Here is a 72089-nt window from a genome sequence, read left to right as displayed (position 1 = left end):
ATAGACCTTAATTTTCATTGCTTTAATCTTTAGACTGGAACACTCAGAAAGGAAAAACTTGAGAAATATTTCCTTTTTACTTTCTTTGAGTTTAATTTGTTTCACTGGCTTCATAAAAGTGAGACCATGAACAAGAAGCATTTCTCCCTGTTAGATTTTAAAATTCCCAAGCAAACTATCTTTATGCATTCAGATCTTGAGCTAAAATTAACTGAAGCCTACATCAAGATTCACATTTTCTTGATTGGATTTTTCTCAGATTTATCAGTGGAAAGCATTTTTAGAAGTCTAGCAAAGTATGCAAATGGAGCCCAAACTGTGCTGCTGTAACTGTAGTGGTCGTTACTGCATCCCCGGAATCTCCCCGAACAAAAAGGTTTAAGATGCAGTGACAGAAACATAAAGCTGAAAGTCCCAACAAGAGATTATGCTTCTGTAAATTGCTGTTAAAAGCCTCCATGGCAGGTGATCACACACTGCTTTGGAAAACTCGTTTGACTGATTTAGTACAGATTTTTTTGCTGCTAATGAAGTCAACCTCTTCTTTCCTGGTATGGAGAGCAATTGATCACTTCATTAAATGCTTTTTTACATAATCTCCCATCTCTGTAATTTTATACCCAAATTAAACATATCCACTCATCTCACTTTTTATTCTACAGAGCTTGTTTTCCCAGGCTGTTACCATTCGTATTTTTGGAGTGCAGTGCAATTAATCTCTCTTTCAAAGTCAGATCCAAGAGAGGATACAGCACTCAATCTGTAATGAATATTAGAATAATTACCTTCTGACTCTGCTATATACCACTCCTCTGAATAACATCCCAAGATAGGTTTCTTTCTCTCATTCTTTCTAAGGATTCTGTGCTGTGTTCCATCTCGTTTTATACCTGCCATTTTTTCTGAACAAATGCTTATTATATTTATTCGTCAGTTTCAACCAAATTTTACTGAAGAATGCATGAGGGTCCATAGTTCTTATGAATTTTGTGAAAATCTATGTTTCGACAGGTACGAGAGACCTCAGATATCCTCCTAGATACAAACACCTGATGGCTGGGTGGTTGGCCTGTATGCTTTGTCCACTCTGTCATTTCAATTCACATCTGGCTTCCTCTTACACAGGCATGTGAAGCAAAAAAAGGAGCATAAAGAGAGAGATTTGACAAGCATGGGAGTATATTGCAAATATTTTTTGGGGAAGCTGATATTTAGGAAGGAATAGCTGCAGCTGTTGGTTCAGAGGAGGCTAAATATGAGTTAATATTTCATCAGTTCCACCACTGACAGCAATTTGGAGGGGATTTTTGTTTGTTTTATTTTGCACGTGGATTTGTCATTTTTTTGTTTGTTGTTCAAAGCTTTGACCTGCTGGCTGATTTTCAGACTGCCATACACAGTAATCCTTATGTGATTTACTGAATAGTGCTACTGGATTTCTGGTGTTCATGCCTTCTTCCCAGGAGCAGTTTGCACTTGGAAGTATACACTCTCAAAAAAAAAAAAAAAAAAAAAAAAAAAAAAAAGTTTGGGGGGATGACATGGCTAACTGAAATGCAGCATTTAAATGCCCTTGATAGGAAGTTTCATTTGCTGTACATTATAGGATGGAAAAGAAAAATGTTGCAAAAAAATTATCTTCCTATACCCTCACTTTTTCCTGGAGAAAATCTGGACATCTTTTCAGCAGCCAGAGTTTACCTTTTATAAAGTTTGTACTGAAATATTTAACACACAACATTCCTTGCTTACCCCAAAAGTTATGCTTACTGCATGAAAACTCTTCTGCAATATGAGTATGTCAGATCAGTCTGCTGAGACTTCTGTTGCCCTGAGGAGTGGAACCAACTGAGCAGACAGAGAGACTGACAATATTCTCACTACTGTTACCATGCTCACCTTTAGCTTCAAGGTTACCCGTGCACTTGAAGTGCTGGTGAAGAGTTTCACTTTGTTGTCTGTGAGGGACAGGCTGTTTAGACAGAGAATTTCAGCCTGCAATCCTCAATAGGCATGGGATAATTCAAGTGTTAACAGCAAAATAGAGTATAAAGTCAACAGTTTCAATAATATCACAGTTTAGTTGATTAGACTTGACATAAATTAACTACTGGTTAATGTTACTTACTGTCTTCTTCATTTTCCATTCTTACCAATCTGATGCTGTACTCATAATTCAGGCAAACTATAATACGATAAATGACAAAATAACTAATTCTAGCTGTAAATCTTAACATGTGTGAATGCTGTATATAGCTGCAATATTTGCATTTACAGTGCTTATGTGATGCCCCAGAGTAGATAAAAGGTGCACAGTTGTTCTATTCATGGCTTAATTTTGGAATAATAATAGAACATTTATTTGAATTTCGGTGATTTGTATTGTAGAAAATTAAAACTTTTCCCTAAATACTGGCAGGCAAGGCATCAGATGAAGAGCAAAAGAATAATTTTTTTTTTGTATGACTTGAAACAGTCTGCTTTATTATATTAGGTGCTCATTGTGGTGCAAAAATAGCTACACTTTTCATGTTCTTTTTAATGTCAAAGATAAATTCGAAGCATGTTACTCTGTTAAGGTGAAACTCCTGCTGTATTTGAAAGAGAAAATATTGATCCGAAAAAATAACTTTGAAACCAGGCATCATTGCACATCCTGTCTACCTTGAGAACAAAACTGGGAAGATGTGAACAGCCAAAGATATCCATTGCTGAAAACTAGGTCTTGTGCAGTGTCACAATAATTCATAGGACTTTCACTTTTCTTGTTAATTATGATGGATAGAAGAGCAATAAAAATTTGTGACCATCTAAGAATCATGTAAGTTATCAAAAATCGAAACAGATATTAACATTTTGTAAGCAGAGTGGGTATGCTGACCATTGCTCCCGGGCAGAATTTCACCTTAAGCAGGGAGTCACAGGGATGAAAATGTTTCCTCTCCTTTATCTAAGCACATGCACACCTGCATGTACTTATATCTATGTATACATGTATGTATATATGTGTACGGGTATTTCTTTCTAGATACCAACTTAAATGAAAGCACTAAAACCAGATTTATGGTAAGAGGTTGCTTTATAAGCTATTATATCAGCATTTTGTGAATGAGGAAAGGACAGGAAGCCAATATGTTTCTGTGCTTCTGCCTATGTACCAAATACAGAAATATGTACATGAAAGCGTATGTATTTATATATAAACATACATAAAATAGAAAAAAGTAAAGGCTTTGAAAGAAGATGTGTCTTCTCCTTGAAGTGAGTCTTTGTAGGCTGAAAAACCATTTTTCTTCATTTTGGAGTTGCCCCATATCATAATGTTGGAAAGATTAGATTCACTTGTTGTCTTTGCCCTTGGTTCTCGGTGCTTAGAGGCACTTTGCAAATAAAAAGCCAGCATAGAAATCTTCGAAGAGCTGGATAGAATTTGGAGTGGCAAAAGGAACCGTAGCATGAAGCTGTTGTGTAAAGCTACTGCTCTGCATGTCTAAGAGCAATCATGGGCTGTCGAGTTTGGACAAGTGGTATCCAAGATTAAATTGTTCTTGCAAGTCTTTGGAAGCCTAGCTCTGCTCCCAGACACTTTTCTGATTCTTGTCCACATTTTGTGTCCCAAAGAGCTGTAGAATGGAGCCTGTGTTTTTTGCCCAATAATAGGTTGTGGTGTTTTCTCTGAAGTATCACAACTATTTCTCTTCTGTTTCTTCCATTTATGCCATTGCTTTTACAAAGTTAATGTATTTGAAGCAGATTATTTTTCTTATCTCAAATTCAGGACACTGAGTTCTGAAAGAAGTTTGTTTATATGGTATTTTTGTTGTATTTCTATTTAGTTAGCTAGTTATTGTTTGATTCATTTTTCTGTATAGACCATTTCAGAATCACACATAGCAATGCAGACTTATGAATGCTCTTACAGAGTAGGTCAAAGACTTAGCAAAAAATAAATGTCTTTTCTTCTTTCCTGACATATTTTTTCATTTGCACTTTAGGTCTTCCTTATTTCTCTATTTTCCAATATCACAAGTTCCCATTTATTACTTTACATGCTCTTTTGCAGTGAAAGAGAGTGTTCCTGTGTAGATCTGATGAAAAAAGCCTGGGTATTTTTCAGTTTGACAGATCTCCATAATTGTCTGTAAGACTATGTAATACTGCAACTGAACTTCATATTCCTGCTTGAATTTATAACATTTTAGGACATATTCCTTCTCACCTGACAAGTAGGCACACAGTAAGCAAAGTAGTAATTTTGTTAAAAAAAATCAAAATGGGTACAATTGCACTGCATCAGTCTATCATCCCTTTACACCAAAAAAAGGTTGCTTGTATGAGTAAGAATGACTCATGAGAGCATACTGATGCTTAAAAAACCTGACATTACATTTAACCTAATTTATAACAGACATTATTAACAGACATTTCAGAAATAATTCAAGTTGCTATGGGATCCTTTATAAAAGCAGTCACGGTATGTAATGTCTGGGACTGTGTTAGACTGGGTTACATAACTTGCTTAAGTCTTTTTCTTCCCTCCTGTTTATAAATTATTAGTGGGGTGAGATACAAAAGTCGCCACAAAATCTTTGGCCTTTCTCGGTGAGCTTGTTCATACTTTCTCATTACTCTGTGTGTGTGAATAGACCTATCCACATAATCATGTTTATATTGCCCATTCTGGCATCACCAGATGCTTTCATCTTTTCAGTGAAATTCTGTGGAAGCTTGAGATATGCTTTCTTTAACAAATAATTTTTATCATGTGTGGTTGTTATCTCACATGGCTTTTGAAGATTTCTTTACAAATTGATAAGTTCCTCTTTCTCAATTATTACATTTTTTATTAGGCATTGAAATAATTTTTATATAAGGAACCCGGGTATACTGACTGTCTTGTTACCATGATCTATTTTGGGACAGAAAAAAGAAACGTGAAGCAAATTTTAAAAAATGAGATTGAAAAACTTGTGAACCACGTATTTGTATGTCTGCTTGGAAAAAAAAAAAAAAGGCTGGTTTATTTTTAATCATTCTTAAAACCATAAATCAGGAGGAACATTACAGAAAAGCTGGGTTTTGACATGCAAAGTGTGAGCCAGAAATCACACTTTTGTTTTAGGCAATGTAAGGAAAAATAACTCTAATTTCTGAAGAAAAACATTTAGAGGATTGTACTTTATCTCTGAGTTTCCAACTAGTATCCTGCCAGCCAGATCAACAGAGAGATTTTGCAAAACAATCAATAACATGACATGAAAGCAGTTTATGCAAGTAGGAGTGCATAATTTTTAAACAATGTTTATTAGTAAGCAGTAAGAGGAGCACAGGCAAATATCAATTTATCTCTGATATTAGTCAATACATGATAAGCTCAAGCTCTTTGTAGCATGGTGCTTTGATGCTGCACAGATCTGGTTTTGGGACTGTTACTACACAACTGTAATTAAAAATCAGAAAAGCAAACTTCCTTACAGTTAGGTAAAATGTACTGTATATACTTGTTCTAAAACATCACCAAGTGCATTAGAATTTCATAAATATCATGCTAACATGAAAATAAATAAATGTCTTTTATTATTACAGATTTTTGCACTGGTTTCTAGAAAGAGCAATTTATAGTGTTCATTTGCCCAGGTGTGCATTCATAAAGGTGATTTTCAACAAACCAAAGAATTCTGTCTTCTCCCTCATGAGTGAATATGCTTTCCCTTCATTAGGAAAAGAAAAAATTTCAAGTACTCTAAAATTTCATGCATAAGATATTGTCAGGACCAAGACGATCATCTTTGCAAACAGCTTTTCTGCAAGCCTCAAAACCTGAAGAAAACAAAACCTCTGCATTCAACCTTACAAGGTCATTAATGTTTAATACAAGTCAAAAAAAATAAAAGGCTGTGGAGACCTGATTTAAAAAAAAAATTTAGAATCAGCTAAAAAGAACTTTTTGGGTTTATCAAGCATGGTTCTACCAAACCATGCATTCTGGACAATTAAAAAATAGATAGCTGAGCTGTACTATGGTGGTGGTTGAGAGCTAGGGTATTTTTGTTTGTATATTACCCATTTTAATAAATTGATCAACAACATAAATATATTCATATTATCTATATTTTATACATAATTTTTATACATAAATTTTAATAAATCACAGTAACATTGGGCTTCAAACATCAAACACATGTAAGCTGATTTAGGAATCTTGATTTTGGTAGTAGGGAGATCGTTTGTACTGTCATATCTCAGTCCAGTAATACATTTAAGCACAGCTTTGCTCTAAGCATGTGCCAAGCTGCCTGCAGTACTTGCCCATTTGTTTGGGTCTGTAGCTTTTACTGCTCTTTCCTTAAAACAATTTACAGTTGCTCATCACAAAGCATTGTGCTCTAATACTAACAAGAGGCTCCTCCAGGCTTTCTTAACCTCTTCCAGGCATTCTTAACCTCTTCTTGGGTGCACACTGCCAACAAGACTAAAGTTTTCACTGAAGATGATTGGAGGAAAACTTGATAATCACTGTAGGTTTTAAAATACTCAGTAGTCACCAGGTTCTCAAGCAACAACACACCTACTGGTAAAAATCCTGTTAAAAGCTATTCAATAGAAATCCAGAAAATTAAATCTAAAGACATAAATTTATTGTCTAATTCCCAAGGCACTCATAACAAATTTTTAAAAACTGCTAGCTAAAACTGTAAGATGATGGGGTTTTGTCTTTTCTCCCTTTTTCTCTCTCCCTGGTCACAGGCAACGGATGGCCACAAGAGACATCCAGTGAGCTTGTCCCTGACCGTGTATCAGATGGCCTCAGCTGGAGGCCATGTGAAGTGGTGGACATTCCTGGTCTCCAGCATGCTTGGCAGCCCAGATTGGAGATTGCTGTTCATAAGGGCAGGGAATGTGCCAGCTTTCACAGATCTGTACTTGCAGGAGGAGCACTAGACCTGTGAGGCAGCACCCTGCCATCCGGCTCCTGGCGGACACCCAGACACTGTGAGTAATCCTCTAGTGGGGAAGGCATTCCAGCTGAAAGGGAGCCATGTCTCATTCCTCAAGCCCCCAGCAAAAACCCAAAATGAGCAGCTGTTTCCATAGGAAGAATTAGGGGCTCACCAGGCACATGGGGCTCCCAAGATCTATTCTTTGAAGGATTTTGAGGAGCACCGGTATCACATATACTTAGGTAGAATGGGAGAACTTCCTCTCATGTGAAGGAGCCAGGATTGTAGATCTCCTGGCCACTCTTGGCTTTTTGGACCCTCAGCTGATTTCCAGTCCCAAATGGATGTAAAAGGCATGTTCCCATTACTCCTTGGCACCAGGTTGACAGCACAGAAGTGTAGACAGCTGTGCTAAGTCCAAGAAGGTGGGTAACCCAGCTTTCTAGTGCTCACCAGCAATGTCACCTTGGTGGTCCATGGTCCCCACATCACCCACAGGCAAGCGCAATACCCATAAGGTACATGGGTCAATGTGGCTGTGGGTTCCAAAGGTGAGCAAGCAGCTCAGCTGCGCCAGGACTCATCCTTACGCCTGCAAGCAAAACTCTTTTTCCACATATTCTTTATTCTGCTGCCAGTCCTCTGAATTACCATGTTCTTCCCTGCTTCCCCCCACATGTACGCTCATCTAGCTTGACTAATATTTTTTAAAAGATGAAAAAAGCACTAAGTTTTCTGCCCACAGATGTTTGGGGATATTCCTTCCTTTGCCCTCTTCATTGGGCAAGGCACACTGTGCAGCAGAAATAAAAATGTGACTTTCTGCATGATCTTTATGCTAATAACTTCATACTAAACAGCAGAAATAATTTCAAAATACCAGGAAAGCAATTAAAAGAAAAAAGGCAAATTTGACATGTAATAAATAGTTTAACACCTCACCCTAACACAATCTGCAATGTCTTTCAGTCATGTTATGGATGTACGCTCACCAGTTTTTGTGGTGCTTTGCATAAATTTCATTAGTATGAACAAAGTAATATTAAAACACACACAGAGACACAATTTTCTGGCTTTTCAGTTCATTATGAAATACTTTACCTCTGGGCAGATGACTAATATGCTATTAAATTTCTCTATCCCTGAGTTGTGCCATAGTCAAAAAAAGGGTGCAGTCACTCATAATCTTTATTAAATGAGCTGAATACACCCACTCAGGGAAAATGCTGTTGTATGACTTTAATGTGTCCTGCAGCAGCATTAACATGCTTTTAGGTCATTCAGCTCCATGTTGTGGAGCTACAATAATAAATCCATGGTGAAAACTGGGGTAAATTTCCCTGCCTGTGCTTAGTAGTTTGGGAGGCATTACCCAGAAGGTTTAAATTTCTACTTAACAGAAGGAAAACTTTGCCTTATGTTGTATTGTGAACCCTACAGTCTAGTACAAGTGAGAGTTGTATACTATCATAACAAGGCAGTTGATTCTATTTAGAAGTAATAAAGAGGTCTGCACAGTTGTACCCCAACACTAACCAAATTTCCACAATCCCAGTTCAGATCCCCTCTCTACCAAGGACCCCTCATATAATTTTCCTTATTTGCCTGGATTGTTGGTTTCTTATATGGAAACCAGGATAGCTGAATTGCTTTTTTTGCTGCTTCCACTTGCAGTGGATTTTGTGGGCCTGATCTGCAAAGGCTGACACGGCCCCTCTCCAACGTACTGGGGCTGTGCCTGGAACTGGGGTGTTTGATTGATACTGAGGTGTCGAGGTGCTGCAGCACTGCAGCTAATTCCCCTTTTGTTGATAACTTAAGGGAGTGGTAAAACCCATGATGAGTTTTTGGTGTAGCAGGTCACTGCTGCAAACTATGGAGTTTATGTACCTGGGGATACAGTGAAGTCTGGCAAACCATTTGTGTGGGGCAATATAATTCTGAAGAAATTTTTTGTTTCATCTGTTTTGTTATAAAATTGTAATCTCCTTATGGATTAATCTTTAGCAGAATAGACATTAAACTTGAATTGTTTCTTATTGATTTTATTGTTAATTCTGTCTACAACTAGACATGAATTTCTATTTTTTTCTTTTTAAAATGAGGAGCAAAAGCACATAACCACTACAAATCATAAATAGAAAATCTAAATGGATTATATTACATAAAAAAATGTCAGGAAACCTTTTTGAGTATAATTTAGCCAGAACCAGCCTATTTTCAAGGTGGAATAGAAGACACTTCACTTTACCAGCCATTAAATCTTCTCTATAAATATTAGCTGGATTAAGCTAGTAATTTCAACAGGAAAAGAGTTTTATCTGGTAACTTGCAGTGAAGAAATGTCCTTGTCACTGTAACTTTTTTATCTATCCTCAGAGCTAGTCCTATTAAACACGCATGAATGATTCAAAGGCATTTAGAAGAACAACACAAATCTATTTGCCCATACAGGAAATCTGGGATATGTTCTGGTAGTACCTGACATTGATGACATTGAAAATGAATTCACCTTATAAACAAACCCCATTCAGTGTCTTGTTATGAACGGAGCATCATCTGGTTTGCTTGTGTTTAGGGATACATTTTTGCTTGGGTAAGGAAATTATTTTTAAGTTAATGAAGAGATATTCAGAAAGCTTTTTTCTAATGTTCGTAGGTTTTTGTTTTTTCCAAGTTTGCACTTACTGAAATGAACTTGGAATATTTTAGACATTTTATTTTGTAATTAAGAGGTTCCTTGTCCTCTCATTGGGGCATATTCTAGAGATAATGCTGGAAATTCTAGGAATTCGAATAAATCCTAGTTATTCTAGTAACTCAAATAATACAATGTGTCTAGTAAGCTCTAGTAATTCTAAGAAATACCTGTTGCAGCAGAAGAACAATATGGAAGCTAAATTTTAACTCTTTCCAAGAAAGCAAAATTCTCGTAATAACATCATTAGTAAGAACTCCTTCCTTCACCCCTATTTATTGGTACACTGGATTACGGTAGAAATACCTGAATTGATGAAACAAAGGAACATGAACACAAACAGCATGAATAGAGGAACAACTATCAGGATGACATTGAATCGAGGGCCTCGTTAAAAATTGCTCTTCAAGATGCACATTTATCGTGAATGCCTTGGCTTTATGACTTTTATCCTTAGCCTTACACTGATATGTAATAAATGCTTAATTTTCTGTGTAGCAATGTTTCTCATCTCATTTCTTGGACATAAATTGCCTGAGGTTGATCTTTAAAGAACTTTTAAAGTGTCTAAATGCTTAATGGGGAAGATAAAGAAATATGACTGTGACTAAAATTCCCCTAAGATAAAGATTAGATTGCCAAAACTGCTCTACTAATGAAAGGCAAGACCTCTACATTTATCTCATTGTGATTGTCACAACAGTAAAAGTCATACTTTGTAACTATTTTAATTTATTCTTCTGTTTTTCTATAACTTGCAACTTCATTCAAAACAGATGCAATCAAATAACAAAACAAAACAAAACGAAATAAAACAAAAAAACAAACCAAGAAAAAACCCAACCCCCACGCAAACACTCTGTGGATCAAAACAAAGTAAATGTTTCAAACCCTTCTTTGTGAAAATCACTTGGTCTTAAGGGTTGTTAGCAAACATAAGTGATTAATAATTAGGGTCCTATGAATAAATGTTATTTCATAATGCCAGGCTAAAGGCAAAGACAAGAGAGCAACCATACAATGGTACAGTTTGTATTAAAATAGCAAACCAGCAACTTGAGCACATCAGGAAAAAGATGAACAATTTAGATGTCAAGCTGACACATACTGGACTAGCTTCCTTACCTCTTAAAATTCATAAGTCTATACAGGTCTTATAGTATGATTCAGATCTCATAATTTAATGAAACAAACTTAATCAGAGGCATTCATTAAATAGCAATTCTGATAGAGAGATAATTAAGAATGACGAATAGAAGACCTACTTTCTTTTCCTCTATCATTCTGTGAAAAGTTCTACAAAGGTGTAATTTCCTAATTAAATCATGTGATCCAAATCAATGTTTCAGGCACGTAATTGCTTGGTGTTGTGCTTTTCTTGAAGAAATAATGGAAATTTCCATGAGAATTAAGGATGTACCTTCTTTTTATTACTTTTTAAAACTATCTTCTCATTCAAAATGTTAATAATGTGTTTTTCTGTACTGTCCTAAAAAGAAATGGACTAAAAGTAGGAAAGACTCAGAATTTGGTGCTTGAAGTTGTGTATTTGCTGGAATCTTTCAGGAGTATCTGGTCTTTAGTTTAAGTACAGCAAAGTAGTTAACTGCACCCTCATTTCCATCCCTGTTCGTGGAAGAACAAAAACACATATTCTGCGTGAAGGCTGTATTTCTGCAATTTTGCAAAACTACTTTCATTTTGTTTTCCTCCCCTTCCCTCCTTGTTTTTATATGCAAAAACAATGTCTTAAAAATTAATGAAGACTCAGTTTAGATGTTTTTGCTGTTTCTTCCTGATGCAGATAATCTCTGCAACCATATCAAAAATGAAATATTATTTCATATTGCATGGTACCGTGAATGGAAGTAGCTACTCCCTTATCTTTGAGAAGCTCCATCATCAAAAGGTTAGATGATAACTTGATTCGTTAAGAAATACTGAATATATTTAACATCTTTTCATTTACAAGGACAGAATTTATCCTCCAAACTGCAAATAAGTCTGAGTGCAGTGTGTAATTCTTAATATTAAGGAGAATTACAAACTGGAAATCATCCATTCTGGTAAAAAAACCCCATAATCCTATTTTTAGAACAGATTTTAAGAACTTTCCTTAAAATTACTAGTTTACTCAAGAAGAGTTTGTAGTTTACTCAAGAAGAGTTTGTAGTTTACTCAAGAACAGACCTAGATTATTTGCTCAAAGAGTATAAGCTTCCTGTGGTCAGTCCACCGTTCTTCTGTTTGTCTGTTTTGCTTTCGGTTTTTTTCGTGTTTCTAGGATTATTGTCATTACAGAAATCTGATGGGTCTAATGTGACATGTCTTTATGACACCACTGGGATATTAATGAGAGGAGGGGAAAAACATCAACGGGACTCACATTTGAACTAAAGTCGACAATAACTTTGTAAAGTTATTACTAAAATTCTTTTCCATGCCCAAACACAAACTGTTTTTCTGGGTGCTGGTTCCTACCATCCTGTTTCCTAGTTGGCAAATGGAAAAGTTAAGAACAAGAGGCACAGAGCCTACAGTTTCTGCATTTTCCCAGAAAATTTCTCTTTGTTTTAATACCTTGTACTTGTGCTTGAATTTTCTGATTTGTGATTGACTACTTGTACATTCTATCATTTTCAGAAATTGCTTAAGTAGCCAGAGTTTGAGATCAGATTTTCTTCGAAATGTGACTAGCAGTTCAGTTGTATTTATTTAGCTTCTAGCTGATAGCAGTGAGTTAACCATTTCCCAGCAGTGAGACTTCAATTCTGTCTGAGGAGATTGGGTTCTGTGGATTTTCCAGCTTTCAGAAAAGTTTTTCAGAGACAATACTGCTATGGGCTGCAGATATTGAAGGATGACCGATCTTCAACCTTGCAGCAGTTTTGGTGCCATGCTGATTTTCACCTACTGCCCTATAACTCAGAGACTTTTAACACCTACCCATCACAACTTTGCTAGGTCAGAATTATTAATCCTCATCTGGAGAGCATTAAAATCAGCATTTTCTTACCTCTGATTTTGTTTTGTAGTGGGGCTGCTCTTCTCTGACTGCTCTAACATGTCTTGGTGGCATCGGTGACCACCTGAAGGTTGGGAGTAATGGAGTAACAATGACTGGATATCTTCCATGCCTGTTCTCCTGGCAGGCTAAACATGGGTTGTCAAGCTGGATTAAGTATGTTGTATTAGACTAGAAATCCATAAAACTTGTATATTTTCCAACAGCCATTCTGACTGCTTTACAGCTTCGCTTTCTGTTTATTAGATAGATGTAAAGGACACAGACAAAAACTCACTGACTTCATGTCTCAAAGTCCCCATTACTTTTACAAGAGAGGTGATATGAAGACACGAAAACATATTACCATCATGGAAAATCCCAAGAGCTTTGAGTCATGACAGAATGATAAATTACATGGCCTCTGCATAGGATAAACCGCTTTAGTACCTATTTGTAAAATTTTCTTATCTGAAAGTGTTTAAGCATGGTCCTATGCCCTGAAAAAAATTATATCCCAACTATCTCTGAAATTTCTGGGGTTGGTATGAAGGTGGCAGGATTAACGATATCAAACCATCTCCTGTTTTGTATGAGCAGTGATAAAATCCTAAGTACTACTGGAGCACAACCTTTATTAGTCATGACCTGACTAGACTTGTTCTTCTATTGTAGCTCAAGATTAAAGCATTTGTTGCAACATTTTTTTCTAATCCTCTCTCTGGCTGACTCATAACAGCTGTTAAATAACTTGATATTTAGCTTAAGATGAACTGAACCTATAAATTTAAAAGTGATATTATAACCAACCCCTTCATGCATAGCAAACTGCTTCTCTCATCATTTGAATGCTTTATGCTGACCTCACTGCATCTGATTGAACTGATATAATACCGTAGTTGACAGAAGATGATAACAATGGTGATTATATATTTCTGATGCACTATGGAAGAGGATAGACGCCACACAGGAATGAGAGGCACCCTGTGGTGGGAGATGGAAAAGCTGACATAATGTTTTTGAAATGTCCAAAAGATTGTTTGGAGTTTGTTGCTGAGTGTTTCAATGGCAGCACATGAAAAAAGTACACATGCTTTGTTTTTCCTTCCCACTTTGCCAGTTATCTGGTAGCCTTTCTTTCCTCCCACAGGGCTATACATGAAGTCATAGCCTTGTTATGAATGTGATGGTACATTCACCATTTTTTTAATGCCTCTTAGAGGTTCTGATTTATCAGGAACTTCTTAATAGTAATACTACCTGGTGCTCCTGCAGCAGCTCATTCTTTCTTGAACATAGTGCCTTGGAAATGTTGACTTTTTCTGATGGGAGAAGCTGACACCTAGAGAAATCAAATTACTTGCATAACGCAGATTCAGTCTTTTTATTCACAGCTCCCTCCCAATTTACATCACAAGGAGTCCTCATGCCTTTTTATTCCACAATGAAGAGACCACATGCATATAAAGTCTTTTATTAAAATAAATCTATGTAAAAACTCAACCAGATGAAAAAAAGCTTTTCTTTTCTCTTGTTGACAAAAGTAACTTGCTTCCTTTTCACATATTCTCTTGGCTCAATTTGCACTGGTCCTAAGGTCTCCTTTAATCTTTGCAGTTATTTTAAAAGACATCATCTATTGTTGGAATTAAATCTAGGGAGTGAGAGCGTTTTCCTTCTATGTGCACAGTTTCATGAAGACTGAAGTACAATGACAGTTTTAAAGATCACAGACACATTCCTGAAACTTTTTAAAAAGACACTCAGCTTTAAGCCTGTGTAAAGTGCTTTAGGATTTGAAGGTTAATTGTCGGAACCCAGAGTGATTTGAGTAATGTGTTGTATCAGTGCGGACCTGAATTCATAAGATAATAATTCATACCCAGAAGTGAACATGGGCAGTTTTCTTCTTCCCACAGTAAATATGAGACCACCAGTTTTTATGGGCACCAGTGGGTTCAGGACATGTAATTTCCTTCTGTTTTGAGCTATATTTGTATTGCTAGGAAGTCTAAGAGTTATGCTGTCCCCTGTGCAAACACGGAATGAAATAACAGCTTTTCTAAGAGCTGATAAAGCACAATAAGGCAGTGACACAGAGAAATCTGTTATGGTACTAGTGTGAGCCAGCTGATAGTAAATCCCACTAATGTGATTTGTTGATCTCCTCTGAGAGTAAGGGGCAATGAGAGAGAAAGTCACAAGATGTTCACCTGAAAATGAAATGGAGGAAACTCTGACACTGTGAACTACTCTGCAGTATCAATCACCATATCAGTAAGAGAAAAGTAGAGACTGGAATGTGAAGAACCTTGACAGTGACAAGAAGTCACCTATATTTGGTGAGAAATAAAGGAAAGTAGGGAAAGTCTGCCTAAACAAAGGGATGGCTCAAAACCTCCTAAAGACATGTGAGAGAGACCAGACAAGACTTTCTTTTTGAGAATGAAATTGGCCTAGAATAGTCTGTGGTTGCCTTGTCCCTCTCAGGTAGCTTTGTCTTTGTGTAACTTTGAGGGTTAAACAGGAATATCTCATATAACCTTTAAAAAAAAATTTACAGACCTCTATCAGCTCAAGTGGTTCTAATCAGACATAGTAATTTTTTTACTCATTTGAGGATGTATGAAGGGACCCAATACAAGAATCCAGTGGTGACAAGTGTAAGGTGCTCAGTGATATTTTAACCAGGGAAAAATTAACCTGAATGTAACTGGAAGCAAAACCATTTAACAAAATACATGGTCAAAATGGTAGTGGAGATGGAGAATTACATTCTGTCCTGTCCACAGGAAGCCATGCCTGCACAGCAGTGGATAGCCCCACAGGGACACTGCAGCTCTCTGACCTCTCCTTCCACAGCCTCATTAATTTTAGCTATGCAGGCACTGCTTCTGCATACATAGCCTGGTTTCTGGCAGAAAACTGAGCTGAAACTGTACTGTTTCAACTCTAACAACGATGTTCGCTCCTCTCTTTTCCCATTCCTTAATAATCCTTTGCCAAATCTGAGTCAATGAAGCAAAGTTCAGAGATGTGTTTCACACAGGCAGAGGAAGGAGGCTGACAGTGAGGCTGCAAGGAGGGGATCACAGGCACCAGCCCTCACTTGCAGTTGTGAATGTAATGCTCAAGAGACCTCCTGGCCATGCACTGTCCTCTGCCCAAGCTGGGGTTTCCCCTCCTGGAAGAAGATGTGATGTGACAGGAGGGGGCAAAAGGGATGTAGCACATTGTACCACATAGAACTGGCCTTTACTAGCTGTGCTCCTCACAAGGCAACTGCTCCACAGCTGCAGTTTTACAGCAACAGGGTGAGGATCTCCAGGGGGCTTGAGGTCTGCTTCAGGGCTATGAATAGTGCAGTGTCCATCTGTGGGGTCTTCAGTTAGCTGTCAGGAAAAATAAATAGCCACGTAGAATGGTATCCAAGGGCTTCTGGAAGAGGAGGAACAGTTCTCTTACAGACTTAATTCTTCTCATCTTTCACCCTTTCCCTTTGCACAGTTCTGCCAAGTGTTCCCTCTTAAAGAGCTACATGTCTTTGTCTCACATTTAATTCCTGTCACCAGCTTCACTTTCTCTGCAATCATCACACTGTTGAAATCACACTCTTGGAGGCACCTAGTGAAATGTACAAATGTACAGAAAGTTTTTGCAGTCAGACACATTAGGTTGGCTTACAAACACATGCTTGGAAAGTGGAAATTTTCAGCCCATTAGTGCCTCCCATTTCTGCTGTATGTAGGAGCTGTGCTCATATCACAGTCACTTGTGGCTTTGGAAGATAGAATGTTGTTAGATTTATTGGCACCAGAAACACAGGAGGGACTGGCTTAGAAGTCTGATCTCCATGATGATCACCACTCCTTTGGTTCAGAAAGTGGTAATTGCCTCTGCCTCCTGCTCTCCCCTCTACCCTCCAGGTGGAGAATTCAGCTTTTTAATCTCAGACAAAAAGCCATGGGAAAATAAACACAACTTTTTTTAATTTAACCATAATTATTGATCAAATTCTCACAGATTGTAAAGGTCAGTACTACATCCAACGTCCCTCCTCAAAGCCATGCCCCCTTCACACTCATTAAACTGCATCTTGTACCTGTTTTTCAATAGACACATATTGATGTACAGCTGGTGATGAGAATGTCAGGTAAACAAAGAGAGGCAGAAGAAATGTGAGCCCATGCAGGAGCTTGTGGTGAAGGTAAAGTGTAGTAGTTCTTCAAAACAGAAAATCTAATACTTCTCTTTCTTCTTCAAGAAGGACTTTCTCCGAAGAGACCTAGTAAACACTGGTAGGCAAAAACGCCTGGAAGGAGTAAGTCACTGGCTGGAGAACTCAGAGGATATCAGTAGAGCTTTTAGTAGACAGTAAAATACAGCACAAGCTGCACATCTGTAGCATGAACAGCTTCCAGCCGTCTCTCTCTGATAAGATAATGTCAAGAAGGTCCAGTACTAGAGAACAAGAAAAGGGAAGCAATACACTTCAATTCCTGGCTCACGCCCTAGGCTATGCCATGGCTGAGACATAGATTACTAGGGAATGGGTGGTTTACAGGAAAAAATACCTGTAGATGTGACATGTATGATATTGCAAATCAACTGATTGGGACGTGATTTTTGAACCCATGCACACAAAGATAATTCCCCGGTTATAGATGATTGTTTTGGTCTGTATGCATTGATACAAAAGCATACACTGATGTATACTTACATGTGGCCATCAGGTACTCTTATGAGGGCCATGGGGCAAACTTCCCAAACAAGCTAAGGTGTATATTTTGGGCTCTGCTGCTGTTACCCACTCTACCTGTAGTCATCATGCTATTAATTTGCTCCAAAACAGCCCAAATGCTTTCTCTGAAACAGAAACACAGGTATCTCCAGGGTTAGCAGGATAGAGAATTTCAGTTTATTCCACTAACTAAATCTAATCCAGGTGATAATCACAACTACTGATGCTTTTAAGTTACAATGTACAATTGTGTTCAATGGCTGCAAAACTAAAGATCACAAAAATTCAGACATAAATTGAACAAAACACTTGCCAAATGTGAAGTCATATATTGCATTTTATGTGATGCATGTTTTGTGACGAGTAGACTGTCTAATAGTTGGAACACTGAAGAGAGAAACTCAGTATCAACAATTCAGTGTTCTTTGACAAAAATGGAGATACTACTTAACTGTTAATAGGACATCTTATATATCCAGGAGAACTGCAGATGAACACTTGCTAGGTCAAGGGTTTTATATGTTTGTCACGAGATGAACTTGTCACAAGCACTCAAAACTGTCAGGAAATTTTGTTCCCCTCTTTTCATCATCAAAGAGGAGAGAGCATCCCCAAACTTTAACTTGTCTCTTGTTTATGAAAGGCAGACAGTGTGGGGTTTCTCATACTTTCAGAACCTTTCTACTCCATTAGCATGATGAAACCAAAATTCTATGCCCAGGGTCAGAGATTTGGTTGTGGAACAACTCAAACATTGGCCTTACCCCATAAAACATTCTGTGGTTAGCTTTCCTCGTCCCTTCCCTCTGATCTGTGTCAGTACTAGAATAGAAATTTCATCCACATGTCCTTGGGGTTTAGTGTCTCTCAGACAAGAGGAAACTCATCAAAGACCACTTTGTTCCTAGACTAAGAACTGTACATTTGCATTAAAAAGTCTCAGTTTGCTACTCAGTGAGCTGTGCTACAAGGCCAATGTTTTAGCGCCCAAATTGCTATGCCAGAAAATAGCTGGGCTAAAAGTCATTTAGTCAAACTGCTGGGACTGTTGAAGCTTCTACCTGGCAAGGAGAAAATTTTCCATGTTATTGCAATATCTTTGTGCATCAAGAGTCTTTCTTTATAGATTAGAGAAAATAACACACTAGTCCAGAGAAGAAGCATTTGAATATTGCATTCATGCTGGTATTTGCAACTCCTCCATCAAAACAGGTTTTCTATAGTCACTTAAAATTAGATGCTACATTTAACATGCCATAAAACAGAACAGTAGAACCATTACCGGTAATCACAGCATATCTTCTATTAGCTTCTAATTTTGGGGGGTTTTTGTTTGGGTTTGTTTTGTTTTGTTCTGTTTTGTTTTGTTTGATAGGTTTGATTGGTTTACATCTCCTTTTTTAGATGCACCTGGGGCATTTTAGAAAGGCACAACTTGCTACAAACTGTTTGCCCATTCTAGCATGTTGAATGTCACTGTGTGTGCTGACACTGTATTAGAGGCGTAATTGACAGGTGCCTCTAGGGGTGGGTAGAGGAGGCACAGGCACAAACTTTACAGAGCTCATCCTGGAACTGAATTATGTTGTAGAGGTAGCAAGATAGGCTCTGGTGGTCGGGAGGCATGAGCATGCAGAGGTATTGCCCAGAAAAGAAAAAAGGGTTGTAGCTATACCAGGTCAATATAATGATGTTTAGTAGCATGTGCAGTGTGATAGTTTATGCAACTGTAATATATAAATATAATGCAAGCATGACAACAGTTTTTACTGTTATGGTGTAGCACTGTTCAATCCTAAGATAACTCAGAGATAACTTTGATGATGGCAGTGAATACCTACAACAGCCTTAGCAGCAGGCAGTCATGGAGGAGTTAGCAGTACCCCACTATGGTTATGATTGCTGCAGCCAAACGCCTGGATTTTTCTGACACTAAAAGGTCTCCAAGATCCTGCTTTTGTTCCTGAGCATCCCTGTTGATGGCTTAAGGCCTCAGGATGTTGCATATGGTCATGGTAATCTGTAAAAGAGCACAGCCACCATGGCAGCTGATTCTCACGACCTGGTGGCAACAGTGCTGGCCCTCTTCAGCTGACCCCACCCTTGTCATCCTTGGGTTTTCCATTTACCTGCTTAGACAGCATGACCTATGGCTCTCTGGCCTTCATTCACTCCATTTTCTGGACAGATTCATCATTACTGAGTCACTTGCTGAGCTGATCCAAAAGTGACAAATCACAGCATCTTGCTATTACCATGTCTTCGTCCTGCAGTTCTTCCCCAGGGAAAACCATTCCCTGAAACTCCTCAGAGGTCAGAGGTGATCTCTGCTTTCATCATTCCCCTATGCATCCTAACCATGCCATTTTTGCACTTTTTGTCCTAAGTTCTACAAATCATGTTAAACGAGCAAGAGAATAAATCTCTTCATGACAATATCAGCCATTTAATTGTGGTCTTAAAAATATATTGATGACAGTAGAACAGAAAAAAAATTTACTCTGATAAGGACAGTAAAACAAAATAGCACAGCTTTGGATAAATAAAGGATGTAACTTAAGCAAACAGAAGACATGCAAAATGCAAGCAGGATGCCAGCTCAGCTTGCAAGGCTGACAAAGCAGAAGTTATGCAAAGCAACAATATTGCACTTACTCAAAATGGGGGTTGAGGAACAGCCACCTAAAAAGGACACAGGACATTGAAGACAAACACCAAAGAAACACATAAGGACTACCAATAAGGAGTGTGACTATGTAAAATGAAGTAATACACATACCTTAAGTAAGCAGGGATAGCCAATGAATGTGTCATCAGTGCATGACAAAAATTCAAGTTTTGAGCATTTACCCAATGCTCAGGGCACTCAATTAGAGGGAGGATTCTCCCAGTGACCAGCGCACTGCAATAAAGAATGCTGCTTTCTAATACTCAAAACTGTGTTAGAGAGTTTTTATCTGGACCATTTCTGTATCAATATTAAGGCTTTATGGTTAGTCTGGGATAATGGTACATTAGTATATCAGTCTTTCACCACAGATAATTCTGAACATGTTGGTTATGTTAATATAAGTGAAGTTACATTAAGGTTTTATTGTGGGTCAGTGGTACTCTCTCCCCTGCTGTGAACAGAGACCCCTACAGACATTGAGTTTGCTCTTCCATATTTATATAAAGATTTTTTCTTTCTTCGATTCTTCCTGACATCATTTGCAATTTATAAAGTATGTATCTCCTTATGAGCTATGTGACATAGCATGGACTGTTTAAAGTGGGCGAAGTTTATTTTTTTGACTAAGTATTTACAGTAAATCTGATCCTACCTAAATGGTTGCTGAGCTGGGGCTGAGCAGGGCAAAACGCCTACAAAAGAGTGCATAACTCAACAGGTTGGTTTTGCTAGGAGAGGAGATGGTTATTATCGAAGGTTCTGAGAAGGAGGACTCAGGTTGCAGGACCCCATCCTCGGGACACAGCTGATTGAGTTCACTGGTGCTTTTCCTCTCACCCAACCTGAACCCAGTGAGGCCAAGAGCACTTCAAGCCTGATTTCACCTACTTTTAGCTGGTGTTTTGTATGCGCTTACTGATATCTTCTAACAAAAACCCACACTTACTTGAATGGAAAATATCTTCCAGAGCATCTTATTAGGAGACAACACTTGAGCAACTGTTTCCCTGTATACGATCTTTCAGTATTCACATGTTCTTTTTCTTGTTGTTCCAAGACTGGAAATGAGTATCATCCCAAGCTGTAATTAGTAACGATCCCTCTGTGAAGCTAAGTACAATTTCTAGAAAAGCAGATGCATATTTACTGCCTACTAAAATATATTATATGTATTGTATCTAATACATTATATTGTATCATACAATATATGTATGACACAATATATTGTATATACTTAATACAATATATTGTATCTTTTTGCAGGTGTGTTTGTGTAAAGACATTCAGAGTTAATTTTTTCTTGCTAGTATTTCTTACGAAATGTAAAATAAAGAACAGTAAATTTTCCCAAAACCTTTTTTTCCATCCCATTTCTGAAGAAACTGGTCCAGGCAGAACCTGTAATTTAGCTGTTGCATGGTTCCCATCACCTCTGAGTCACATTTCCAGGGGGCAGTACAGCTTGCATGATTGACTCCCTCCCTAGAAGTTTTTTAAGTAATGTTATGTCTCCTATCCCTTATCACAAAAACTCTTTTTTTCCTGGGAAGCTGACGCCAAAAAAAATTGGTCCAAAAGAATCATCAAATTAAACATAAAATTGGTGAAAAAGGTAAAGTACCTTAACGTACATGAGAGTAGAAAGTTAAGCCTATCCTGAAATATATTCTCGATTAGATTTTGAACTGCACATATGCTTCAAACATTTGTTAGTTTAATAAGGTGCATTTGATGGAAGTAGACACTTTTTCAGCATGAGGAATTTGAACTTTTTTTCCTCTTTTCAGTTACAAAGCATTGTAGCATTACTATTTATTTACACTTGTGTAGAATTGTCTCCCTACAATAATAATTTCTTCTTTGGAACATTGCATTTGCATAGTGTTAAGTACATTCATTAATGTATGTATGTGCTCACATTTCACAGAAGACATTAGCAGATCATTAATCATTTGCCTACACACTAATTTGATGATTGAATTTATGACAGCCTTACCAGAATGAGCTGTCACACAGCATTAGTCACTTCTTTTGCATTACATTGGTGACAGAGGAAGCAGAACTTCTGAGAACTATCCAGAGCTCTATTAGAGGTGGCGGCATGTCTACATGTCTTTTAAATATCTCCAGGGATGGTGACTCAACCACTTTCTCTGTTCTGGCCTGTTCAAACACCTGACCACCCTTTCAGTAGAGAGATTTTTCCTTATATCCAACCTAAACATCCCCAGGTGAAACTTGAGGCCAGTTCCTCTCATCCTGTCACTTGTTACTTGGGAGAACAGACTGACCCCCCTCTCCCTACCACCTCCTTTCATGTAGTTGTACAGAGAGAGAGAAACTGTCCCATGAGCCTCTTTTTCTCCAGGCTAAACAACTCCAGCTCTCTCAGCTGTTCCTTATTATACTTGTACTCTAGAACCTTTAATGTGCTGGGTCTTAAATCTGAATTTGTTGGGAGTTTTTTAGAAAGATTTTTTATCCAGCACTTTATCATTTACTACACTCAATAACCTCTAACTTGTCAATAAACTGGATAAAATCAGCATTATACCACTACTGATCCTCTTTTACCAATTTGTAAATAGGTCTCCACCAATATTTTCAAACCTTAATCACTGAAGCCTTGCTAACAAATCTTGGTAGTAACAACCATAGAGCTGTGTCATGCAGGACTTCCAGATCCTCCACATTTTCTTGAGCTTTATGCATTAATATGGAGGTAGCTTGTATTAATTGCACCTTTTGCTTCCAGTAGTTTTACCATTCAATTATGATTATATTCTCCCTTCACAGATCTCAAGCTCCATCAATGCACTGACATATTTTCTGCCTGGAAAAGCCATTCCAGATTTGGACACAAAAGTGATCAGAGTATCAACTGGTAATTACGAGGTGAATGTTTTAAGTAAATTTATTGGGTTTGCATGGCCTGGTTTTGGTAGTGGGGTGGCTACACAGTTGGCTTCTATGAGAAGCTGCTGGAAGCTTCTTCCATGTGCCAATCCCGGCTGGCTCCAAAAATCGACATGCTGCTGGCCAAGGCTGGGCCAATTAGAAATTATGGTAATGCCTCTGTGATAACAGATTTAAGAAGAATTCGAAATTAAAAGGGGTTGTAAAGTTGTAATTGTGACTAGGGAAGAGTGGAGTGAGAACATGTGAGGAGAAAACTCTGCAGACACCAAGGTCAGTGGAGAAGAAGATGTAGGAGGTGCTTTGGGCACTGGAGCTGAGATTCTTCTGCAGGCTGTGGTGCAGACCATGCTGAGGCAGCTGTGGCCCTGCAGCCCATGGGGATCCATGGGGATGCAGAGATCCACTTGCAGCCAGTGGGGGAGGCGCTCACACCAGAGCAGGTGGATGCCTGCAGGATGCTGTGACCCCGTGGGAGATCTGTGGAGAGACAGGCCCTGCTCCCAGGCTGGAGCAGCCTGTCCTTGACAGACTGCACCCCCTGGAAGAGTGACCCATGCTGCAGCAGTTTGAGGGGGACTGGTGCCCATGGGATGGACTCACATTTCAGCAGGTCGCAGGGAACTGTTGTTCGTGAGATGGAGCCACGGTGGAGAAGTTCATGGAGAACTGTCTCCTGTGGTAGGGACCCCATGGTGCAGTAAGGGAATGACTCCTCTCCCTGAGCAGTGGGAGAAGCCTCCTCAGGTGATGAGCTGACCAAATACAAAATATTTGAGTCAATTTCCTTTCATGGAACAGTTTACCTTAAAAAAAGCTTTCCTTAAATAGTTTTCTTTAGGAATTGCTTTTCTCCTCATGCACAAAGTAACATTACACACATTTATGAATAATAGTAATTTCTTACATTTTACAACCTTTTATCAGGAAATACTAATTAATCAACCAAATAGCAACTACTCATTCTGTTTTACATTATATTATGATGTTGCGACGCAGCTGACAGCTAATTGGAGAGATAGACAAAATATTTAAATGTGATATCAAATACACTTCTTCAGCCTAGCCAGAAAAGTTGCTCTGCAGTAACAAGAAGTATTTCCCAGGATGAAAGAAGTCAGTCAAATGATTGCCAGATAAATTTGCTGAAAATTTGTCAGGCAGTGAGTAGTTTATTTGGAATCAGTATGATCAAAAATCTACACAATATTACAGCAGAATCATGACGTCGCATGAAACAATACAAACTAAAATTTATTCCAGTGCATAATTTCTTGGAAAAAGCTTGTTGCACAAATGTATTTGCCACAGTATGGGAAATAGAGTAAGGCATAGTGACATCAAATTGTTATCAGAAAATCTGGGTTTTTTTCTGATTTTCTGGGGCATTTACTCTATTGTTGTTATTGTTGTTATTGTTGTTTTCCAGAAACCTCAAAATAAATGCAGAAGAATTCATGAGACAAATTGGAAAGACAGAATGAAATGAGCAAAACAGAAGCCTAAAAAAAAAGGAAAATGAAAAGGATGGTTTAATGGTGACATTATTTAATGGTCATCATAGTGGTGATGCTAGGTTGATGGTTGAACTTGCTGATCTCAGAGGTCTTTTCCAACCTTAATGATTATATGACTCTATAAAGATAGGAATACATGATCTGAGCTTTACAATGAAAGTGAAGAAAAAAAGTACAAAAAGTAATAAAATGTGCTAATAGAAAATAAAAAAGTAAATAATATATAAATAATATAAAAAAAAAAGGTAAATCTGTACTTCTACTGCCCAAGGATACATTTTTCTCCTTAGACTGTGGTTTAAATCAATAAGAAAAAAATAGCCAGACTTTACATTTTATTTCATATTGTCCAGTCTTTACATCCTGCAGAGATGAAAAATATTATCACTGTTCAGAGAGGGTACAAGTTGCTCCTTTGGCCAGAGTGTAACTAACTAAAAAGAAGTAGACATCTGAGCAGCAGAAACACTGAAGACCGGTTTTCCATACATTTCAGAAGGATTTTTTTATTTAACAATAAAACAAGAGTGATTTAGCCTTCTCCTTTGGAAGAAGGTGTCAGAAAGAAGTGTTTATTAACTGGCTCTCCCTATTCTACCCAGCCACATGTTTTCACAAGTCTCAAAGGAACCAGTATCTTTGAGACTTCTCTCCATCTTGGATTGGAATGACATTGGACAGTAATGTAAAAAGTCAGTAAGAGGAGGTGAGAAAGAAGGGTGCAGATAAACAGAGAGGCATAATGGTCAAATATGTCCAATTCTCCCCAGGAAAATCCTCTAAAATAACTATGTGGAGCAATACTTAATATTTTCCTAACCCCATATGTCTCCTTGTTCTACTTTGTAGAGAAATGTAAAGACCAAAAGCTATTGAATGGTACATTTGTCTGTAAGGATCACAAGCCTCTTTCTTTTCTCTCTCTGTACTAAGTGCAAAGATCCTTTCACATGGAACCAGCACATGCTCTGTTTCCACAGGTCTTGTCACCTTCTGCTGCAGTCCAGGACATCAGAGCACATGCAATGCAGAGCATGAACTCATACCAAGAATACTTTGCTTTCTTTTCAATTTCTTACTGACTTAGAGAGATAACTAAACAGAAATTTCCCCTAACAAGAATATCAGCTGAAAAAGAAATTAGATAATTAGGTCAAAGCAGCTCAGCATGTTAGCTGTGTATTCTGGTTTGCTTCCTGTTTTTCTTCCCTTCCACAGCCAGTATCTTTCTCTTATATAACAAGCTATTATTATTAGGCTAACTTCACTCAAAATTCTATGACTCAGCTATTAATAATACTAAAGATAAAGGAGTACTTACTGCTGGCTTTCAGAAGAATTTTAAGTTGTTCTGTTCTCACTGAGTCAGGAGTTCTCTGCCAAGAGCTTTTGAAATCCTCCACTTCTGCCATTTGAACTTGTGCCTTTTTCACAATAGTAAGTGGCACATTCAGACCCTCAGTATGTACACCTACACACCATGTCCTGACTGCTCACGCATCAATTTACATTTACTTTGTTATTCTGCCAACCTTTCTTAATTCTACCAGTCATCCTTCCTTTCTGCAATTCAAATGAGTCATGGAATCCTTCGATCTGTTATAGCGTAAGAACTTTTCCTACATTCTTGTTGAAAATGGTTTCCTGAGAGCCTCACTATAGGCAGTGACTTTAAATACTTTCTAAATAAGGTCTTGAGAATTATTTCTGTAGAGGTATCTCCATTTAGCAGCTGAAGTACCCTAGCTCCATAATGCATCCTCCAACAATGTTTTTGAGTTTTAGCTACTACCGTAATTGATAAAATGTGGCATATCCTGTTTTAGGACTGGGAGAAATGATCTTTAACCACGTGGTCCCTTAGACTATAAAGCTCTGTATTTGGTTTGGCAGAGGTGGAGTATATTTTCCCACAGCAGCCCTCACAGTGTTGTGCTTTGCAGTAGTGGCTGGACAGGTGTTGACAACACAGCAGTGCCTTGGCTGCTGCTGAGCAGTGCTGGCACAGCACCAGCCTCTCTTTTCACCAGTAGGCTGGGATGGGCAAGATCTTGGGAGGGGACAGATCCAGGACAGCTGACCCAAACTAGCCAAAACAATATTTCATATCATATTAGGTCAGGTCAGCAATATAAGCTAAGGGAAAGGAGGAGGAAAGCAGGGCCGTGTAAGAGACGGTCCGAAGATCCCTCATCTGCCTCATGATCATCGCCAAGGACAGAGACTGAACACAGCAGTCCTGGCCTGGCTGAGGTGGGATGTCTGCCAAGTGTTGCCTGCAGGTGTGCCCACTGGGAACTGGTACGCATTCCTGAGGAAATTAGTGCAGGTCGCAATGGACTGTGCCGTTCTTGCTGCCCAGGCGGGAAGGACTGCGCTGATGAGGAAAGGAATGACCTGTCCTGTACACCTGTCCTGTACGCCTGTCCTGTAGCTGTTTCCCAAAGCAACAGGCCCCATAACAACGGCTGTAGATTTCCCAACCTCTTGGCCAGTTGCCCCTCGCTTCTGAAAAGGACTATAAAGGGACTTCATAACTTGAAATAACTGAGCCTGAGATCTCCCCACAGAAAGAAGACGAATCTATTGGCGGAAGACCATGTGGACTTCGTCTCATCTGTTGGTAGCTATTGCCCCCCTCTTTTTCTTCCTCTCTGTGTTTCCTTCTCTCTCTCTCTCTTTCTCTCTTCTATTGCGTTACTGTGTTGTGGGCACTTAATAAAGGTGCACTGTTCTGATTAAAACTGCAATCTCTCGTGTCCTTTTACGCCCTGAGATCGATAAACAAACCATCACGACCCCCGCTTATATTAGCGGATTGTGACATTAAACTGGCATCACGGGGAGGGGTAGGTGGGTGGGACAGGACATTTGTTATTATGATGTTTGTCTTCCATAGCAATCGCACATAAAGAAACTTTACTTCCCAGGAAGTGGCTGGACATCACCTGCTGATGGGAAGTAGAGAATAAATCCATTGTTTTCCTCTGCTTCCACATGCAGCCTTTGTTTTTGCTTTATTAAACTGCCTTATTCTTGACCCATGTGTTTTTTCCATCTTATTTTCTCCCCTCCCCCAGTCCTCCTGAGGAAGGAAGTAAAAGTGGCTTGGCAGGCACCTGGCATCCACCTGGGTTCAACCCACCACAAACTCTTAATTTTGCACAAATTCTAACCACAGGCCTTCTGTGAGCATACCTAAAGGGGGCTGCAATATGTTTCTGCATTGTTTCCTTCTAAACCTCTGCTTTTCCTCATGACAGGACTATTAACACACAAATCTTCTTTATGGCTGCAGCATTGTACACAGGTAACAGCTTTTCAGTTTGCTAAAGCTTGTTAAACTCAAATGGTCATTCATTACAGTAGCAAAACACACCAGTCACCACAGGATAACCCTGTCCCTTTCTTCATCTAAAGATTTGTATTAATTGCTTAGAAAAAGAAAATTATCTTGTTAAATAAATATACTCCTATTACATGAGAAAACAGGAAAAAAGTTTTTAGTAGCACGGTGGTGATTTCACAGGGCTCAGAAATCTGTTAAGCAATTCATCCACATGGGGATTTTTAGGCTCCTATTTCATTCAAGCAGATTAACTCTAGTCACAGTCTTCTGCTGCTTCCCTTCTGCTTTCCACAGTCGTTTGAGAATTCTCTGAAGTAATTGAAATTTAAATCTGTCTTATGCTTTGTCCCAAGCAAAGTTGGGGAAGGCTTGGCAAAGCCCTCTTCTTGAGAACGGAGGGGTGCAGATGGTTGAGATGATAGGGGTGGGGGGGACAATGAGTGCACAGCAGCATCAGGATGAATTCTTAACTCAAAATTAGTTCAAAACTAGGATTTGGACAACTACAGCTTGTCATTGTTTAAGGAAGCTCCCTGTCTGTAACTTAGTCTGGCTCAGTGGAAGAAGCATAGGATTGGAAGAGGTGAGACATGGGATTCTGTTTCTGCATTTTCATTGCTCAAGTATCTTCAATTGCTTCTGTCTCTCCTCTCTGCCCATTTGGATCTCCATAAACAGTAAGCTCTTTGAAGCAGAGACCATATCAACACATGCTGCGCAGTTACAAGTCACTGTCTTAACACTTTTGCTCATCTACACTAAAGATTTTACCTTTCAAAGATACACTGGTGGCTACGGCATGGCACACTTTCAGAAGTGAAACTCCCTGCACGTTAATACTCTTGTTAATCATGTTCAACTTATTTTAGCAGCTAAAAAAAACAGCAGGAAAGAATGTTGATCCCAAGAATCCTGACTTTTACTTTATAGCTGTCTCTTAAATCTTGCTCAAAGACAAATAGTGGAAATTAGATGGATTTTCTTCATAGACAGAATTTCAGCTGCTGAAAACTACTTCTGTCACATGAGCATTTGATGGATGTTAAATACACTCAGTGCAGACAGCTCAGTGTGCAAGCAGCAGTGGAGGTTAAAGATTGAGCTCTGCCAGGACAAGAGCCCAAGCCTGAGCACAAGGCTGTGAACTGCCAACCCTTTGCACAACTAAGGGCACAGGGACCTGTGGCACCAGCCAGGTGACTGGACACTGAGACAGAGCAGGAGCCGAGGGCTCTGGATGAAAAGGGAGACTTTGGCGCACTTAGACCGTGAAGGTTTAAAAGCCATGGGGTTCCTTTGTTCAGGGTCCCTCCTCGGAGGCACCAGCTCAAGTTGCTATCTTGTTATTTAGTTATCACACCAAAACTATTTTAAGGATCTAGACATCTGAGACTTTGTTATGGGAAACTTGGGGTTGATCCGGTGAGGAATCCTGGTCTGACAGTGAATGCGGGGGTGGTGTAGCTGTGAAGGGGCTTCAGTCCCACTTCAGGTGGTGTGAATGTGACTGCCAGAGTGACTTCTGGGTGGTTGGACGGGGAAGCTTCCTTAGCATGGAGATTCCCTGTTACAATCAAAGAGGTTTTTTCCCTGTGCCCTGAAACTGGATGAGACTCAGATGCCTGGGCAGTGATGTCTCAGGATGCACCTCAGTGTTTGATTGAGAACCAGAGAATTCTCCTGAGAAATTATTTTGGGAAATCTTTTCCCTTCTCTCTGCTGATGTGCAGACCATGGAAGAACTACTTGATGCGGTAGCATGGCTCTCCTGCTCAGGTTTGCCAAATGACCCACACCGTAACAGGGACAACATGAAACTTATTCCTGATATCTCTCTTGACATTTGGGGTACTTTGATCTCACTACAAGGTGTGCAGCTCTCTCCATTAACTGATCACCATTTAGAGACCTGAGCACCAGCTGAGTTCTTCAGTATTTTGACACACTCTTTTTTTCTATCAACCCTTTAGCCTATCATTCATAAGTAGTTTTACCATCTCATTTGGGTCTTGTTAGGAGAGGCGTTTTTAAAATGCTGTATGTTTCTAAATTACAATAAGATGAATGCCACACACAACAGATACCAGCAGACATCAACTCATTGTTCAAAGCATTATCCCTTTACTCAGCTAGAAAGTAATATGTCCTCTGATCGGGGGATTTATTTTACTCCTCTTATGATGCTAGGTCAACTTAGATCAACTAAAATATTAGGCATAAAGTTCTAAATACCTCTTTAGCTTCCTTCCAAGTATTTTGCAACACTTAGCTTAAATTAAACTGTATTTTAAGCTGTCACCTTCTCATCTCAAACATCCTTTATTATTTTGGAAGATGGCAATATAAATAAGATGTAAAAAACACCTCTTTTTCATTTAACATGCACAAAACTAATATTTAATTGTTCTTTAAACCTGAATGATGAGCTAGAAGATGACATACACCACGGTTTAACCAACATTGCCACACAGGCTACAAAGAAGCCACCCACACAATAGAAAGGAGCTATTCTGCTGCAAGAGGTAAATCACATTGCTGAAGGACATAACCTGCACCTGCAACGGACACACGTGTTAAGAGTGTTGTGGGTTTTATTTGGCACAGCACCACTACATGTTGGCTAGAAGCACCAGCAAACCTCGGAACAAAGCATTAAATGCTCGGAACATATTTACCTCCACAAAGGACCTGCTGGACCAGGGATCTAACCATAGGGAAATGCTACTGCAAGCCCACTAAATGAGAGCAGGCAGAGGCATGAGAAAGGTGAAGATCTGGTCCTGTTCCCGCTACTCACCATCCAGAGCACGGCAGTGTGGGATGGGCATGTAATAACTGAAGGATGCACTAGGGCAGCAGTGAGTACCTGCATGCCCACGGCCAGGGGGAAGCAGGGAGGCAGTCTGCCTCACATGCCTCTGAGTCACCGCACCTCCTAGGCCAGTCCCCTGGGAAGCAGTTTACAATTACCAGGACCTAACTTTTAGTCATCAAGAACATACAGAAGTGATGCCTGAGCAGAGCCAAGGAAGGCACCTGAAGTCAAGATGCAGTTGAAGACGGGTTATGGGTAAACAAAATCCAGATGGAGTTTGAATAACTATACCTCAGCACAAACCAATGAAATATTTAGGCCACTCTTTTTCATTCTTCTCCTTTTAATACTTTTGTGGTGGGAGCTAAGCTGATGTGTATGTCACAAAAAATGCTGGAAGTAGAAGCATGTGGTTGAGTAGCAAGCTCCAGCAGAGCCACATGGGGAGGCAGCTTTTACTCTAGCTCCCCAGATTAGTTTTATAAGCATTTCTATGCACAGGTGATATGGATGCACTCAGATACTTCATGCACAAAACGAATTAACTGGTATGTGGAACATATTCGAGAGAATCACTCACATCTTAATACTAGCAGACCAGTGCAGCTATTAATTACAATAATGCTCATATTCTGTAACCATTTCCCACATGATCTGAGGTTCCCTTTTCTCTGTAGCACCACTGAATATAATGGGGACTTCGAGTCCATACATTACATTCAGGAAGAAAAGTATGACTGCATAATTGAAGTATGGATTATATTTTCTGAACTAACTTATGTCAGTAATGTCAAAAGTCAACTTTATGAACTTCACTGTCTTACCTTGAAGATTTTACATACCTGAATTCACAGTGTGTTTCTTTGCACAGAAGCTTTCAGAGTTATTGTATCAGTAAATTATCTGTAAGATGAAAAATTCTCTTTTGTAAATGGCAGAGTTGCTCTGTCTGTGGACTGCGCAACCTTCATTGAATTAAGGTTCTTTAGTGCACAAGAAGCACCTCACAGCTTTAAAGACGATGAGGTCAGCTTCTTCATGGTTCCTTCTTGAGAAAAAAATCATGCTAGAGAAGTAATTTTCCAGTGTTTGTTTTGCTAAAATGGTCTCTTCAAGATACTTCCACTTATTTCAAATTAAGGAAAACCCAGCTGCTCATACAAACTACAAATAGATTACAAATCACAAACAGATGGATCAATGCAAAGTGTTACAGTCTCACATCACAGTCAGTGTAAAGACAGATGTCTTCAGCTACTGATAAAGGTCTTTTGAATTTCTTTGGTTAGCCTTTTGCTGGCAAGCTTTTGAGGGTTCACAGACCTCTCTGCTCCATGAGACATATGTAGAAGCAATAAACTAGTAGTTTAGATAGTGGATCACAATAAAGACTTGGAACTTAGGTTTTCAAATATTCCTGAACCTGACCCAGATACTTACATATGGTAGTCCTTAAGCTAATTTACACTTTAAAAGTTTTTTGTCCTAACACCAAACACAGAAATTATTTTTTCTTTGAAGTCAGTTGAAATCATAAATCATTATTCTGGGGACAGGGACCAGATAATTGTTTCCAGTATACAGGAGCAAAGATGAAATTAACATGGAATGTGAAAGAGAAAGCTAGTTTCACAGCAAGAGCAAATGGCAAATACAGGCTTCCTTTTTGGGTCAAATTTTGTCTGATACAGAAGGACACAGAGGATACTCTTCCTTTAAGGTGTGCAACACTCCATCACTATTGAAAAAATGTTGCAAACTTGTAGGGCAGAAATAACAAAGTCTATAAGCAGTAGAGCATAATGGGAACTCTTGACAGTGAGATCGGCATGAATAAATAGAGAAGGTTAACTGGACTTGACTGAGGCTTTATTTTCCCTTCTTGCATGAAAATACTGTTTCTTTGAAGTAACATTAGCACAAGCAATTCAAAGCTCAGCTGTGTGTACACAGCATTATTTCTTTACAGCAACTTTTGTTGTAATAAAAAAGTAAGACCTTTTGCCTTGATACAGCGCTTTTCACTTTCAAAGCATTCTCACAAATACATTCTAGCTAATCTGAACACTTCTTAACACAGTTAAGATTCTGACTACAATTCACAATTCTGACTACAGGAGGGACAGGGTTTAAATTACTTACATGCATGAAAATACTTGATGTCTGAAGAAGGATTAAAACTCAAAGGTCACTACATCCTAATATAGACCTTTCCTCAACTTTGATTTGTACTGTGAAGAATTATCTTCTCATACACAGATTGTTTTCTATAATTAACTAAATAATATACCTTTTTTGTAATTAAAGGTTTCTTACACTAACAATAATGTTTCTGTTCATTTGACCAGTATTTCCAAGCTCTGTCAGTCACATGACCAAAACCATTAAGATAATTTTGGGGAACTTGTCAGATCTTCCCAGACTTCTAAAGACTTTCAGGGTTTTCAGGTATTGACTACATGTGGACTTCCACAAAAATTCCCTTGACATATGAAAAATAACTTTATATTTAAGTTTGAAAGGCCTGTTACATAAACTACATATTCTCATCTAAAGGTTCTTTTGTATTTTTTGAATGCTGTAAGGTGTAAATGAGACAATTTTTACTTATTATTTTAACTTCAGCTAAGGAAACACTGTCCATGAGACACAGCCAAGAGAAATACTGAGAAATCAAAGCAGAGAGATTTCAAGTAATTGTGCATTTATTTTATTTTTGAAAAAATGAAACATCAGTAAACTGTTCATTTTTATTCAGATAAATGGATTTACAGTTCATCATTTGGAATATGAAGTACAAAGTGCAATCTCTAAGAAAATACAAAGCTATCACTTTATTTCAAGGTTTTCTGTTCTGTAATGTCACAAATGGAATTGTGAACTGAAATTGCAACCTCTCTAGTAATCCTGTAACAAGTATTTTTTTAATAGTTTATGTTCATTGTGTTTTCCTGAACATTTTGGTTTTGTTGGGATGGTGTTCAATTACCTGCTTCCAATTTCAAATGGCAGCTGTAGAAAGCTGACTACTCACAATGATAAGTGTGGTGTTAAAGATTTCTGGATTACAGTTTCCTGATGAACAGTAGTCACTGAACTGGATTCCACCTTTAAATCCTAGAACAGTATTTTAACTTTAAGGTATTCAAAACCAAGATATCAAAAGCATATGGTGTACAGAAATGAAAGCATTTTAAATGTTCACTTCACAAAGCACTGTTTCTTACCTGTTACTGATCAGTTAAATAATTTTGAAGGCTTAAACACATGTATGCCTTAACTTAGGTTGTAAGATGATACAAGTAATGGGAACTCACTAACTGTTCATAAACACCTCACTTGAAGATGTGCAGAATTTCATATTGATACAGGTTTTCCTTCTAGTAAACTGCTGAACTGAAATTCGTGTGGTATTAAATGTGGAAAGGTACTTCAAGAGCAGAGTTTTTTAGCTGCTTTTCTGATTCTGAGTCTAAGCTGTCCATCCATTGTCTGGACTGTGCCAAAACAGTTGCTCAGACTAGCCCTCTTCAGAAACTCCATCTAATGAAGCTTCTTTTGAGCTTCCAGCTCAACATTTCTTCAAGTATCTATGTCAGTAACAATCCAACATGAGCAGTCTTTTCTGCTTGCTGTTCTATGTTCAGATTTAATGTAGATATATGGGCAGCATTATGCAGAGCAATATTCCTACAAAACACACAAAACATCAGAGAATCCACAGGTATGGAGCTGGGAGTAAGAATCAACTTTCGACTTCCAGTCCCTAAGAGTGCAAATAGTGAATACTTCCATACTATTTAAGCAACATGAGCTCTCATATTCAAAAAGCAAATAGATTTCATGTAGTTGTGGTCAAAGATGAATACTGCAACACAACTGATACAGCTTTTTATAGCAATTCAGCAGAGGAAAATTGTAGAATTAAACAGAAAAAATTGCCAAGAATTACCCATTAAAAGATTCTGTACACCAAAAGCAGAACATATGCCTTCAACAGAAGAGAAATACACGGTAAATTCCACTCTTGTTGTGGTATTATGGCTACACACTGAAGTCGTAAAAGTAGTTAGCTATGACTTCACCTGAAAAACTATAACTTCAACTGAAGAAGTTAACCTGTAACACCACTCATGCCCTTCTTTCTCTCTGTATTAAACCATGATTTTCCAAAGTAAATTTCTTATCACTATGGTCTACATTTTGACCTGCAGTAAGAAGGTTTCAGCCTTGGTGACAAATATCCCAGCACTGCACGAAGATTGCTAGCACACACTGAAGACAGTGCTTAAAAAAAAAGTTTAAAAGTGTTTTTAAAAAAAGGTGTTTAAAAAGTGTTTAAAGCTGCACAGAGAGCACATTCCAGCTGACGCACGAGTTCAGCACTAGCTGCTACTGCCTTAAGTAATCGGGAATATCCTTTTTCTTTTGGTACACAAAGAACTGCCTCAAGATCTTAGCAGTTAAAATGTACGATGTGTCCAGTGATGAATCTGAGCCTGCATTTACTAGCAGATTTATGACAGTTTTTTAACAGGCAGGTAGCACTGAGCGGCATGTGAGAATGGCATGTCTGGGTGGCCAACGCGTCTCCAGTAGGTAAAGCTGCTTTAAAGAAAATATGTCAAACACTTTTACAAACAAGTACTTCCAATTAACAAGATAATGGCTATTTTTGAAAGCTCTACATTCGATATAAATATACATATAATATTTGTAACTACCTAGAGAAATAAAATGCATAAATATATAAAACCTATTGATGTTTCTCAAAATATAGGATTATGTTATGGTAAAACAAATGTTCTTCCTAAATTTATGGACATATAGCAACAAGAAAAATACCACAGACAGAAAAATTTTAATTATTAGTACATAATAAAAGTGCTTACCTTTTTCTATCACTTGAAGCTCTATTTAGCTTGGAGAGCTAAACACGTGTAAACATTCTATGTTTACTTCAGAAAGATTTTTCTTTTTTGCAAAACATGCTCCTATTTGTTCTCAGACATATTTTTGGATATTGAAAAGACAACCCTTAATTTAGAGCACATTAAAAGTCTAAATTAATTAGGTTTTTTTTTTTTTAATTTAAAAGAAACTTCTTCCACTTCATTAAGAGTAGGAATACAGTAGGAATTTTCATGTAGGTTAGAGCTAGAATTTTGGTCTCATTTTGCCATTTCTGGCACTCCACGACTAATAAGCACCTTTTCGCTTCATGTTACTGTTTTATAGGATGCTTCAGGGATTTTGTGGTGCAGTTTAGGTCCATCTCTGCTGGCAAATTCAAGGATTTGAAAGGGGGGGAAGTCAAATAAACAGCTGTCTTTCCAGGAATGTGGAAAGGTGGTCTGACTGAAATATAAACCCTCTGAAAGTTAAGTTTTCAGAAAGACCGAGCCAGTGCTTAGCAATCTAAGCACACAGTTGCACCTTTAAGCAGACAAATTACTTCAATCACACCCACCGCAGCACCGCTCCTGTTCCACGCAGCGGAAACTCCGAGAGTCGCAGGTGAGCGTGCAGGTCGGAAGGATTAAGAAGCAAGCAAGACAGCGCCCTGCTTGCGAATCAAGCGGCATTTAAGCACGCAGGGCTCTCATTCACCTCAGGGTCCGGGTGCTCCCCGGGCGTCCCGGGCGCTCCCCGGGCGCTCCGAGACCCCGGCCCGGGACTCCCCGGCCCGCGCCGCTCGCGGGCCACAGCGCGGGTGGGGTACTGCCCCCTGGCGGCCTGAAGCGCCCTCCCGCGGCGGGCGGAGCGCGGCCCCCGCGGCGCCGCCCCGCCCTCCCGCAGCATGGCCGCCGTCGCCGCCTCGGTGCCCGTGAAGGTAAGTGCGCGCTCTGCCCAGCCGCACCTCAGGAGGGAGGAGGCGGCCGTTCACCGCCGCCCGCAAACCCTCCCCGCCTGTCGCCTCCAGTCCCGCCTCGGGGACGGCTGCGGGAGCGGGATGGCGCGGCCTGCACCGCTGCCCTCCCGGCGCTGGCCGAGCGCATGCTGGGAAGCGCTGCCTTCCTTCCTTTCTCTCCTTCCTTCCTTTCTCGCTGCCTCCGTCCTGCCTGCTGTGCCCTTCCCTGCTTCCTGCCGCCTTCCCACCTTCCCCTGCGCCGCCTGCCGGGAGCGGGCCCGGTAGCGCAGCGGTGCCGCTGTGGGCGGTGGCGCCCGCCCGCGCGCTCCCTCGCCGAGGCCCGCGCAGGGGCTCCCCGCGGCCGTCCCGGAAGAGACGGGGTTTTTGATTTTGGGGTTGGGGTTTTTTGTTTGTTTGGGGTTGGGGTGTTTTGTTTGTTTGTTGTTTTGGGGGTTTCCGGTGGTTTTTTTTTGGGGGGGGTGGTGTTTTTTGGGGCGTTTGGTTTGATGGGCTTTTTTTTGGTTTTTGTTGTGGGGTTTTTGTTTGGTTGGTTTTGGTGTTTTGTTTTGTTTTTAGGGGTTTTTTTGGGGGGGGGGAGGTAGGTTTTTTGTTGTTAGTGGTGGTGGGGTTTTTTTTCAATCCGGAGAAATCTCCTTTTCCGGGTATCCGACCCGGGTGTGGGGGGTTTGTCAGTGAGAGGGACCGTGACGGATCTGTAACCACGTGCTGTGTTTGTGCACGGAACTCTAAGCTTTGGCAGAAGTGAACAGTGCAAAACTTCCCCTCTAAGACTTGTCTCCTGTGTGCTTGAAAAGCTGCTCAGAGCGGTGATGGCACCAGGGGCAAGCAGGCCAGTGGTCAGGCAGAAACTTGGGTTTTTACAAACTACGCATTATTTTTCTGCGGTGAAGTAACTCATGGTTGTTTTGGTGTGTAGAAAACAGTTACAACCTGTCTTCAATGTACAGGTTTATTGTACTAAGCATAAATTATACACAACTTGATGTTTATCTCCTTTTAAGCAAAATTATTTGTAATGCCATCCTCACCCCTTTCTCAGTATCCCCAAAACAGAAGAGAGGAGTACAGAAGGGTTTGTTGGTGATTGTCAAAAGGACCCATAGGTGATCATGACATGTACTAGTGTTTAAGACCCTCAGACAGACAAGTGTAGGCTGTTATTGCACTGACACCTCTATGCCTTTGGCTTAAACCTACTTGGGGAAGTTCACCAAACACCAGGTGAAGAAAGGCGTACACTTCAGTGTGATTGTTACTTGGAATCACACAGAGAAATGGGTTTGATCTTTGTAGTTACTGGTGTGATGACTGTTTGCTAGATTTCACTTCTGTTGCTCTTCATCCCAGTGTTTGAGATCAACTATATCATAGTAAAATAATTTGTGTTTCACTCTACTGCAGTGCCATTTTACTTGAGATTTAATTCCAGATAACGTTCGATACAACCTCCATTAATTTTTACAGGTTATATCCTTTATATCCCTTTGTATGATGCAAAGTCTGGAATGGACAATACAGTTTTACATCTTTCCATTCTTGAGGTCGTTCCTAGATGTGAGGTCACTCGTCTGGCTTTTAAGGAAAGGTGAAACTGTTCTTCCTCATCACATTGTCCCTGTCTTCCCATACCTTCAGTGCCTGGTCTGGTGGGTGGGAGTAGAGCTGAGCTCCTCTGACAGGGTGTTGTGGTTTAGAAATGGTGCTCTCCAATTTAGTGTTCCCACTGAAACCACTCCAAACCCATCCTCTGCAGCAGAATGGAGGGGAGAGTTGCAGGCACAAAAGGTGAAGATTGTGGGTTGAGATAAGAAAAATTTACTGGAAACAATGAGATAAGAAAACAAACAGTAACAGCAACGATATAATATAACAAAAGTATACAAGAGAGGCGAGCGGCTCATATGCAACTGCTCACCACTATGCAGAGCCCAAAAATAACCAATTGTCATGCTACCCTGACCCAGGACACCTTCCCCTGTTTCTGGAAAATGATACGAAGTGATATAAAATAACCTCCAGGTCGTAGTCATGGCCCTCCCAGGCTACTGCAAAAATTAATCCTGTCCTGGCCAGAACCAGGACGTAGGATATCTCTCCCACTGAGCCTAGAGCATCTGCGTTCCTTTTGATAATTCACTACAAGGTTTGGAAAGCAGAATTTAGTATAGAATCAGATTTTTGTGTCTAGCTCCCAGATGCAGATAGTATTTCTGGAGATCCTGTAAACTAGGAGGAAAAATAATTGTCTGTCAGGTAAAATTAACTTTAGGATTAGAGCTGCCTGCTCTAAGTTGACCTTACAGGACTGGAGAAGCAGCCGCTTCAAAAATCCCTGCTAGCCTAACTTTCCTTCCACTGGAGTAGCTCTCCAGTGAATTTGAAGTGAGCCCAGCATTTCCCTACCCAGTGTTGCCTCAGGTGGCCTGAGGGTTGTCCAGACTGCCACTGAGGTAAGTTTGCAGTGGGTAAAAAGGCAGAGCACACTCAACATAGTCTAGGTCTTCTGTGCTTTGGATTCTGTACCCTGGGAGCTGTGAGTATTTTGCAAGCTCACTGCAGTCTGCCGTTTCTGACAGCAGGGTTATTTGGTGTAACAGCCTCTCAGGAACTGTACAGTGCAGCCAAAGCACATGTTGATGCCGCTGCAGCAGCAGGATTATGGAGGCTGAGAGCAAATTTGAGAGCAACCACATGCTGCCACGGGCCATGCTTGCTGGTTTCTGTACAGGAAGTCTGTTACTGTGATGGAGCTGTGTGTTCATAATGACCTTAAAACATTGCAGTTCCAAAATAACTTTTAATGGCGTGTATCTGGAGCTGTTCTCTCCAGCATTGCACTCTTTTCCTCAGTCCCAACAACTTTCACTTTGCTAGATGTAAAAGTTCAGTTCCCTTTTGAATCTTAAGTCATAGGACACTAGTAAAACAGATGTTACACCAAGCTAAAACCAGTGAAGTTGCTGAAGGAAACCTTTTTTTTTCCTAGATTGAAAAAAACAAAAAAGGCGCCATTTTGGTCCTGTCTTCTGTTAATGTAGCAATCATCAGTGTTTACTGAATGTATGCTTGAACAGTGTTAAAGATGTTCTTTTACTGATTTTGAGTTTTGTGATTGTTCCTGTTGGATACCTTCCACGATTCTTAAGGCAGTATGTTATTCATCCTAAAGTGTATGTAGTTTGCAGGATTTTTGTGAGCAATCCAAGTTGGAACCTTTGTGATAGCTAAGCAACACGAGTAACGTGGGAATAGACCCATCAATACTACTGCAAACAATGATCTAGGTCTTCGGTAAAGCTTGTGTGTGTCTTCAGCGTCGAAGTATGTGGGTTTTTACTATTTCCCTTTGCAGTTCTCCTCCTGGTCCACAGGAGGGTAGCACAAGGAAGTGGGAGTTAAAACTATCTCATCGTATCAGCGTTTACACCATCGGGTGTGAAAAGCTTTGTAAGAGAGGTATTTGATATGTAACGAAGACAACAGAGCCTCTACTTGTTGAAAAGAAGTGCTTGATGAGCCAGCTAATACAGTGGTTGAACAAATGGGGTCTCTATGAATGTGAAAATAAGAAAAAGCTAGGGTGAGAGGCAGCTGTGTATGTGTTGTGGAAGGAGGGTCTTGTATGTTGAAGTCTGGAGGTTTTACATGGGAAGTTTTCAGTCTTTGTGGTAATAAGTTATGTCACAATGGTTCAGACTTTGTTCTTCTCTGATAAGCAAATCAGTCATGATATGTATTAAACTTGAAAGTGATACAAACTGTGGAACAACTGGTCACACTGAAGAAAAAAGAGGCACTGTCATTTTCTCTGTGTGTGATAAATGGTAACATCACTTTTAAATACCTTTACTAAGCTTTCAGTTGTGAAAAGTTTGACGGTAACGATTCCATCCAAGGAGTTACCAGTGTTCTGAACTCAAGGGAAAAACTTGACTTGATCGAAAATCTGATTATCCCTAGAGAGACAAAAAACAAGTTCCTTTCCAATGATGAGCTAGAAACAAGAAAAATCAGACGCATTTTTCTTAGCTGGAATATGCAATCACAGGCAAATCAAAACACAACAGGGATTTTAGTTGGGAAACCTCTTAGATTTTGTCAAGTCAACACAAAACCCTATTTTTTTTCCAAAAGATTTTCTTTATTTTGGACATATAATACCATGTAGGAATGCCTGTGTCCTGGTTACAGCTATGGTAAAGTTAATTTCCTCTCAGTAACTGTTACAGTGCTGTGTTTTGGATTCAGCATGAGAATGGCGTTGATAACACACTGATGTTTTGGGCTTTGCTGAGTCATGTTTATCTTAAGTCAGGGGTTTCTTTTTTCCCTGTCTCATGCTCTGCCAAGGAGGGAGTGGAGGGGGTTTGCAAACAAAGCTGTGAGGGAGCATAGCTGGGACAGGCGGCCCAAACTGACTGAAGGGATATTCCACACCGTGGAATGTCATGCCCGCTGTATAAACTGAGTGAGTTACCCAGAGGGTGGCCATTCTCAGCTGGGGAATGGGAGCCTGGGATCACTCAGCGGGTGGAGAGCAGTTGTCTTGTGCATCACTAGTTTTTCCCTTTTTGTTATTTTTTTTGCTTTCATTATTGTTATAATTTACCCTTATTACCATATTTTATTTTATTTTCAGTTATTAAATTGTTCTTATATCAACATACGAGCTTGCCTTTGATTCTTCTCCCCATTCCACCACAATGCAGGAGGAAAGAAGGGGGGTTTCAGCAAGTGGCTGTGTGGTGCTTAACCTCCAGCTGGGCTTAAAACCATGACAACCTGGTATTCAGTATGGTGGTTATGTGTAAGACTTTTTGTCCATATAAACAAGAAGCCTTGGTATTAATGAGCTTTCTACACTTTTTCTCACTATTTCTACAATACTGAGTATTTCTCACTCAATAGAGGCATTCCCAAATAGCACTCTTCATTTTTATATTGGAAATAAATGTTTAATAGTGCATCTTTGTGCATTTTTTCATAGCTTTTTTTAATTTGGTATCTTAAACAGGAAAATCGTGGGGTAAGAAATTGGCAAGCTAAATACCAGTTGTTTAAAATCAGGTATTTGAAATGTACATTCTAGGAAAATCTGATAGGCATATTATGCTCTGTTGATCTGTAGTCTTGCGTCACCTCAAGAAGAAGATACATTTTGTAGCTGCCTGGTTCGTTTTTCAGGCATGCAGTTAAATGTAAATTGCAAGAAGACTAATATGTACTTTTTGTGTAAGATTGGAATTATCGGTGGAACTGGCCTGGATGATCCGGATATCTTAGAAGGAAGAACAGAAAAATATGTTGACACTCCTTATGGCAAGGTCTGTATAACCTTTTTATTTATTACTGAAACTTTTTGCCAGTTTTCAAGATGTTTATGCGCTTTAAGAATGTTCCAATTGGTAAATGAATGTATAAAGGTGGTGCTGGCACAACTGTTCTTTTTAGTTGCTGTGTTGTGGGATTTTTAGTTCATAGAAGCAAAGTATTGCAAAGATGATCTGCAAAGGAGTGTATACTTCTTCTCATTTGTAGACTGGATGAATTTAGAAACTCAGTCCTGAATTTACAATCAAGGGATAAACCCTTTCTCTTTCAAATTTGTGCTGGTGTGTGACCTCTATTGTCTGTCAGATCGGTCCAGGAACCTTTCTGAATTGCAGAAAACTGTCCTTTGAGATAGATGAGACACCATTTTCCTTGTAACTACTGAATTATGTTTTACATGCCAATGTAAAATCATGCTTATAGCCACATAATTTGAAAATTATTTGAAAATGAAGCTCTGAAACTGTTCTTGTGACACTGGTACACCTGAACAATTCTCCTTTGTCTTGCTTCTGTCTTTTTCCTCAGCAGAAGGGAGTGGAGGCTAGGGCTGTTGCTCTGTACACAGCGCTGAGTGTGTTTTGAAGGATAATTCCTGGCACAAAGCATTGTGTAAGGGGGATGAGAGTAAAACTCAGATATCTTGGTGTGAATACAAACATGAATTCGAGATAATGTCCTGAGTTGGACTGGGACTGTTAAGCTAACCTGGATGGAGTCAGGTCACAGCCAGAGAAAGAGAGCACAGCCAAACAGCAAGCTTTTATCCTTTTAACTGTAATGGCCTGTCTTCCTTCTCTCTCTCTGTAGATCTGAACTTCTGATATTTCCTCCTGTATAGAATCACATTAACTTCAGTGACTGAATGCAGTTTTCATCCTCATGAGGAGCAACTGATGGATCAGCCTTAGTGTAAGATGTGCAGAGCTTAGTCCACAAGTTACAGTTGCACAAAGTGCAATGGATTTCAACTGAAGCAGAAACAAGGCTCACAAATTCAATTGGTATTATCAGCTGGATCAATATTCACTTACATTGCTGCTGAAACTATTTAGTATTCAGGAAGGAGGTGTTAGACAACCTGCCAGTCATTTTAGAACTACGTAGTTGAGAGGAGCAGCTATTGCTGAATGGAAGATGGCAATTTTATTTTTATTTAAGTGTGCCTGGAAAAGTTTAGAAGTTTATTGTTTGTTAGTATTTTTTTCCTAAAGATATATTTTGTTCTTGATTGTTACTGGAATAAAACCAAATTGTGACTTTTCTGCCATAAAGATACTTTTTCATAGAGCTGTGAAATCAGTGTCGAGATAATCTGCCTGAAATTTTAAGAAGTAAAGGGCTTAATCTGAATAAACTTCAGAACTTTGTGGTCTTTTATTTCCCAAGAGAAACTGAGATGAAACATCAATCTATTTAGTTCAGGCAAAAGTAGGAAGAATGAAAATGGATGAACATCAAAAGAAAAGGCATAGTTAATAAGAATGTATGTCCATTTCCTTCTGTCATGTAAAAATGCAAAGTGTACAATTCCACTTTACTTAAATCTTGGTGTTTCATTCTTAAGTTTCTAGGCAAGGACGTAGCCAAAAAGATTTTTGACTGAAAACCTTTCTGGGATAAATATTCCTTGGCACCTTTAACATTTGACAGCAGCAAAATAAATTTCTCTTTAATGAAAAATGCTGTTTTCTTTTCTTTTAAAAGATGAATAATAGCTTACATTTTCTTCATACAGAGTCCTTGAATTCTCTGCTGCTTTGGCTTTCTTGAATCATAAGAATCATTTAACAACCAAATTTAGCATTAGGGAATGTGGGAAATATGGAAAAGCTTAAAATATACTATTATGATAGTTTTTTGCTGTTCTCTATGTTGACATTGGTCCTCCTATGATGTTCAAGTTACATTATAAATAGGGAAAATGCAGTACAATAGTTTTTTAAAAAACTAAGTAAGCTTACAGCTCTTAAAATTCCAGCTGTCTTTTCTCCTTTGTTTGCTTCCACCATTTTCAGTGCATCAAAATTCGGTATTCTATGGAAAATACTCCAAAAATTTTTTGTGATTCTGTCTCCAGATATGGAAAATATTATTCTTCTACAGGATAACAGATGCTGTTCCAAGCAATTTTATCTTCATCATTGAATTTTGAAGCTACTAAAAAGCATTGTTCAGAATATATTTTCAGTTAGATTGTCTTACTTCCTGGATGACAGATCTTGATTCTGAATCACCTTCCCTGGTGGGCAAGAGGTCTTCCTGCTCTAGAAGATTATTCTAGGAGCTCCCTCTCTTTTTCTGCTCATAAGTTTATCTGGCAAACAAAGCAGGGGGTAGTTCCACCTTTCAATTGAGCATTTTTTGCTTTCATCAGGAAAATCAGACCATGTAACATAATACTTAAGCTCCTCTTCTACCTCTGCAAAACAATGTACATCGTTTGGTTCCTGAACTAGCTCACAGGTTAAATGGAGGCTTGCACAACCTCTGAAATACTTTTTCATTGCAAGTGTTTCATGCTCATTCTGTTTTCTGTTCCAACTAGCTTCTGAGATGAGACTAAGGAAAAAATTAATTCTGTAGACACCACATGAACAATACTTTATGCATATTTATGTTATAGACAAAGGGGATTTATTCCAATTGTTTGTTATTGTAATAGTTTGAGGTTAATTGCCCAGGGTTCTATTCTTTCTTTTCTGTTTTGCAACAATGAGTAATATATATCTGGCTTGTATTTTGTGAAAAGAGGGAAGTACTTGTTAAATACATTTATAATTTTTTTATGTTTGAGAACTTTTATTAAATCCTCCTTTAAAAATACAGTATTAGAGCTTTGAATTGAAATTGTGCCACTAAAAGTTTTTATTATCTTATCATCACTCCTGGCTATGACTGAGATAATAGTAAAGAGGTATAGCACTTGGAAAGAACTTGTGGGAGAAAGAGAGTAGAATGGAAGTACACACTAGCTATGCTACATGGTTAACACATAGTTTGAAATTTCTGTTACTATAACTTTATGCACATATCAATAGTTGGTCCAATCTTGTTCAATCTTTTTACCAGCAACCTGGATGAAGTGTTAGAATGAACCCTAAGCCAGTTTGCAGATGATACAAAACTGGGGGGAGTGGCTGACACACGTGAAGGCTTTGCTGCCACTCAGTGGGACCTTAGGCTGGAGAATTGGGCAGAGAGAAACCTGATGGGGTTCAACAGGGGCAAGTTTAGGGTCCTGCACCTGGTGGGGAGAATAACCCCAAGTACCAGCAGAGCTGGGAACTGGCATGCTGGAAAGCAGCTCTGCAGAGAAGAACTTGGGGTAGTGGATGACAAGTTCACCCTTGCAGTCAGGAGGGCCAGTGCTGTCCTGGGGTTCAGTGGCAAGAGTGTGGCCAGCAGGTCAAGGGCTGTGATTCCCTTGGCCCTGGTGAGGCCGCATCTGGAGTGCTGTGTTCCAGGTCTGGGCTCCTCAATACAAGAAAGACAAGGAGCTACTGGAAAGGGTCCAGCAGAGCCCCGAGGTGATTCAGGGTCTGGAGTATCTCTCCTATGTGGAGAGACTGTAGGAGCTGGGCCACCTTAGTCTAGAAAAAAGAAGACTGAGAGGGGATCTCATCATAAATATCTCGAAGGTGAGTACCCAGAGGATGGTGCCAGATTCTTTTCAGTGGTGCTCAGCGACAGGACGAGCAGTAATGGCCATAAACTAAAACACAATATGAAGAAGAATTTCTTTGCACTGAGGGTGGCAGAGCACTGGAACAGGCTGCCCAGGGAGGTCATGGAGCCTGCCTTGCTGGAGACGCTCCAACCCCACCTGCATGTGTCCCTGTGTAACCTGATCTAGGCAAGCCTGCCTTGGCAAGAAGGCTGGACTAGCTGATCGTGACAGGTCTTTTCCAACCCTAACAATTCTGTGATTGTTTGATCTTTACAATCTTTAGTATCTTTTAATGAACCATGATGCAGTATCTGCAATTCTTTTCTTAAACTGTCCATTCATCAATTAGCAGTGCTTTCTTTATGCCAAGTATTTCTTTTTCTCTTTCTAGAAATCATGTGCCAAAAAGGTGTTCAGTATGTCACCTGAAAAATGTGCAGAATGCATTTCATGGAAATCTGTGCAAAGGTGTCAGCTGGACAGTACTATTATACAACCATCCTGAAGTCTTTTGGAGTGCTAGGATGCAAGCAGATAGGGAAGAAAACCCTGGCTACAGCAACTAGATTTTGAAGCCTGTGGATTTTAGAGCTGTTACATCCTTTTTGATTGTCGATGTACGCCAGAAGTCACTGGAGTTCTGTTGTGGGAATAGAAGTCAAACAGCACCTTTCTACCCCAAATCTTTTGAAAATGATGTAAACTTAAATCTACCTCTTGCAATAAACTTGCATCTGTTACTTATAAAACAGAGTGCCCAGTCATCAACATGCTGATCTTTTTGATGGGAGACAAGAACTTTTGCTGAAAATCCTCTTTAGTTTTTAAGAGTATTTTTGTACCCTTTTGGGGACTAAGTGCTTATTACTTCATGCAGCAAATGTTTGTAAACAAAACAAAATCCCAAATGCTAATTTTTGTGAACCTTCCTTTTTATGGAATGTTGCAATGGCAAGTTGCCTTGGCCACTAGACAGCAAGGCTTTTGCCCTGTGTAAAATTTCACTCTTAAAGCCATGATTGCTTCAGAAGAGTATATGTAAGGTAAACACTTAAATATCAATAGTTTAATATTAAATGGAGACTTGGAAAAAAAAGTCAGAATAACTACAGTTCTAAACATAAATTTTCTGGAATGTTCCTTTTTTTTAAGAAAAGGTAGTAAGTGTCTGCCAGAATTTAAACATTGGTGATAGAGTAAATTAAAGTGCTTTGGAGAGCTTTCACATGAATAATTACCAGAAAGAGCTGTGCAATAGGAAGTAGAAGGTGATGTTTTGTATTAGAAATGGGAATCTTGAACGTGAGACTCCCGTATCACTTTGTTGTCAATCTCTGCAGATTTTCAAATGTGTAATAAAATCAACAGCTGTAAAACTAAACACTAACTGAAATTTTGCATCTAGCATTATGATTTTATTTGTATTCTATCAAGTAGTTGGCAACAGAACATTTTTAAATGCAAATGTGTGATTCTTTCAAGACACTTGCAAACTTATGATCAGGAGATAAACCATGATTTTGTTAGTAGCTGTTTTAACAAAAAGGGAGGCTAAAATATAGTGTATTTCAGAAGGCCAGGAGCAGAACACAGCCCACAGAGGAGCTGATTTTTGTAATGGTGGTTGATGACTTAGAGGCTGCCTCTCATGGGCAGGATGACCCATCTCCATGGCAGGGTACATGTTCCAGCTGCATAGCTAAAATCAGAATGCTCTGTTGTCCTGGCTGTTTGATAGTCAGGAAGATTGTATTTTCTTGTTGTGTAACTGTGAGAGAAATCCCTGGGCTGAGCAAATCCAACACTGCTTCTGCCACTTATGTACCAGAATTTCTCTGTTATATCACATTTCATTTCCCAAAAGCAGGACTCCCAGCAGCAGGGAAGAGTGAGTTTTTCAGGAAGCTGGAGGTGAGTGAAGGGTAGGTTGGAGGAATCCAGAACTCTTCACACCCCTACTACAAGCCCAAGTTAGAAGGAGGACAGAGAAAAGAATGGCAAGTGTTATGAAAAAGCACGGATTAAGTGTGACTTATGTTTAAAGGGAGCTTTACTAGAGAATGGCACCTATTTAGCAAAAAGAAACTGAAGTTTACCAGAAAGTGAGTCATGCTAACCAATTTAATGGTAATGTGCATGCTACTATTTTTTTGTGTTTCAAATATTCTTTTCATATATTACCATTTCAAACCCCAAAGTAAAAAGTTGCTATGTTAATGTTGGTACGAACACAGAAAATTTGTGATAATCCTTCTAGTCTCAAGTTTGATGTTCCTGTTCCAGACTGTTTTGCTAATCTGCCATATTAAATTACAGAGCTGAGATCAAGAAAATGTGAGAATACAATGGTAACCTGTATTTTCTTCCGTAACTGTTGCGCTTATTTTTAGGTAGTAGTAGAGGTTTGTAATGTGATTGTCAGGCTGTAACTCATGTGCTTGTTTTGCAGCCATCGGATGCTTTGATTTTGGGAAAGATCAAAAATGTGGACTGTGTGCTCTTAGCAAGGTAAATGAGCATTTTAAGGGGGGTTTTATTATGTGTCGTAAAGTTTTCTCGGAATTTTTTCTCTTTTCATTAGGCGAACTGAATTTCTTATCTGATACTGTCTTGCTCTTTGTGGTAGCAAAGTCCAGCACAAGTTTAGGTTTTTTCATGAGCAAATTTGATGCTGCAAGGACTGAGAGTATTAAAAATGCTGTGTAGGTTAGATAAAAAATCTGGTGGGAGATGTTGCCCTAGTAAGAATGGCAGCCTGCAAGGCCACCTGCTCTGATGGTAGATAGGTGGTGCTGATAACCTTACTGATTAATTCATCTGCTCACTATGTTAGCAGATGTCCTTTGTGAAATAGGGAAATTGTCTGCTTCCAGATGAACTGTCTCTGGTACCACTATAAACTCCTCCAAATCAATCCCTTAGATTATTGAGTCCTCCTGCTATTACAATTATTGCTTAGGGTGCTGCATCCCCTGCAGTTCTCTCTCGCTGTGTAATTTTTATTCAGACATCGTTTACTATACTTGAAGAGACTCTAGAAGCAGGATCTGCAGATGAATGTGTGGAAATTTCACAGTGGTGTTAACCATGGATGTCTAGGACCAGCATGCTCCTAGATTAAATATAAGAATACTAACACAGTTCGCAGCATCTGGGCAGAATGGACAGAGTGGGTGCTGATGACATAGTCCATCTGCAGGCCCAGTCAAGTCAAGGTGATTAGTCAAGCACAGGATTCATCCAGGGAATCCAGGCAGGAGCAGTAGGAGGTGAGAGACAAGGCTGTAGTGTGTGTCTAAAGCCCACCCCGCTCTGGAGATAAACCGCAGCATAGGTCTGAAGGCCATGGGGGAGACAGGACTGAGGACAGGCACACTGTGACACAGCTCAGGCCAGGAGGGAAGACTGGGGCCTGAGCTTGGAGGCAGGAGCACTCAGGCTCAGAGGCATCAGGAGTTTGTGTGGAGGCCCAGAGTGAGACTGGCCAGTGCACTTAGGACCCAGTGGTGCACTCAGGGCCCCGATTCTTTTCATGCCAGTGTTTTTCCATTAAAGCTGCTGACTGCTAAGCATCTCTGCAACTACACTTCTGTCTGTGGTTTTACTTTTCTTATCTTTCATGGACTTTGCTCATGTGTTTTATTGCATCTGGACAACATTTTTCTCATTTTCTCAAATGAAATGCTAAGTCACGTTCTCATAGCTGAGCTGTTTCAAACTAGACCTTGGGCAACAGATGCCTGAACAATTTGGCTGTGGTTTACCTCCTCACTGGGATTTATGACCGTTTATATAGAAACCTTGTGAGTTTACTTTTAGGGCCAAGGTACCTGCAAATTTTACTTTGTGTTTTGGCTTTGAATCAGGTTGGAAAAAAAAAAAGGCATGTATATTCTGTAAGAAAATTATGACAGCAACTGCAATAAAGCAATAAATCCATGTGCCTAGTAGCTTATCAGAAATGCTAATGACAACATGGGAATCCTGCCATCCTGCCTGACAGTGCTTGGCCATGTTGTGTGCAGTTCCTGAATGATCAAATTCTTAGGACTTTTTGGCCTCTGAAAAAAATCAGTTGAGAAATTAAGTTCCTTCTTTTCTCTTACATGGTTGAAAATAATTTTCCAATGTGTTTAATCGTGTAAGTGATGTACTTCTGTAGCAAAGACAGAGATAGCACAAAAGTTTGTGCTTATAAGACCAAGTATTTCCTGTCTTGGTGAAAAAGAATACTGCAGCAGTGTGAAGTGGTTCTTTTAATTTATGAAAGTTTAAGATCAAAGAGAAAAATGTGATGATTCTACTGTTTTCTTTGGAAAGATGACAGATTAGAACACAATGTGCTGTGATGTGCCACTCTTTGTGTGGGAGAATACAAGCAATGCTTCTGGGCAGAAAATTCATGGAGGTGTATATAAATCTTAAAAATTTCCTGTAGTGTATGGAAAAGGGGTTTCAGAATCTATGGAACTGGCTTAGAAAATTCAGAGGAAAATACTTTTTTTACTCTTGAAGCTGCTGATGTGTATTTGAATTGTATTTTTAAGATCTGTTTCGTTGCAGTCTTGGACTTAAAATTTTGCATTTAAAAAGAAAATTATACTATTGCTTCTTAAATTGAATTCTGAGAGAAGCTTAATACATTTAGGAAAACAAAATATACCGGAACTAGCTGAAATGGTCAGTTGCATTTCCAGTATTGTTAGGGAAAATATGTTTCCTGAAATTCTCCTTATTTGGGAGAAGGAAGGCAATTTCAGTCTGATGTATTTTACTCTCTTGCAACGTGTATCTTTGCAGACATGGAAGGCATCATACAATTATGCCATCAAACGTCAATTACCGTGCCAATATCTGGGCGTTAAAAGAAGAAAATTGTTCCCATGTATTAGTGACTACTGCCTGTGGTTCATTACGAGAGGAAATACAACCTGGTGATCTTGTCATAATTGACCAGTTCATTGACAGGTGAGTGAGAGGGAGGACAAATGGGGATTAAACCGTATAGTAACATGTTCACGTTAAATCAGGTTTTTGTAAAATGAGCTGATAGCCTCAGTTCTTCAGTCAAAAAGTAAGATTCATACAAGAAAATATGATAGGAAATGGGGATGCAATTATAAAAAGTTCCATTCTAACAGAGATAGAAGTACCGGGCGTTGAAGGATGGCCATGAATGAACTAATGTATAGCTCCATGGGAAAACTGTTCAGAAGAAGAACAAATCTTCTATTCTCAGAGCACAAGCCATTCCAAGCTTTATGAAGAGTCTGAAATGAGATGGAGAAGTACAAGAAAGCATAGTAGGAATCAGCTAGGAAAGTATATGCTATAATTATGAGGTCCTGCGCAAGAGACATAAATGCAACACAGTAGCAAAAGAGAGGAGGTTGTTTTAAAACAAGGATAGATGCTTGCATATGTTATTTGTTAAGAATCATAAGGAAGTAAATTTGTTTCCAAAGTTTTCCTACGCCAGCCAGTCCTATCCTCTGTGATTATCTGACTAGAAAAATTCAAGCAAAGCTGGGGGCAAAATAAAAGCTACATTTAAAGATCACCAGCAACACCAGTAATTCAAAGATCTGGTTGTACACTTTAAAGGTAAATCTGTTTTTAGTACTTGGAGTTGTATTATATCTTGAAGTCTTATTTGGGTGTTACACCTAATTTAAAGCATTTTAAATGGTTTATGCGTCTTCTTTGGGCATTTGTGGCGCTGCTGGTAGTATTTCATTGCCAACTGAACACGTAAACCTAGATTTGTTCCTGTACTAGCTTGAAAGAAAACCAGAGATACTTGAAAATCAGAACTACAACTTAATAGGGAAATTAAAAAATAAATGTAGTAGTACAGAAATACTGCCAGAGTCAGGATACAACCTGACACCCTGTCAGTCAGGGTGGTGGTAGCAGTCCAATTAAGTGGTGGCTGCAGTCCTCTTGAGGTGACAGATATGGTTCTGTTGAAGGGGTGATCCTGTAGAAGGGTCTGGTCTTCCTCAGAAGGTCCAGTGGTGATTATGTAGCTCTTGTCCTCTGGGAACCCTGGAGGTAAGGGTTGAGTGTGGTGTTCCAAACCTCAGATCATATCCAGGTAGCAATGCTTGGTTCCTCCCCCTGGGCGGAGCATCTCACAATGGGATGATGTAATTCTATGAGTCATGCAGTGAGGTTAGACAGCCCATAAACAGAAGATATGCCTCGGAGGGAGTTATCAGGGATGTGTCATGGACGAGACAAAGAACACTGCCCCACCTGGTTTTAACAGATGGTGATAGAATACATACTTTTGGTTATATCTTACGTTGTAACCTAAGGCAGTTCCCCGCAGTTCAGTGCTACTCAAATTTTGACTTACTGACTTTTTTTTTTTGCGCGTGTAAGTGAAATGCTATTTTTCTTGTAAGAGTAGGTTTAAATATAGTGTATCTAAGTTACTAAGTACTGCAGGGGCAAGCCCCATATGAACTGCTTCCTGTTATACTAGGTTGATTTATGGGTGGATATCAGGTATATTGCTGACAATGCTCTTTTTTTAGTGCTGATACTGAGTTTTATAGGAAGGATATTAAACAGACTTGGGGACATGGTTTGGACGATTGTGAGTCAAGCACCAGTTATTTTCACAGCATTATCACTTGGCAGACTCCTGGTTAAGTGAGGGGAGCCTCTGCTTGGCAGTGGTGAATGACACCTGGAGTACTGTATCCAGTTCTGGGCTCTGCAGTGCAATTTGGACATGGACATACTAGAGAGAGCTCAACAGAGGACCACGAAGATGCTAAAGGACTGGAGCATCTCTCCTGAGAGGAGAGGCTGAGACAGTGGGACTGTTCAGCCTGGAGAAGACTAGAGTCGAGGAGAATCTCGTTAATGTGTAGAAATACCTGAAGGGAGGGTGCAAAGAAGAAGAAGCCAGGGTCTGTCCAGCAGTGCCAGGATCAGAGGCAGTAGGAACAGACTGAAACACAGGAGGTTCACTTTGAACATCAGTGAAGTTTTTACTGAAGGTGACTGAGCACTGGCACAGGTTGCCCAGAGAGGTGGCAGAGTCTCCATCCTTGGAGATACTCAAAGCCATCTGGATATGGACCTGGAGAGCCCATTCTAGGTGGACCACCAGGTGACCTCCAGAGGCACTTCTAGCCTCAACTGTTCTGTGATCTCTGTCTTCATGTATAGTTCATTCAGATGGTCACCAGTAGTAATGGTATAGCCTATTTATGAGCAATGTTTCATTTGGGCTAGTAAGTTTTTGTTTTGATGTAGGCAAGGGAAAACTTTTTGTGACTTGTTTAATAGCATCAGGAAACCAAAACGCTTCTCAGTAAAGCACGTTGAGAATATTTCAGTGTGGAAAATGATACATAATATGAATTTAAAAGTCATCCCCAACTTACAGTTTAATTCAGAAAATTGGTATGTTGTGATAGCCTGTCTCTATTGACAGCTGAATTTCTATGTCAAGTGTTTTTTTCATAATGTTCTATGCCAGGGAGTGTTAGACTGCCAAGTCTTTGGAGATAGGGTCTGCATCAACAGCAGTGTAAAGAATGATTGCATTATATAAGTCATTATGAAAACAGTGCTACTGATCGGAAGATATTTTCATAGGACAGAATATTTTCATTGTCCACCAAAATCTGAAAAGATAGAATTTTTCTGAAATACCTTCTAATGAAGGGTCAGGGTCCTGCAAACAGTGTTTATTAATAGTCTTAGAAAGAAGATACTGGTTAAACGTGTGTTTACACAGTCAGTTATTTTTCTTGAAAGGTATTCTGGCTTCTATAGAGTGGTTAATCCATGCCAGGCACTACATAGGAAAGAAGTTGGGGTCTCGGTGGCAGGGATTTACTCAAGCCACCATAAAAATCAGTGCCTTCTAGTGTCCAGGTATCTTTTAGTATCTGGGCTCTCTCTATATATATTCTCAATAGGGGGCATTCCTGTTCTCAATTCTCCTTACAGGTGAAGCAAAATGAAGGGATAGTGAATAGGAATGGGAAAAGAGCTAGAACTGAGCAGAAAACTGTACGCAGCTATTGTAATTTGTTCTCCTTAGGCATGCACACTGTGAAATGAGTGACAGGATTGCAATATCAGGAGTTGTGTAGGACTTCAGCCTAGCATGGGTTTGACTTACAGTGTGAAACACTGAATAGGTGTAATTAGAACTATATAAGATTTCCTAACTTGGGAGAGCTTAATTCTCCCACTCATTACCACACCTAGTGTTTGATTCTGTATGTAGTCTCTGCTTTCTTTATGCTTGTTATTTTGTGTACTTAACCACAATTAAATAAATCCAAAAATACATATGTTGTGTTCTCCTTGCTTCCAAATCCAGAAATAACCACTTGTTATTATAGTCTGCAACAGCTCATTTCTTTAAAAAAGTACTTTAAAAATCTGGGATAATTTTTTTTCTGCCTTTGACTCCTGTTAGTTTATTGCCGCACTGTTAGTCAGTTGACTACCTCAGACTAATTGGGGGCTTTTGAATACTCTCTGGTTTGCTGTTGATATTTGCTAGGAAGAGAAGAGCAAGACAGTAACTACTTACTTGAATGACTGAGCTCAGTTGAGGAGATGTAGAAAATAGCTTCCTGTAATAGCTGCCAGTTTTATTGTTTCTGTTCTCTGTGTCACAAACACTACTACAATTACTGCAGTATTGTTACACTCTGTAAATTTTTTTGTAGAATTTTCTTCTAGTGTCCCTGAAGATGCAGACCATACTGAAACTGCTTTTTATACAGCTGATGCCAGTGTGAATTTACATTTTATTCTTTTATTACCAATAGTTTGGTAATTCAACACTACTGGAAGAAGGAGGAAGGTGATGATAAAAGTGGTAGAGGGCTGTTTGTCACAGATGGAAATGACTGGTGTGTTCATTTATTTGAGTTGGATTTTGCTTCCTAGAATCAGTCATAGTCAGAATTGCCAGAAAACCCTGTGTTACTGTGATAAAAACCAAAACGAAGGAGCAAAAGTCACCTTATTGTCTGATTAAAAGTATGACTGTTGCTGCAGGTACAGGGGCTTAGTGGGGTTTAATTTCCAGGTGGGTTTTAAACTGCAGCAGATGCGGAAGAGAAATTGTCTAACTGTGAACACGTGTGGTCCACTGCTCAAAGCAATTATAGGTCTTACTGGTTTTACTTACTCCCGTGCAGTTTGTGTGAATGGTGCAAAATGTAGTGGTGTCTTCAGTTACAATGTAAAATGTAACCAAAAGTATGTATCTATGTATCTACTGGTGTATTCTATCACCATCTGTTAAAACCAGGTGGGGCAGTGTTCTTTGTCTCGTCCATGACACATCCCTGATAACTCCCTCCGAGGCATATCTTCTGTTTATGGGCTGTCTAACCTCACTGCATGACTCATAGAATTACATCATCCCATTGTGAGATGCTCCGCCCAGGGGGAGGAACCAAGCATTGCTACCTGGATATGATCTGAGGTTTGGAACACCACACTCAACCCTTACCTCCAGGGTTCCCAGAGGACAAGAGCTACATAACCACCACTGGACCTTCTGAGGAAGACCAGACCCTTCTACAGGATCACCCCTTCAACAGAACCATATCTGTCACCTCAAGAGGACTGCAGCCACCACTTAATTGGACTGCTACCACCACCCTGACCGACAGGGTGTCAGGTTGTATCCTGACTCTGGCAGTTTAAGCCAGTGTTTCTGTATCATTGCCTTGTTATCTATGCTAGTAAAGAACTGTTATTCTTATTTCTCATATCTTTGCCTGAAAGCCCCTTAATTTCAAAATTAGAATAATTCAGAGGGAAGGGGCGGTTACATTTTCCATTCCAAGGGAGGCTCCTGCCTTCCTTAGCAGACACCTGTCTTTCAGACCAAGTGGGATTTCTTTATGATGGCATGTAGTGATGTGACCATTCTCTTCAAAGAACACAGGGCATCTGAAAGTCAGATGCTAATATTTATTGATATGAGATCTTTTCTCAGACTTTTCTGATTGAAGGTGTCTGACTAGTAACATCGGAAATACTATAGTGCAGGAAATGTATTATGGCTTTTACCATTTCCTCCAGCTCTAAATAATTCATTAGCAGACAAAATGGAAAAGTGTGAAGAATCTCATACATTCTCTTTGCAGCTTTTCAGTATCCCATAAAGGCAAAATTAATATTAGTGTTTCATCTGATTTTAACAGCTGTATCTCATTTTCCAGATGTTTTTAATTTATCCATCTCTTCCCTATTTTATAATCTCATTCTTAAGGCTATCCTATTGATGCTTTTTTTTTGTCCAAACCTACTCTAACATGTAACTTGTATTTAAAACCTTCTTTTAAATATTTTCTAGTGATTTTATTGGAGAGCTGTTATAAAAAGCATTATCAGCAGATACTTTGTATTTCAACTGTGGATTGAATTTGGCTATTGTCTTTATTTTCTCCTGTAAAGCACAATATGTGACACACTGCAGGGAAGAAGGGAGTGTCTGAGAACATTTTTCCAGATGGTTTGCACCATCCAATTAGTTGGTTGGTTAGCTTGAGGCAGTGCATTTGAGGGTAAAGTGGTAGTGGGTAGCAGTTCCATGTGTTCCGAAATGGCATGCTGGATGGTAATTTCAACATGTTTGACCATTTCCATCCATTGAAAGAAAAGAGAAAAAGGATTCTTCTACTTGGAAGCTGGCAGTGCATGTGTGTGATCTTTCTGAGAACATGAAGACATCTTGTTCCAAGGTTTTTCTGATTGAATTCACACTTCCTTCATGCTGGAAGTTGTTCCTGCAAATTCCCATCCTTTCAATGTAGGAATGCAGTGATATCAACAAGTTCTATTTTGACTAGCCTTGTGGTATCTGAGATTTTATTCCTTCCCTTCTTAAAGCATACTTACACTTTTTTCCAGCGGTTACATGCCTGAGTATTAAATTAGTTGATTGTTTTGCAGTAGAATCACAGCACAATGTGGCTGTTTGTGTCATTTAGGAACAAGTCAGTATTTCAGTGTCTTGGTTTAACAAAAGATTTTGATAATGAATTGACGATGCACTAGTGGAGTGCAGAACAGGATTACAGGTGGTCATTAATATCATACTGTTTTTTTCTTCCACTCCCAGGGATGCTGTGTTTTTTGATTTGTATCACTTTGTTGCTTTCTTTTTCTGCTGTTCTCTCTAAGCAAGTTTTCTGCTTTTCTAGGACAACTAAAAGACATTGTACTTTATATGATGGACAGCATTCCAGTCTCTCAGGAGTATGTCATATTCCAATGGCTGAGCCATTCTGCACCAAAACCAGAGAGGTTAGTGAATTCTGTAATAGTATTAAGAAATGTTGTTTTTATGGTACTTATTTGTGATATATTAGTCCAATTGTGTATTCTTAGAATACAGAGGCAGTATGCACCTCTTTATCCTGTTTCTCATATACATCATGGTATTAAGGACAAATGTAACATCTGGAAGGCATGGGAAGTAAAAGATCTTGCATCTGTCTTCCTAAGGGAGGTATGCAGAAGAAGTCAGTTGGCAACATAGATTTTCCCAGAGTGTTAATAACAGGACAAAAGATCTTTATTTATCAAGTAACCAGCCAAGAAAGCAACAAACTGAACAAAGCAGTTAGGATTAGAAATTAGTTCCATTTTTTTCTGAATAAAGCTACACCTATGGTAGAGGCACTCTACATACTTAAATATTTAAATAAGCAGTAGTTTAACGTTCACAGAAATTGTAATATTGCATTTGTGCTTTTGTGCATTGTAGAGGAGGGAGGTGGTGGAGAGTCAAGGCTTAGGATGTTAAACAAGCCAAATTAAATTAGCTTTTTATTCTTAGTTATTGTTCTCAGTTGTGTCACTTCATGATTTTCAGGCTTCTCAGACTAGAGAGTGTGAAGCACTTCTCTATTTTTCAGTGCCTTTATAAGCTTCTGGGAGAAGTGTATCTGATTGAATATGTCACCTTAGTGTATTCCTAGAGTTGAGGAAAAAGGAAGGTGAAGAATGAACTGCCTGTTTTGTGATGTTGTGGAATGCTTCTGATCAGAAGCTTCAAGTAGGTACATTCTTCAGAGGAACAGGAGTACTTACAGAATCAGTCATATTCATCTAAGAGTCCTGCTCTCTGCATTCAAGAGAAAGCTGAATTGTGAAGCAGGTGGCACAATCTATACCCTGAACATGTACAAACATTTGGACTACTGAGCTGTTCTGCTTTTGTCACCAATTTGCTTCAGTGTCATTATGGGCTATTTTTGTTAATTGGCCACACTTTGGTTTAGAGATGTCCACAGTGGGAACCAAGGTGTTTTACGATGAACTAAAGTCTCATTAAGAAACAAACCACTGCATATTACACAAGTGCAGGCTTTTGCCCTTCTTACACTGAGCAGCAAATTATGCAAAATACTTTGCACTTTTCTTGCAAAAAGAGCCTAGCCACATGCTCTTACCAAAGATTAGTTGGCATTTAGCTGCTTTCTAACTGTGGCCATGATGTCATGTCAAAGCATGTGCAAGGAGTTTATTAAGAAATGGATTAAGAAGTTTTATTACTTTGGTGATCGGCGGTACTTCACACTGTCATTTTTTAAAAAAAGTAACTACTCATACATTAGGCGTTTCCTGAGACTGCAGGAAACATATGCCAAGACTAGTTTTCTTTCAGTAGTTAACTGAAGAGATAACGTTATTTGGGTTTTACATTTTTTGAAAAACCAGCAGAGAAATGTGCCTTTTCAAACAGAGAAAAAAACATTTAGGTACTTCCCAGTCTCACATGTGATCATTATCTCATTAGCCTGTGCATTCTAATCAGCCTAACAGATGTTTTAAAGAACATGTGGGCTCTTTGTGAGGCTGAGAAGGAATGTTTTCACTTCATTTGAAAATACCAGATAAAAGTGACTTAAATTTTTTCCTAAAACTATCTCTGAAAATTGTTGGGATAATTTCAGCCCAGTTTATCCCAATTCAGAGGAATTTCATAGATAAATGCAATAATAATAAAGCCAAGATTGTGTATGTAACATGTTTAAGGAATTTCGCATCAAAACATCTGAAAACTTCATATTATATTGCATTTATGCAAATACATTAAAATACTCTGGTTTAGTTGGATTATGCACTGTAAATTAAATGAGAATCTAAATGGAGTTTATCTTTTTCTCTGTGAAGTTTCAAATAACATAGGGTATTTTGGGTATTGCTGCTTTTAGAAAGTGAGGCTCAGCACTATGTCTTATAGCAGTAAAGTTGGAACTTAGTGAAGAATTTCAGAAAGGCACTGCTCACCTGTGGTTTAAGTCATGTCAATTCATCTATTGATTTATTAACAATGTAATTAACTGGCATTCAGCTAAACATATATTCAGAATTAATAGCCTCAATAAACCAAAATATTAGATCAGCTTAGAGCACAGACTATTAAGGGGTTGTAAAGGACCTTAAAGATTATCTAGTCCCAACTGCCACTGCCACATGCAGGGGTACCTTCCACTAGAACAAGTTGCTCATGGCCTTATCCAACCTGGCCTTGAACAGTCCCAGTGTTGTGGCATCCACAACCCCCCTGGGCAGCCTGTCCCAGTGTCTCACCACCTTCATGTTAAAAAATTTGTTCCGAATATCTAACCTACGTTTCCCCTCTTTCAATTTGTGCTTGTTACTCCTTGTCCTATCACTACAGTTTCTGACAGAGTCCCTCTCCACCTTCCCTGTAGAACCCTTCCCAGCCAGGTTGCTGTGAGTTTTCCACACAGCCTTCTCTTCAGGCTGAACAGCCCCAACTTCCTCAGACTGTCTTCATAGGAGAGGTGCTCCAGTCCTCTTATCAATTTCATGGTCCTCCTCTGGACTTGTTCCAGCAGTTCCATCTCTGTCTTACAGTAAGGACCCCAGATCTGGATGCAGTGTTCCAGGTGGGGTCTCACCAGAATGGAGCAGAGGGGCAGAATCCCCTCCCTCACCCTGCTGCCCACGCTGCTTTGGATGCAGCCCAGGATCCCATTGCCTTTCTGGGCTGTGAGTGCATATGGCTGGGTCATATTGAGTTTTTTATCAACCATCAACCCCTGCCAAGACCTTCTCAGCAGGGCTGCTCTCAATCACTTCTCCTTCCAACCTGTAAGTGTGTCAGGTGTTGCCACAACCTAGGTACAGGACCTTGCATTTGGCCTTGTTGAACTTCATGGGGTTTGCACAGATCTACGTCTCCAGCGTGTCCAGGTCCCTATGGATGCCCCATCCCTTCCCTGCAGCATGTTGACCGTCCTGAACAGCTTGGTGTCAGTAGCAAACTTTCTGAGGATGTCCTGTCCATGTCAAAGATGTTGAACAGTATCAGCACCAGTACTGACCCTTGAGGGACACCACTGGTCACTGGTCTCCACACAGACAAGGAGCTGTTGACCGCAACTCTTTGCCTGCAGCCATCCAGCCAGTTCTTATCCACCAAGTGCTGCATCTATCAAATCCATGTCTCTCTGATTTGGAGACAAGGACAGTGTCACAAAATCAAATTAACAAAAGCTACAAATTTCTATATATCTTTCTGTGGCTAATCCCTAGAAGCTCTGCTTTACTCCTACAAACATTCATGCAGTCTCATGCACAAAGTATCCTTCCTGAGCACATGTGAGTTATGTACACACCCACCCTCTTCTGGGAGTGGAGACTTACCTGTTCACATGCATCTGCAGTGGCAGATGTGGATACTCCAGCTTTATGTTGTGCTGCTCCACAAAATCCACTGCTCCACACAATCCACTGATCCACATGCCAGGCACCCCACAAGGTCATGTAAAGCACTTGAGCTGTTGCTGCTTGTTGCATCCATTTATGTTGAGTGTAGGTTTCTCACGGTGTTTTGCAGGGAAGCTGCTCCACATGGCATAAATCATGATGCTCAGAAGTTGCTTCTCATGGTGTCAGACTAGGTTTTTCACTGCTGCTGTGTTATGAAGACCCCTCCTGGCCTACCACAATTTTTGATGCTGCTTTCATTTTCTTTCCTAGCTTTTCTTTGTTGTTGATGGCCATTTTAAATAAATGTCATCATAGTTCCTTTCTCTTTCCTACTCAGAACAGTGATGGGTATCCGAGTCCCATTTACGTAGGCCAGTACCCTCTTATTCCAGCTGTATCAGCTGGCATTATCCAGGCCAATTACTAAGAGCGAAAGTCAGGATTATTCTGCCATATATGAGGTCCTAGTTGGAATTATAAAGACGAATGTGAAGTACGTGCTATATGTCAATGTACATATGTACAGCTCAGCCACTGGCATGGGAAAATGTGGTAATAATTCCTACACAGATACCCAGGGTACTCTTTGAAGTATGTGCTTGTAGAGTTTAACTTTCAAAATGTAAATTTCTTACTATTGTTCTCACTAGCTCAGCTCCACCATGTGATAATGTAGTGCTTAGTGGAATGCTTCTACCGTTCTGCTTGCAGTCTAGGCACAGTCTAAATGTGCAAAAAAATTCTGTTTCCCAGTCTTCTTGGTCTGCATTGAAAGCAGTAATCCAACTGCTACTAACAAAACCAGATGAGTTCAAGTTCATCCCTGTTGATAGGACTATTAGTTTTTCCTGTTGGGTGAAGAAAACAAAACTGATCTTTGGTGTTGGACAGCTGTAGCCATTTGAAGTATGACTACTTTGTATAAAGCTAACTTCTTCTGTATGCAGGTTTTTGATGGGATGCAAAAGCAGTGCATGAGAGGAATTATTTCCTTTCCCTGACACTGGCATGTTTTGCAGGTTCTTATTGAGACTGCCAAGAAGCTGGGGCTCCAGTGTCATTCCAAGGGGACAATGATCACAATTGAAGGCCCACGTTTCAGCTCTCGAGCAGAAAGCTGTATGTTTCGCAGCTGGGGAGCTGATGTTATCAACATGACTACAGTGCCTGAAGTGATTCTTGCGAAGGAAGCTGGAATGAGTTATGCTAGTATTGCCATGGCAACAGATTATGACTGCTGGAAGGAGCATGAAGAAGCAGTGAGTGAAACTTTTTTCCTCTGGTGTGTCCTGAGGGATTTGGATGAGAACGTGTAGGTTTTAATAAGAGATGACATATTGTACTGAATCTGTTCTTACTTACGTTAGTATCCCTGAGTTATTCTTGATGAATGATTGTGAAAGTAAGAATAGAGTCAATTGTTGCTATCTCATTCATTTTCATAAACCTGCCTCACTACTAGCAAACCTTTCATTTCCTGTTGTCTGAATCTGGGGGTCTGTGAGTATGAAGCTCGTGAATTCTGTGTATGACTTGTCTTCTTGTGATTGGTCTGGTATTTTTTCTTTTGCAGCTCTGTGCAAAGCAATGTATATGCTTTAGTTCTCCTGTTTGTTTCCAATACACAAGTATAAACCATACACACACAGAGGAAAGACATGTACTATCTAAAAAGTCTGTGTTATTCGAAGACTTCACTTTTACACTTCTGAGTTAAATTTATTTGTTTGCAATGCATGCCATCAAAATTGACAGACACCACTCAGCTGTATTGTATTTCTAGGTTTCAGTGGATAAAGTTTTAAAGACGCTGAAAGGGAATGCAAATAAGGCTACAAGCATACTCCTTACTGCTATACCTCAGATAGGCTCCATGGAATGGACCAACACCCTGCACGCTCTGAAAGTAAGTATGCAAGTGAGGCTGATGAGTACCGGGGACAGTGTATGTCTATGCACACATAACACAGATGTGTGTTACAGGATGCTTCTACTTAAACCAAAATATTTCAGAGTAAATGCTTCAAGAAACCAAATCCATTCAAGAAGGGCAGAGAAATTCTACACGATTCTCGCAAGTTTTATTGCCAAGATCTAGCTTCAGTTTTACAGTAAGTTTTGGAAAAGGTTAAAAAAATGGATAGCTATATATGGTTGATGAAGTGTTATCCTTCGTAAGACACAAATAAATGAGATACGAAGTAAGATACAAATATATGTGAGTATCCAAATGAAACCCTGACCTAGGATCTTAGCACAATGGAGAGTCAAGTGGAAGAGACTGAAACAAACCAAAAACATTATGCTCACTTCAGTATGTAGAAGAGGAAAAGTCTGTTAGAAGGTATGGGTATTAACCAGTTTGAAATTGTTAGATTTGTGTTCTCCCATAGGTTTGAAGTCCAAAGTGCATGAAAAAATACGGAAAAGAAAAACATTTCAAATATATTGACAAGGGAATTCTTAGGCAGAATTTTCCTTAGACAAGGTTTACTTATGTTTTTTATCACCTGTATTTCACAGGCATACTTGAGATTCATTTGTGGCTATAACAAAGAGGGGAAAAACAATGTTAAAACAGTTGGGATGTCTAACCCACTTATCAATAAGCTTTTTTTGACTGGGTTGAGATAAGGACCAGGAAAGATCATTCATCAAATACTGTCACAAGCAAAACAGGCTCAGTTTAGAGATATTAATTGAATTTATTGCTAACAAAATCAGAGCAGGATAATGAGGAATAAAATAAACCCTAAAAACACCCTCCCCCCACACCTCCCTCTTTGCACCTCTACCTCCTACCCCAGCAGCGCAAGGAGACAGGGAATTGGGGTTACGGTCAGTTCACCCCACTCCTTAGGGAGAGGAGTCGTTCTTCTGCTGCACGCTGGAGACTCTCCTCCCACAGGAGACAGTTCTCCATGAACTTTTCCACCGTGGCTCCATCTCAAGAGCAACAGTTCCCTGCGACCTGCTGAAATGTGAGTCCATCCCATGGGCACCAGTCCCCCTCAAACTGCTGCAGCATGGGTCACTCTTCCAGGGGGTGCAGTCTGTCAAGGACAGGCTGCTCCAGCCTGGGAGCAGGGCCTGTCTCTCCACAGATCTCCCACGGGGTCACAGCATCCTGCAGGCATCCACCTGCTCTGGTGTGAGCACCTCCCCCACTGGCTGCAAGTGGATCTCTGCATCCCCATGGATCCCCATGGGCTGCAGGGCCACAGCTGCCTCAGCATGGTCTGCACCACAGCCTGCAGAAGAATCTCAGCTCCAGTGCCCAAAGCACCTCCTGCATCTTCTTCTCCACTGACCTTGGTGTCTGCAGAGTTTTCTCCTCACATGTTCTCACTCCACTCTTCTCTAGTCACAATTACAACTCTACAACCCCTTTTAGTTTCGAATTCTTCTTAAATCTGTTATCAGAGAGGCATTACCATAATTTCTAATTGGCCCAGCCTTGGCCAGCAGCATGTCCATCCTTGGAGCCTCCAGGGATTGTCTCTGCCAGACATGGAAGAAGCTTCCAGCAGCTTCTCATAGAAGCCACCTCTGTAGCCCCCCTACTACCAAAACCAGGCCATGCAAACCCAATACATGTTGTCAGTGATTCTCATCTCTAGTTTAGTCAATGGCCTGAAGGAAGGACGTATTTAGTTTAAAATTCACCTCAGACAGTTTTTAAGCATAAATGCCCAGGTCAGGTTTGTAGAATTCCAACCCGAATTCTTGAGATTAGTCTTTTGCCAATTATTCTTTGGAAAACTCACTTTTCATTAGGAGTGCCTGAATTATCTTTTTGAATCTTCCTGGTTATTGGAAACAGTTATTTTAATGTTCCCTCTATACATATGAGAGAGGTAACTGACTTTTTCCTTTCCCCTTTGCATTCTTTAGGAAGTTGTATCATGGGTGGATAGGGAAGGCAACACAATAGGTATTGCTTCTTCCCTCTAATCCACAGAAAACATTTTCAGAGCATGGGACTGCACTTTTTAATACAGATGCGCAGCTGTACAGCAAACTCAGAGTTTGAACAAATAATGTAAAATGTGCTAGATATTCCTCAGGCACTTTTTTTCATACTGGCATGAAAGGAAATGGTTCCCAAGTGTATTATGCTGCTTAAATACTGAGGGATCTGCCTTTGTTTCTGGCAGGCATACTTCAGTGAGTAGTGTCCTCTTGTGGTCCTTTGCGTGATTGTCTTGAATCTTCATTGGGAGTGAAAGAGAGCTGGCACTATGTTTGCAATGTTCTCCTTTAATAAACACCAGCTATTCTTTCAGTTCATTGTCAAGTGCTTCTTCCAGCTCAGTCCCCTAAGTACTGTTTGCTGAAAGAAGAAAATACGATGTACCAGAGGAAAAGTCACTCTGTCCTAATATTGCTTCTTTTCTTAAATAAACACTTCTTAAAAAAACCACTTATTTTCTTAAATATCTACTGCCCATAATATTCATCAATGATGAATATTAAGATAGTTTCACTTGCAATTCTTAGGTGTTTATGTTCTTTGCAGATAGTGGGTTGGGTTGAGTGACAATGTACTGAGAAAGGTAGTTGATCTGAAGGCACTGGAAGAGCTGGAAACAGGAAGTGGTGATTGAAATTTTATATCAAGAAAGTAGGAGCCACAAGTGTTAATGACTTAACACAATGAGGACTCTGGAATAGTGAGAAATTCTGAAGCTCCAAAGGCTTTGGAAGTTTCCTTTAATTTTACATAGGAACATCAGGAAAGGCTAAAAATGTTCCTGTTTAGGCAATTAAATGATGATAAAGCAGATGAGGGATTGGTCCTATACTTCCGTGTTAACGAATGAGAGAGGCAATTTTGCAGAGAAGCAAAGAGAAAAGTATATGTATGTGCCTCTGTACAAGTGTGTAATTGAACCATAAAGAGTTTTTAAAAACTATTCTCTTGTAGTGTACTTCAGTATATTTTATAGTGGGAGTTTTGAAGGCCGGATCATGGAGGTTTTGTACTGATCTGTTTCGGAGGCACCTTTTCCTAGGGCTTGAAGGCAGCACCTCTTGCATGCCACGTGGAAACATGTTAAGGAACACAGACAAGGAGCAAGCTGAGTAAGACTGCAGCTGGTACACTACTATCAGTGACAGCATATATCCAAGCCGCAGCTGAACATCTCAAATGGGCATTTGCAAATGTCTGTTCTAGTGCTGGGAAAGCATGTGAAACAGTAAAGCTCTACATAGACACAGCTTTTCTTTTCCAAGATCTGTAATCTGACTGCTATGATGGGAGGAACTTCACCAGGCAGGAGAAAATGTGCTGTCAGTCTCTGCCCACCTGTATTGCTCTGTCTCCTTCCATGGAGGTATTCATCCCAGATCAACACACATACCAGTGGTGTCACCTCTGAATCTCACAGTAGTCTTTAGGAAAGACTGCAGTGTTGAAACAAAATGTCCAAGGGCTGTTTTTTGATAAAGGATAGGCTGCTTGCCATTCCTTCTCTTTCATGTATCATTTAATCTGTGATATGCCAGTGAGTTTAAGTGTACTGTGGAAGTTACTGGTTTTTAACTGTGTAAGGTGTCTTTAGGCCAGAATTTTGTGGCTTTCTTGCTGTAAAGAGATCATTTTCCAGTGTCAGGTTAAAGCCCTCACTCTTACAGAACAGGGTATTTATGCCACATGTCAGGAAACACAGATCATGCTGTTGATCACAGTGATCCAAGTGATTTCTGGTTGTTGTCAAGGAAATTTCTGCATAGGCTGGGTCAGTCATGGGTGATATACAGCAGGATGTGCTGTTAACTGAGAAGAGTTGTTCAGTGAGGTGATAATTAGTGGCAGTTGTTGCTATAATCCTCATGAAGTTGTGGCATTCAACATCCTGTGAGGAGCAAGTAAGGCAATTAAGAGTATGGTTGCTGGAGTTCAGGTGAGCATACTTAGTTTTAATTAATGAACTAGTAGGTATCATCTCAAAGGAGACAGCTCTGGAGAGTCAAGAAGCTCCTGCAAGTTGGCAGGTCTTTAAGGGCAGCATTCTCCAAGCAAAGTACTGATCCACAGAAAGACTTTGACTGATCAGGAAACAGAGCTCTAGTACAAAAATGCAGCATTCAAGGGTTGGAAGCAGGAACAAGCTACAAGGAGAGAACCCAGAAGGAAGTGCAGGTATGTTAGGGATGCTTTCAGGACTATGGGAGCTTGTCTGTAGCTGACAATTGGTAGAGATGTCAAACGCAACAAGAACAGCAGCCAATGCATTTATAACAAAAACTTACCATGTAAAACATGGGCTCATTGCCTATTAAGTGAATGAATTGGTGAGAGCAGACAATTTCATATGGAAACTGATAAAGCAGACATTTTTTATCCTTGCTAGGAAAAGTATTAGTTAGGAAAAAACTATCCTGTTGAGAAGAATTTTAGCTCATCAGAACTGGAAATCGAGCTCTATACCTTTATTACAATAAGGTGCAACCCCATGACTATCATGTATCTCATCCCATGAGAGAATCTGTACTATAATGGTAAACGGAATGTCCTGTTAGAACTGATTTTTTTTTACAGTGTGGCTGTAAGAAGGTCAGCTTGTGGTAAGGTGTCAGAGCTTTTGTGAGTGCTCCTCAGGTAAATTTTTTGGCTCTGTGAGGAAACATGCTGGTGCTACCTGCCTTTTTATTGAACGTCTGTATTAGCCTGTGAGAAATGGTATTTGTCAGATCTCTGATACAAGGAATAATGCTGTATTTTGAGAGTTGTGGTAAGTGAATAAATACTGTAGGATAGTTTAGATTGGGTATCTGTAGATGTGTTTCAATACACTTCATCAGTGAGTCACTTGGGCATTTATGTGTTTGATAGGTAACAAGTTGAAGGGCATAAAGTTCAGTCACTTTTTCTAGTCTGTTTATCACAAACTGAAACTGACATTCCTAAGTTCTGTATGTAGAACTCTAACTTTGTAAATATTTTTGAGTAATTTTCTTCCTCAAAAAATATGTCAGTGAAATCAGTGAACATACATATGTGACCAGAGTATATTGGCTCAGGTGAATAAGGTGGAGGAGGAAAATTCATCAAGGCTTCACTTCAGCTGTAGTTGCACTGGTGCAACTACATGCAGGGGTACTTGCAGGCCAAGGACTTCTCACAAAAGCTGAGATTGAAATGTTTCTCAGACCCTGCCCTTTAATGTGGCTAGCATCAAAGTTGCCTGTCCGTACATAATTTGAGTATTTGGTTCGCTCCTAGTCAGTGCCATCTGACTGGTTTCTGTTCCTGATAGCTGTATTTCAGAACTGAGAGAAAGTCATGTAGAAGTCATAAAAAGCAAGCTGCACAATTTTTCGTTTGTAGCCTGTGAGCCCAAAGTCCATAATTTACTGTTTCTGCAATATGGTTATTTTTCTCGATGCCAGTAAGCCTATCACCTAGCTTTTCAAAAGCTGTAATGAAAACTCCCTGTGTGTATATGCCCTCCTTGTAATGATACTGACTTTTGTGGTGTTAGAAGAAGTTGGAGTTACTATGCATGTGAAAGGAGTTACACCTGTTTATAACCCAAATGGAAGCTACATAGTCTACTTTTACAATGAAAAGTAGTTCTCTCTGCATTAGCAGAAGAAGCATTTACCTACTGTGACTTTGTATTTCAGACAACAGTGCAGTGTTCGGTCATCCTGCCAAAGCAGTAACAACCTGGTTGGACCTTGAAGTTCGAGTGCTTACAAGGAAGAGTGGATCACTTTCGAACTTTCAGAGGTTATAATATCTTCAAAAATTGTTACAAGCTTAAAAGAATGGACTAAACATTGACCAGTGATCATGTGTAAGGCTGCTGTTATAATTTTTGTCGGTTTGATCATATATAAGATGGTTAAAATTAGATTTTGAGTATGTTTTCAACTATGAGTAGCTCTACTGACAAACTGTATCTGACAGTGGTCAGAGAAAAAATGTCAGTACTCTATTCAGTGGTACCTTTTAATTGATGGTAGAAAGGAAAGTCTTAAGTAATATTGTTGTTGGAGTTATATAAAATAAGATCTAAGAAAGCAGATTCACAGGCTATTTGTGTTGCTGTTTCTACCTCCCATCTTTTCCTTCAACAGGACACATGGTTACAATTCACTTCAGAAACATAACAGAAAAACTGAACAAACAATTTGAAATTAAAATTATACTATTTTTATACATTATCCATATTTTTTATTCCAGTGACTTTTTTTAAAGCAGTGTATTTGTTTGTGTGCTAGAAGACATGGTTTAATAATTGTAGTGGTTCTGTCACAGCAGCAGTTGTGTAATGAGTTAGTGTTAGACTGAGGTAATGCCTAAACCAAATTTGTGCCTGAAGATGTACTTACGTGACTTACAGAACTGTCAAGAAAAGGTGCTTTCCTGCCAGTGTCCCAAACACTCTGCTGGCCTTTCTCTGCTTCATTGAACAGCTCCAATTTTAGTTCCTGTATTAAGTGATGAATGTGCTTGAGTGGTTTGAATGTATGCATTTCAATTTTTTTAATACAGTTTTATTTTAATAAAATAACCTGCTGCTTCTTGTCTAGTAAATAAAACAAATGAAACATATGCTTCTCCAAGATGTGTGGAAATCAGGGGGGATTTTATTTACTTCTAGCCATTATGTCTCACAATTGCTTTTGCCATTCATGGAACAGGTTGGTGATGATACCTTGTAAACAACACTTTTAGAAGTACACTTTTTAGAAAATACTGTGCTACTCAGAACTTCAGGTTCTAAGTCCCTGAACAGCAGGGATTGCTGAGGCAGAAGTGGATCAGAATGCAAGGAAAAGATCAGAAACATGAACGGTAAGGATTCTCATAGTAATGTGTAAAAAAAAAAAAAAAAAAAAAAAAAAAAATCCAAAGGAAAATAGAAGAAAGCAGGTACATAAGCATTTTAGCTTCCTAGGCTTTTTCCATTAGACACCCAGTCTCCTCCTGTGAAGGCCTTTAGATTTGAATGTATTCTTCCTAGCAAAACCAGTAGAAGTGATTTTCAGATACTGGGGAAAATAGCTTAACCAATTTTCTGTATTTCCTGGTGGTTTTTTAAGGACTTGGATTGCAGGAGCCAGAGCTTGAACATACCTTTCATTACCTTCCACTAAGCCAAATCATATATCTGGCCTTCTTAAGAATGGTTTCCATTTTTGTCTTTCTTAGTTAGGCACTTTTGGTGAAATGGATCAGAGCCAGGAAATTCATATCTGGGTGGTCTAAGAGAAAGTTTTTTCTGGGTGTCTGTTTTCAATCCTTTGCATTTGGTAGTGAAATATAATGGTCATTGTTAGGTTAATTTCTTTTGGTGTATATACTGGGTACTTAGTGTCACAGGAGAGTGTGACAGAGCAGAGAGCAGGCCCACAGGTACTGGTTCCTGTCATACATTTCTGTTACAAATTCTTTGTATGCAAGACTAGATGAGAACACTAGGTAAGCATAGCTGCATCCAAAGAGTTACAGTCAACAACTCAGTGTCCAAGTGGAAACCAGGAACAGGTGGTGTCCCTCAGAGGTCTGGGACCAGTACTGTGTAGTATTTTCATCAATTAAATAGTGGGATTGAGCGTGTGGAAAGCAAAAACATCAAGCTGAGCGGTGCAATTGGTTACCAGAGGGAAGGAATGCCATCCAGAGGGACCCTGACAGGCTCAAAAAGTGAGGCCCAAGTTCAACAAGGCCAAGTGGAAGGTGCTGCATTTGAGTTGAGGCAAAGGTGATTGAGGCCAGCCTTGTGGAGATGGAGGTGGGAGTGCTAGTGGATGAAAAATTGAATGTGGGTCGGCAATGTGCACTCACAGCTCAGAAGTCTAACTGCACCCTGGGCTGCATCAAAAGCATATTGAGGGAGGTTATTTTCCTTGCTTCTCTCATGAGACCCTGTGTGGAGTACTGCATCTAGCTCTGGAGTCCTCTGTAAGAAAGATGGGGACCTGTTGGAGCAAGGGATGAAGCACCTCTCCTGAGAGGACAAGCTGAGGGAGTTGGGGTTGTTCAGACTGGAGAGGAAAAGGCTCTAGGGAGACCGTAGGTGAAAGGTGGCCTTTCAGAACCTAAAGGGTGCTTATGAGAAAGATGGAAAGAGACATTTCACCACAGCCTGTAGTAACAGGATAAAGGGCAACAGTTTTTAACTCAAAGAGGGTATATTTAGATTGGATGTAAAAACTGTTTTTATGATGGGACTGTGAGACAGTAAAACAGGTTGCTCAGAGAGGTGGATATGTTTGGAAGTATTCAGAATCAGGCAGATAGAGTTCTGATCAGCCAAGACTAGTGGAAGGCGTCCCTGCTTGTGGTGGGAGAATTGGGCTATATGTCTTTGAAGGTGTCTTCCAGCCAAAACCATTTTGTAATACTTACTTGTTCTGTCAACACAGGCTTGGTATCTAAAGGTATCTCATACAGAATTTGTATATGAAGTCTGTAAAACTGGTAGTGTGTAGTGTGTTTTTTGCAAAGTTCAATGTACATTTTATACTCAGAAATGTGTTGGAAGTAATTTATCCATAGGACTACAGACAAAGATGGTAATTGGCAAGAAAAGCATAGGTTAATGTTTAATTATGTAAAGATAGGACCAAGTATAAGTGATTTTAATTGTCTTTCTAAACAGTCCTACAGTTATTTCCTAACTTCCTACAGTTATTATAGAAAGAACTGCAGGTGGGATAGAGAGGAAGGAGGTTTTTGGGTTTTTTTTTTGCAACTGTTATTTAGTCCATTTGCTGTGAAGAATTTGGTGTACTGCCTTCTGGTGCAGAGTATTGACATTGCTGCTATATCAGTGTTAGCAAGTACTAGTTTGAAGCTCTTAGAAAATTGCATCTTGGGCTGGTAAATTACTTACCAGGATATAGGATGGTAAGTTGTGGCTGTTGCCTAGTTTTCAAATATCCCAGGTTCCAAAGTGTGGCCTCTCAAGCTTGACTGATACCATTGCTCATCTTACAGACACTTCATGTCTTCTGGTTGTTAATTATGACATGATACACTTCTGGTTTTACACGAACATCTCTTAAACCAAATGCTGTCTCCTAGAAAAATTAAAGCTTTCAGCAGGAAACCGGTTTGGTTTCTATGTATATGTTTCACAGACCACTTTGAAGCCTCCTCTAAACTCTGGTCACTTCAAGACAGGTACCTAAATAGTGAGCCCTGAAGCAAATAAGGTAGCTTCTCTGTGGGTAAATTACATGTCATACAAAATGGGTTAGAACCACGGAAAGCCTAATAAAGTATTAGCTAGTGAAATTTTACCTTAAGTTTCCCAGGTCTGCTTCTCATTCTCCAGTGGAATTGTCGTAAACTTACTGATCTGTGTGGCCTGAATGCTGTCTTGACTTTGGGTCCAAGAGAACATCTGTAGAGCTAACAAGAACTGCTGAAGAGCAGATCAGTCTCGCATGCTGCGCTGCAGGATATGCCTTGGGGGAATAGATAAATGCAGCTGGGAAAAAGTGGGTATGTTAGAAATTAATGCTCAAAGCCTAATTTTCTTTCCCACATACACAGAGGGGAGAGTGAGTGGAACTGAGTACTTGCAAATAGCACAGATGCACAAAGCAAGAGGCATATTAGGCAAGTACCAGGAAACACAGCCAACTGATGTCTTACTAAATTTTCAGCTGGCATCCAAAGTCAGAGATAAGAACTTCATTAAATGTCCAGATCCACACCGACCACAGGCGGAAATGTCACAGCAGGGTAAGTTCAACATGCAAATGACATGCAAGAGAAGACATACACCCACTCAGAGGAGCTTTTGTCCAACTGTCCCTTCAGTAATGTTCATTAGGAGTTCTGT

At 39.6% G+C, this 72089-nt stretch overlaps 1 protein-coding gene and 1 long non-coding RNA gene across 3 annotated transcripts in view; both read left to right on the top strand.

Moving 5' to 3' along the window:
* Nucleotides 1-26698, top strand: part of LOC104689780 — a 32866-nt gene extending 6168 nt beyond the window's left edge. Inside the window, exons 2-4 of the long non-coding RNA XR_751860.4 lie at nucleotides 6748-6993; nucleotides 22852-22950; nucleotides 24401-26698. This is a non-coding gene — a long non-coding RNA (uncharacterized LOC104689780). The remainder of the gene's footprint in view (nucleotides 1-6747; nucleotides 6994-22851; nucleotides 22951-24400) is intronic.
* Nucleotides 26699-36429: 9731 nt separating this feature from the next.
* Nucleotides 36430-68804, top strand: LOC104689781 (methylthioadenosine phosphorylase). Of its 2 annotated transcripts, none has more exons than XM_039566963.1 (8): nucleotides 36430-36485; nucleotides 41762-41848; nucleotides 47975-48033; nucleotides 50326-50493; nucleotides 56730-56832; nucleotides 61296-61535; nucleotides 62060-62182; nucleotides 67912-68804. In XM_039566963.1, the coding sequence occupies exons 1-8, from the start codon at nucleotides 36453-36455 to the stop codon at nucleotides 67948-67950; spliced, it is 852 nt and encodes a 283-aa protein (XP_039422897.1). In that variant the 5' UTR covers nucleotides 36430-36452; the 3' UTR covers nucleotides 67951-68804. The 2 variants fall into 2 exon arrangements, with proteins under 2 accessions (XP_039422897.1, XP_039422896.1); XM_039566962.1 differs by lacking the exon at nucleotides 36430-36485 and adding an exon at nucleotides 36497-36898.
* Nucleotides 68805-72089: the final 3285 nt, after the last annotated feature.

The sequence above is a fragment of the Corvus cornix genome, chromosome Z (genome assembly GCF_000738735.6).
Source record: "Corvus cornix cornix isolate S_Up_H32 chromosome Z, ASM73873v5, whole genome shotgun sequence".
Lineage (NCBI taxonomy): Eukaryota > Metazoa > Chordata > Aves > Passeriformes > Corvidae > Corvus > Corvus cornix.
Note: the sequence above shows the minus strand (reverse complement) of the source record. Positions and strands in the feature narration are given on the sequence as shown.

Excerpts from the sequence above, each read along its gene's own strand:
- LOC104689781 (XM_039566962.1), top strand. The coding sequence starts at position 36,650 with ATGCTGGGAAGCGCTGCCTTCCTTCCTTTCTCTCCTTCCTTCCTTTCT. Across the intron at positions 41,849-47,974 it reads TTGACACTCCTTATGGCAAG|CCATCGGATGCTTTGATTTT; the intron begins GTCTGTATAACC and ends CTTGTTTTGCAG. Across the intron at positions 62,183-67,911 it reads ACACCCTGCACGCTCTGAAA|ACAACAGTGCAGTGTTCGGT; the intron begins GTAAGTATGCAA and ends TTTGTATTTCAG.